We start from the raw sequence: 72089 nt of genomic DNA, 5'->3' as shown, positions 1-72089 counted from the left end.
ACTAAATAATAAGGAAAAATAGTTTACACAACGAGTCACAAAGACTAATCAAAGAAGGATAAATGGTTCACACAACGAGTCACAAGGACTAAAGAACAAGGAAAAATAGTTTACAAATGAGTCACAAGGACTAATGAACAAGGACAAATGCTTCACACAACGAGTCGCAAGGACTAAAGAACATGGACAAATGATTTACACAATGAGTCACAAGGATTAACGAACAAGGATAAATGGTTCAAGCAACGAGTCAAAAGGACTAAAGAACAAGGACAAATGGTTCACACAACGAGTCACATGGACTAATGAACAACGACAAATGGTTTACACAACAAGTCACAAGGACTAATGGTTTACACAACGAGTCACAATGACTAATCAGCAAGGATAAATGGTTCACACAACGAGTCACAAGGACTAAAGAACGAGGAAAAATAGTTTACAAATGAGTCACAAGGACTAATGAACAAGGACAAATGCTTCACATAACGAGTCGCAAGGACTAAAGAACAAGGACAAATGATTTACACAATGAGTCACAAGGATTAACGAAGAAGGATAAATGGTTCAAGCAACGAGTCAAATGGACTAAAGAACAAGGGCAAATGGTTCACACAACGAGTCACATGGACTAATGAACAACGACAAATGGTTTACACAACAAGTCACAAGGACTAATGGTTTACACAACGAGTTACAAGGACTAATGAACAAAGACAAATGGTTCACACAACGAGTCATAAGGACTAATCAACAAGGACAAATGGTTCACTAAAAGAGTCACAAGGACTAATGAACAAGGACAAATGCTTCACACAACGAGTCGCAAGGACTAAAGAACAAGGACAAATGATTTACACAATGAGTCACAAGGATTAATGAACAAGGATAAATGGTTCAAGCAACGAGTCAAAAGGACTAAAGAACAAGGACAAATGGTTCACACAACGAGTCACTTGGACTAATGAACAAGGACAAATGGTTTACACAACGAGTCACAAGGACAAATGGTTAACACAACGAGTTAAAATGACTAATGGACAAGGACAAATGGTTCACTAAAAAAGTCCCAAGGACTAATGAACATGGAGAAATAGTTTACAAATGAGTCACAAGGACTAATCAACAAGGACAAATGGTTCACACAACGAGTCACAACGACTAAAGAACAAGGAAAAATAGTTCACACAACGAGTCTAAAGACTAACGAATAAGGACAAATGGTTTACACAACGAGTTACAAGGACTAATGAACAAAGACAAATGGTTCAGACAGCGAGTCACAAGGACTAATCAACAAGGACAAATGGTTCACACAACGAGTCACAAGGACTAAAGAACAAGGAAAAATAGTTTACAAATGAGTCACAGGGACTAATGAACAAGGATAACTGGTTCACACAACAAGTCTCATAACATGGACAAATGGATTACACAACGAGTCACAAGGACTAATAAACAAGGACAAATGGGTCAAACAACGATTCACATGGACTAACGAACAAATACAAATGGTACACACAACAAGTCACAAGGACTAAATAATAAGGAAAAATAGTTTACACAACGAGTCACAAGGACTAATCAACAAGGATAAATGGTTCACACAACGAGTCACAAGGACTAAAGAACAAGGAAAAATAGTTTACAAATGAGTCACAGGGACTAATGAACAAGGACAAATGGTTCACACAACAAGTCACATAACATGGACAAATGGTTTACACAACGAGTCACAAGGACTAATAAACAAGGACAAATGGGTCAAACAACGATTCACATGGACTAACGAACAAATACAAATGGTTCAAACAACGAGTCACAAGGACTAAATAATAAGGAAAAATAGTTTACACAACGAGTCACAAAGACTAATCAGCAAGGATAAATGGTTCACACAACGAGTCACAAGGACTAAAGAACAAGGAAAAATAGTTTACAAATGAGTCACAAGGACTAATGAACAAGGACAAATGCTTCACACAACTAGTCGCAAGGACTAAAGAACATGGACAAATGATTTACACAATTAGTCACAAGGATTAACGAACAAGGATAAATGGTTCAAGCAACGAGTCAAAAGGACTAAAGAACAAGGACAAATGGTTCACACAACGAGTCACATGGACTAATGAACAACGACAAATGGTTTACACAACAAGTCACAAGGACTAATGGTTTACACAACGAGTCACAATGACTAATCAGCAAGGATAAATGGTTCACACAACGAGTCACAAGGACTAAAGAACGAGGAAAAATAGTTTACAAATGAGTCACAAGGACTAATGAACAAGGACAAATGCTTCACATAACGAGTCGCAAGGACTAAAGAACAAGGACAAATGATTTACACAATGAGTCACAAGGATTAACGAAGAAGGATAAATGGTTCAAGCAACGAGTCAAATGGACTAAAGAACAAGGGCAAATGGTTCACACAACGAGTCACATGGACTAATGAACAACGACAAATGGTTTACACAACAAGTCACAAGGACTAATGGTTTACACAACGAGTTACAAGGACTAATGAACAAAGACAAATGGTTCACACAACGAGTCATAAGGACTAATCAACAAGGACAAATGGTTCACTAAAAGAGTCACAAGGACTAATGAACAAGGACAAATGCTTCACACAACGAGTCGCAAGGACTAAAAAAAAGGACAAATGATTTACACAATGAGTCACAAGGATTAATGAACAAGGATAAATGGTTCAAGGACCGAGTCAAAAGGACTAAAAAACAAGGACAAATGGTTCACACAACGAGTCACTTGGACTAATGAACAAGGACAAATGGTTTACACAACGAGTCACAAGGACAAATGGTTAACACAACGAGTTAAAAGGACTAATGGACAAGGACAAATGGTTCACTAAACAAGTCCCAAGGACTAATGAACATGGAGAAATAGTTTACAAATGAGTCACAAGGACTAATCAACAAGGACAAATGGTTCACACAACGAGTCACAACGACTAAAGAACAAGGAAAAATAGTTCACACAACGAGTCTCAAAGATTAACGAATAAGGACAAATGGTTTACACAACGAGTTACAAGGACTAATGAACAAAGATAAATGGTTCAGACAGCGAGTCACAAGGACTAATCAACAAGGACAAATGGTTCACACAACAAGTCACAAGGACTAATGGTTTACACAACGAGTCACATTGACTAATCAGCAAGGATAAATGGTTCACACAACGAGTCACAAGGACTAAAGAACGAGGAAAAATAGTTTACAAATGAGTCACAAGGACTAATGAACAAGGACAAATGCTTCACATAACGAGTCGCAAGGACTAAAGAACAAGGACACATGATTTACACAATGAGTCACAAGGATTAACGAAGAAGGATAAATGGTTCAAGCAACGAGTCAAATGGACTAAAGAACAAGGGCAAATGGTTCACACAACGAGTCACATGGACTAATGAACAACGACAAATGGTTTACACAACAAGTCACAAGGACTAATTGTTTACACAACGAGTTACAAGGACTAATGAACAAAGACAAATGGTTCACACAACGAGTCATAAGGACTAATCAACAAGGACAAATGGTTCACTAAAAGAGTCACAAGGACTAATGAACAAGGACAAATGCTTCACACAACGAGTCGCAAGGACTAAAAAACAAGGACAAATGATTTACACAATGAGTCACAAGGATTAATGAACAAGGATAAATGGTTCAAGCAACGAGTCAAAAGGACTAAAGAACAAGGACAAATGGTTCACACAACGAGTCACTTGGACTAATGAACAAGGACAAATGGTTTACACAACGAGTCACAAGGACAAATGGTTCACACAACGAGTTAAAAGGACTAATGGACAAGGACAAATGGTTCACTAAACAAGTCCCAAGGACTAATGAACATGGAGAAATAGTTTACAAATGAGTCACAAGGACTAATCAACAAGGACAGATGGTTCACACAACGAGTCACAACGACTAAAGAACAAGGAAAAATAGTTCACACAACGAGTCTCAAAGACTAACGAATAAGGACAAATGGTTTACACAACGAGTTACAAGGACTAATGAACAGAGACAAATGGTTCAGACAACGAGTCACAAGGACTAATCAACAAGGACAAATGGTTCACACAACGAGTCATAAGGACTAAAGAACAAGGAAAAATAGTTTACAAATGAGTCACAGGGACTAATGAACAAGGATAACTGGTTCACACAACAAGTCACATAACATGGACAAATGGATTACACAACGAGTCACAAGGACTAATAAACAAGGACAAATGGGTCAAACAACGATTCAGATGGACTAACGAACAAATACAAATGGTACACACAACAAGTCACAAGGACTAAATAATAAGAAAAAATAGTTTACACAACGAGTCACAAGGACTAATCAACAAGGATTATTGGTTCACACAACGAGTCACAAAGACTAAAGAACAAGGAAAAATAGTTTACAAATGAGTCACAGGGACTAATGAACAAGGACAAATGGTTCACACAACAAGTCACATAACATGGACAAATGGTTTACACAACGAGTCACAAGGACTAAAAAACAAGGACAAATGGGTCAAACAACGATTCACATGGACTAACGAACAAATACAGATGGTTCACACAACGAGTCACAAGGACTAAAGAATAAGGAAAAATAGTCTACACAACGAGTCACAAGGACTAATCAACAAGGACAAATGCTTCACACAATGAGTCGCAAGGACTAATGAACAAGGACAAATGATTTACGAAATGAGTCATAAGGATTAATGAACAAGGATAAATGGTTCAAGCAACGAGTCAAAAAGACTAAAGAACAAGGACAAATGGTTCACGCAACGAGTCACATGGACTAATGAACAACGACAAATGGCTTACACAACGAGTCACAAGGACAATTGGTTAACACAACGAGTTAAAAGGACTAATGGACAAGGACAAATGGTTCACTAAAAAAGTCCGAAGGACTAATGAACAAGGAAAAATAGTTTACAAATGAGTCACAAAGACTAATAAACAAGGACAAATGGTTCACACAACGAGTCACAACGACAAAAGAACAAGGAAAAATAGTTCACACAACGAGTCTCAAAGAATAACGAATAAGGACAAATGGTTTACACAACGAGTTACAAGGACTAATGAACAAAGACAAATGGTTCACACAACGAGTCACAAGGACTAATCAACAAGGACAACTGGTTCACACAACGAGTCACAAGGACTAAAGAACAAGGAAAAATAGTTTACAAATGAGTCACAAGGACTAATGAACAAGGACAAATGCCTTACACAACGAGTTGCAAGGACTACGAACAAGGACAATCGATTTACACAATGAGTCGCAAGGATTAACGAACAAGGATAAATAGTTCAAGCAACGAGTCAAAAGGACTAAAGAACAAGGACAAATGGTTTACACAACGAGTCACATGGACTAATGAACAACGACAAATGGTTTACACAACAAGTCACAAGGACTAATGGTTTACACAACGAGTTACAAGGACTAATGAACAAAGACAAATGGTTCACACAACGAGTCACAAGGACTAATCAACAAGGACAAATGGTTCACACAACGAGTCACAAGGACTAAAGAACAACGAAAAATAGTTTACAAATGAGTCACGGGGACTAATGAACAAGGACAAATGGTTCACACAACAAGTCACATAACATGGACAAATGGTTTACACAACGAGTCACAAGGACTAATAAACAAGGACAAATGGGTCAAACAACGATTCACATGGACTAACGAACAAATACAAATGGTTCAAACAACGAGTCACAAGGACTAAATAATAAGGAAAAATAGTTTACACAACGAGTCACAAAGACTAATCAGCAAGGATAAATGGTTCACACAACGAGTCACAAGGACTAAAGAACAAGGAAAAATAGTTTACAAATGAGTCACAAGGACTAATGAACAAGGACAAATGCTTCACACAACTAGTCGCAAGGACTAAAGAACATGGACAAATGATTTACACAATGAGTCACAAGGATTAACGAACAAGGATATATGGTTCAAGCAACGAGTCAAAAGGACTAAAGAACAAGGACAAATGGTTCACACAACGAGTCACATGGACTAATGAACAACGACAAATGGTTTACACAACAAGTCACAAGGACTAATGGTTTACACAACGAGTCACAATGACTAATCAGCAAGGATAAATGGTTCACACAACGAGTCACAAGGACTAAAGAACAAGGAAAAATAGTTTACAAATGAGTCACAAGGACTAATGAACAAGGACAAATGCTTTACATAACGAGTCGCAAGGACTAAAGAACAAGGACAAATGATTTACACAATGAGTCACAAGGATTAACGAAGAAGGATAAATGGTTCAAGCAACGAGTCAAAAGGACTAAAGAACAAGGACAAATGGTTCACACAACGAGTCACTTGGACTAATGAATAAGGATAAATGGTTTACACAACGAGTCACAAGGACAAATGGTTAACACGAAGAGTTAAAAGGACTAATGGACAAGGACAAATGGTTCACTAAACAAGTCCCAAGGACTAATGAACATGGAGAAATAGTTTACAAATGAGTCACAAGGACTAATCAACAAGGACAAATGGTTCACACAACGAGTCACAACGACTAAAGAACAAGGAAAAATAGTTCACACAACGAGTCTCAAAGACTAACGAATAAGGACAAATGGTTTACACAACGAGTTACAAGGACTAATGAACAAAGACAAATGGTTCGGATAAAAGTCACAAGGACTAATCAACAAGGACAAATGGTTCACACAACGAGTCACAAGGACTAAAGAACAAGGAAAAATAGTTTACAAATGAGTCACAGGGACTAATGAACAAGGACAAATGGTTCACACAACAAGTCACATAACATGGACAAATGGTTTACACAACGAGTCACAAGGACTAATAAACAAGGACAAATGGGTCAAACAACGATTCACATGGACTAACGAAAAAATACAGATGGTTCACACAACGAGTCACAAGGACTAAAGAATAAGGAAAAATAGTCTACACAACGAGTCACAAGGACTAATCAACAAGGATTATTGGTTCACACAACGAGTCACAAAGACTAAAGAACAAGGAAAAATAGTTTACAAATGAGTCACAGGGACTAATGAACAAGGACAAATGGTTCACACAACAAGTCACATAACATGGACAAATGGTTTACACAACGAGTCACAAGGACTAAAAAACAAGGACAAATGGGTCAAACAACGATTCACATGGACTAACGAACAAATACAGATGGTTCACACAACGAGTCACAACGACTAAAGAACAAGGAAAAATAGTTCACACAACGAGTCTCAAAGACTAACGAATAAGGACAAATGGTTTACACAACGAGTTACAAGGACTAATGAACAGAGACAAATGGTTCAGACAACGAGTCACAAGGACTAATCAACAAGGACAAATGGTTCACACAACGAGTCATAAGGACTAAAGAACAAGGAAAAATAGTTTACAAATGAGTCACAGGGACTAATGAACAAGGATAACTGGTTCACACAACAAGTCACATAACATGGACAAATGGATTACACAACGAGTCACAAGGACTAATAAACAAGGACAAATGGGTCAAACAACGATTCAGATGGACTAACGAACAAATACAAATGGTACACACAACAAGTCACAAGGACTAAATAATAAGAAAAAATAGTTTACACAACGAGTCACAAGGACTAATCAACAAGGATTATTGGTTCACACAACGAGTCACAAAGACTAAAGAACAAGGAAAAATAGTTTACAAATGAGTCACAGGGACTAATGAACAAGGACAAATGGTTCACACAACAAGTCACATAACATGGACAAATGGTTTACACAACGAGTCACAAGGACTAAAAAACAAGGACAAATGGGTCAAACAACGATTCACATGGACTAACGAACAAATACAGATGGTTCACACAACGAGTCACAAGGACTAAAGAATAAGGAAAAATAGTCTACACAACGAGTCACAAGGACTAATCAACAAGGACAAATGCTTCACACAATGAGTCGCAAGGACTAATGAACAAGGACAAATGATTTACAGAATGAGTCATAAGGATTAATGAACAAGGATAAATGGTTCAAGCAACGAGTCAAAAAGACTAAAGAACAAGGACAAATGGTTCACGCAACGAGTCACATGGACTAATGAACAACGACAAATGGCTTACACAACGAGTCACAAGGACAATTGGTTAACACAACGAGTTAAAAGGACTAATGGACAAGGACAAATGGTTCACTAAAAAAGTCCGAAGGACTAATGAACAAGGAAAAATAGTTTACAAATGAGTCACAAAGACTAATAAACAAGGACAAATGGTTCACACAACGAGTCACAACGACAAAAGAACAAGGAAAAATAGTTCACACAACGAGTCTCAAAGAATAACGAATAAGGACAAATGGTTTACACAACGAGTTACAAGGACTAATGAACAAAGACAAATGGTTCACACAACGAGTCACAAGGACTAATCAACAAGGACAACTGGTTCACACAACGAGTCACAAGGACTAAAGAACAAGGAAAAATAGTTTACAAATGAGTCACAAGGACTAATGAACAAGGACAAATGCCTTACACAACGAGTTGCAAGGACTACAGAACAAGGACAACTGATTTACACAATGAGTCGCAAGGATTAACGAACAAGGATAAATAGTTCAAGCAACGAGTCAAAAGGACTAAAGAACAAGGACAAATGGTTTACACAACGAGTCACATGGACTAATGAACAACGACAAATGGTTTACACAACAAGTCACAAGGACTAATGGTTTACACAACGAGTTACAAGGACTAATGAACAAAGACAAATGGTTCACACAACGAGTCACAAGGACTAATCAACAAGGACAAATGGTTCACACAACGAGTCACAAGGACTAAAGAACAACGAAAAATAGTTTACAAATGAGTCACGGGGACTAATGAACAAGGACAAATGGTTCACACAACAAGTCACATAACATGGACAAATGGTTTACACAACGAGTCACAAGGACTAATAAACAAGGACAAATGGGTCAAACAACGATTCACATGGACTAACGAACAAATACAAATGGTTCAAACAACGAGTCACAAGGACTAAATAATAAGGAAAAATAGTTTACACAACGAGTCACAAAGACTAATCAGCAAGGATAAATGGTTCACACAACGAGTCACAAGGACTAAAGAACAAGGAAAAATAGTTTACAAATGAGTCACAAGGACTAATGAACAAGGACAAATGCTTCACACAACTAGTCGCAAGGACTAAAGAACATGGACAAATGATTTACACAATGAGTCACAAGGATTAACGAACAAGGATATATGGTTCAAGCAACGAGTCAAAAGGACTAAAGAACAAGGACAAATGGTTCACACAACGAGTCACATGGACTAATGAACAACGACAAATGGTTTACACAACAAGTCACAAGGACTAATGGTTTACACAACGAGTCACAATGACTAATCAGCAAGGATAAATGGTTCACACAACGAGTCACAAGGACTAAAGAACAAGGAAAAATAGTTTACAAATGAGTCACAAGGACTAATGAACAAGGACAAATGCTTTACATAACGAGTCGCAAGGACTAAAGAACAAGGACAAATGATTTACACAATGAGTCACAAGGATTAACGAAGAAGGATAAATGGTTCAAGCAACGAGTCAAAAGGACTAAAGAACAAGGACAAATGGTTCACACAACGAGTCACTTGGACTAATGAATAAGGATAAATGGTTTACACAACGAGTCACAAGGACAAATGGTTAACACGAAGAGTTAAAAGGACTAATGGACAAGGACAAATGGTTCACTAAACAAGTCCCAAGGACTAATGAACATGGAGAAATAGTTTACAAATGAGTCACAAGGACTAATCAACAAGGACAAATGGTTCACACAACGAGTCACAACGACTAAAGAACAAGGAAAAATAGTTCACACAACGAGTCTCAAAGACTAACGAATAAGGACAAATGGTTTACACAACGAGTTACAAGGACTAATGAACAAAGACAAATGGTTCAGACAGCGAGTCACAAGGACTAATCAACAAGGACAAATGGTTCACACAACGAGTCACAAGGACTAAAGAACAAGGAAAAATAGTTTACAAATGAGTCACAGGGACTAATGAACAAGGACAAATGGTTCACACAACAAGTCACATAACATGGACAAATGGTTTACACAACGAGTCACAAGGACTAATAAACAAGGACAAATGGGTCAAACAACGATTCACATGGACTAACGAAAAAATACAGATGGTTCACACAACGAGTCACAAGGACTAAAGAATAAGGAAAAATAGTCTACACAACGAGTCACAAGGACTAATCAACAAGGACAAATGCTTCACACAATGAGTCGCAAGGACTAATGAACAAGGACAAATGATTTACACAATGAGTCATAAGGATTAATGAACAAGGATAAATGGTTCAAGCAACGAGTAAAAAAGACTAAAGAACAAGGACGAATGGTTCACACAACGAGTCACATGGACTAATGAACAACGACAAATGGCTTACACAACGAGTCACAAGGACAATTGGTTAACACTGAAAGAAATGTAGATTCATTTACATAATAACATACTCTTATATGTCTAAACTAATTTGTCATAAAATTAAAACGGATCTTATGCATGCAAACAATAAAAAGAATGGAGGAGAAATCATATCCTTACATAATTAATTTCGGATATTTGGGCACAAAAGAGATCACCTTTCTCTTTTGTTCTTGAGCTTATTCCAATGGAAGAACAAAGATCTAAGAGCAAGATCTCTCCCTAAGCTTAATACCCAAGGCTTTTACTTAATCTAATTAATATTACAATACTAGTATAATATTAATCTATGAGAAAATTGAACCAAAAATATTGTTAACACTTTGAATATTTTCGGTTTTGTTGAGAGATAAAGAGAGGATTTTATTTCTCTAGAACTTATATATTTTGGATGAGTTGAATGAATGAATAATACACTAACTAAAACAAGGTAGTGTATGTAGAAAATATAAGACAAAACTCTTGCCTTGCTCACTTGGAAAACCGGGTAGGAGGAGAAGAGGAGGGAAGAACACTCACCCAATGCATGCCCTTGTTTGTCTTAACAATGCACATTAGGGTTGCATGCCTACTCTTATTAGTAATCATTATGTTTACTAATTATAACATAAACACATTATGTAGTATACACTCCTCCAATTTTCGGCATTTTTAGATAATATGGAATCCATATTATTTTTGTCAATTGTCTATATGTTACATGTCACATGTAACATATATTTGTTATGTAATTTTTAACATATTAAAAATCAACGTATTAATAAAAATACGTCACATACAAAATCGACTAAGTAATATCATAATTACTTGTGCCAAAATATTTTACCAATTTATAAATCACAACTGATTGTATTTATAACAATTCATTCAATTTAATTGTTACATTAAACAATTTATTTCATCCGAGTAATTATACAATTTAATTACTCAGACCGTATCTCATTAAATCACATTTCAATATGATACGTAAATATTACTTCCAAAATCGTCCGTCAATTTTCTAGTAATTTAATTAACTCGTAACATTATACGATTAATTAAATAATCAATTAAGAGTATTGCCCTTTAGGTATGACCTAGGGGTCAACTGATCACCACCGTCACACGACAAAAATGTCAAACTCTAGTCAGCCAATCATTACCGATATATGTTGACCAGTTGACAGTAACAATATTACTTCCCAATTGTATTCATTTTAATGAGACTTAAACATGTGATCATCATGATCAACAGTCGTGATCGCATTATTGTCGGAGGACACATATTCCAACAATCTCCCACTTGTCCTCGACAAGTGTGCGTCACCAATTCTCTTGTCCTATTACTATCTCCCACTCAATGCAAGGTGTCTTTCAGGTCGTACTTGCAAGTGATCATATCGAGAGCGGTTTCCTCGATCTGGAGAATAACGATTGACCGGATTTATCCACTCGGATATCTTCCGAGCGTGGCCACGCATTTCCAATTCATTACTCCTCGAGTGGCCCCGAGATATTGTTTTAACCCGACTAGGGGTGGACAATTCCTATCGCACTCATTCCCTTCGACTAGCCACAGCCATCATAACCCAAAATATGCCCATTTGACCCCATTTACGAAGGTCGTAGTAACACAAATCAAAGTTAATCTGAAACTGTGCCATCTTAGGCGAATAGTCTTTAGTCAAAAGAATCGACTCATTTTGAATACTATAGTAGCTCTCGCCACGACCAGGCTATATAAATTTGCCAGAACTCTATAAGCGGTCATAAGGCCCGACAAAATGTTCCTAACAATCTGCCTATGTGATCGACTAGTCATCTCACATGACGGTATGGCACTTGAACTTGCCATCAATCGCCTCACACTCTAGTCACTTCGAGACGTCACCTCATATAAGTAACTATGGGCAAAACAATGTTAATCCATGTTCACTTTAACGGGGTTCAATTGTCTCTACAACCCGTTTGGATATAACAATGTACCAAGTGAGTTAATTATAACTCATACGACAAATTTCGACATCACACTTGGGTAGTCAATATCATATTACAACCTTGTGATGTTTATCATAAGTGTAAACACTTATTGATTGCAATGGAAGTTTGACATCCCATGTGTCCATGTGTTCAAACTTCTTGCACTTGCAATTTCCTTCACATTCATGTTCTCATAGCATGAATCTTACCAAGTACACATTAAGGTTCTTGACCTTGGTTTTGGTTCTTTAACTTGAAAGAACTTTCTTATCGATCATCTCATAATGAACGAATTTGTGATGAATAATACAACTTGTACTGATCAAGTATTCCATCCACACACAATGCACTAGGTATATGTTTTGTAGGATCTTGTAACAATTGACAAGATTATTAGCTTAGTACTTCTCACAAGTGCTAGCTTTATTAGGAAAGATTGTTTTGAATAACCTCTTATTTAACCAAGTATCTTTCCAAAACTTCTCATTTCTCTTTCTGGGCTTGAAAGATTTGGGATTCTCATAAATCCTCATATGTGCTCGGATTTTCTACAATATGTGCAAACTCTTGACACACAATAGAACATCCGTCAATCATCAAATCGCTCATCGGATTCTACTCGAGAATTCATGACGTTTCTATTATGGCTCACCAAGTCAATCATCATGCTCTTATGCATATGATTCATAATTGGACATGTACATGATTATTCTAATGGCGGAAACATTAGTTACTAATAATCATGAGATCAACCGTTCATAGGTTCAATGAACTACCATGACCGCGATGGTAATCCCATTTTCATTCATACGAATAACCTACGCGTATGTTGATGTAATGTGTATCTCTTAATACAAATCCAACATCCCATGATGTAATTGGATTAATCATTGTCCATTTTCATCCAGAATTGAAAACTCAAAAGCTTCTTTATGAAAGAAGATATTAGCTCGTCATTCTTAAATGAGTAATGAGTTTTATACATTCAAGGATGATAGCTCCCACTAAATTCTATGTCTTCACATGAGAATTTCCTAACTCCCACTCAATTCTACATATTTCGAGATGACTTCTTAATCGAAATTTGTCAAGAATGTAAATATAAATTGCTTTGCCAAGTTACTAGGATAAAACCATATATGTTCCCATCATATCCTTTCAAAAATGCCTATTTTGAAGTGGTCTCATCTCAACCTTACGGAAAGAGATTTTAAATCTCTAACACACTCATGTCATAATGATGTGTAGCAATGTCATTATTCAAATACAAATAATATTTAGAATAGGTCCTTCGGAATACCCTTTCGGAAGGAGGTTTAACCATTTCATAGGGAGGTTAAACAATGACATTTGCGGTTAAAACGTTGGCTATTGAAGATATCGGAATATCAATCTTTGCAACTCGATCATAACTAGTATGTTACTATGATTCATCTAGGCTCTTAAGTAAAACTCATGATTGAAACTATTGGTCAAATGATTCATAACCTTAGTCAAAAGCTTGTTAAGACTTTACATTAGTCATTATTCTTCCAAAACTTCTTTTGGTCTCCTCGTGTAGTTATCTTGAGAATAAACTCTTATGATTATTCCACTTGGTCTCTCAAGTCATTTAGAACTAACTTGAGACTATAGATCTCATCTATTTGGTATACTATGTAAATAGATATACCTTCATTCAAATCATTCTTTCTTGCGTAGATCTTCATTTACACAAGTACACAATTATATCTTGCCTTGTGTGTTGTGTCAAATCATTCTTTCTTGCGTAGATCTTCATTTACACAAGTACACAATTATATCTTGCCTTGTGTGTTGTGTCCTCATTTTTCTCCCACTCTATCTTTAGAATGAATACACTAAACATTCAAAGATAGCATATGAGACACAAATTAATGATGTTGAAGTATAAGGAGGACTACCTCATAGGTTGACTATTTGTTATTGATTTCATATGTGTACTTGGTGGTTGACATACCTTTAAGAGAGTTCATAGACTCAAAATCACTTCATTAATGATCATACACAAGCCTTAAGCATGTGGACATATAATGAAACCCGTCATTATAATTGTCTATTAGATCACTTTTGGTGAATGATCTTATGTTTCAAAACGCAAGCATTTAAAGATGAAATTTTAGAACATAAAGGATAAATGATAAAACGTGTGACTTGGGTTGCAAACCAAGTCACTATCATCCAAAATACAAACCATTATCCAAAATACCTTTCCATGTCGAACACGGAAACTTAAAGTTCTAAAATTCAAAACATAACTTAAAATAAGACAATGAAAAACAAAGCTCCATAAAAGCTATCCTTAGCTTCTTCATGGTTTCTTATGCTTGCTTTTCTTTTCCTTTGTCTTTGCTTGGTGGAGGCCCTATTTACAATAAAAAGGGAGATACATTATCACAACTTTGCATCACATTACCATAGTTGTATTAGAAACATAAAAGAAGGTTAGTCATTTACCTACTGGAGTGATCTTTCCAGCTTTGATATCACCAAGGTATTTGGAACAATTCCTCTTCCAATGTCCCATGCCATTACAATAATGGCATTTGTCAAGAGGACCCTTCTTGACTTTGGAGGTGCTAGCTTCACAAGACTTAGCTTTGGTGAATGTGGGAGCTTGCTTTTTACCCTTTCTCCCATTCTTCTTGAACTTCCCCTTACTCTTTGTGCTTATGTTAAGCACATCCTTGGGAGGGTTCACATTTAACCCCATGTCCCTCTCGGCTTGCACAAGTAACTTGTGCAACTCCTCAAGAGACACATCCTTGTCTTGCATATTGAAATTCACCCGGAATTGCACATATGCCTTAACCTTAGACAAGGAGTGTAGAATCCTATCTACGATGAGTTCTTTGGGGATTTCAACCTTTTGAATCTTCAAGGTCTCGACAAGCTCCATGAGTTTGAGCACATGAGGGCTAACCTTTTGGCCCTCTTTGAAGTCGAGATCAAAGAATGCCGCGCCGCCTCATATTGGACGATCCGCGGAGTTTGTGAAAACATGGTCACAAGTTTGGAGTAAATCTCATTAGCATTGCCCATTTTGAAGGCTCTCCTTTGGAGTTCCGCCTCCATCGCAAATATTAAGACATTTTTCATTGCGGCGGACTCCTTTTGGTAAGCCTCATAGGCTTCCCTAGTGGCCGCGGTGGACCTAGTGGTGGGCTCGGGTGGAGAGGCCTCGGTAAGGTAACGAAGCTTGTCGTCACCTTCGGCGGCTAATTTGAGTTGGGCATCCCACTCGGAGAAATTTGACCCATTCTTTTCAAGTTTACATCGATCCATAAAGGATCGGAGCCATGATGAAGTAGCGAGTGGTGTAGCATTAGGAGTTGGTGTTGCCATTTGTTATGAATAAGAAGTGGTCTACAAAACAAAAATAAGGAGTAAAACAAATGTCGTTTTAATTATACTCGTAAAAATGTATGATTTAAACAAGTTATATGCATTTTTCTAGTGACCTCTACCCAACTAGATAAATGATTCCAAGACCCAAATTCATATCGACTTAGGCACGGTATGGCCGATGAAACCTTTATCAATATAACTCGGTGGATTAACATTTTAATCGATTCTACTTTTAGAACTCTTGGTCGATAAAATTACTCTAATAATTATCTATAGCCCGGAACACATGCAACTACGGTCGCGAATACTTCCGTTGAGCTCAATCCAAATTTCGAATAAATGTGTCCATTATCCAAATCCACATCAACTTGGGCACGGTATGGCCGATGAAACCCTTATTAACATGAACTCGGTGGATTAACACTCATCACCCACTTCCCCTACGTAACAAGGTTTGTACCCCGGTAGGGCCGAGTGCACTCCCTCGCGAAATAGGTTTTCATGGTTTCTACTATTTGGTAAGGCTATGTCTCAATTGTTTGTTTTAGCGAGAGGTCATGTCAATTTATTATCTATCACGTTTTAAGTGAACTAAAGCGGTGAACTACGATAATTCGAATTGACACGGTCGATAAACTCGATAAAATAAGACAATGCATGTTTAGTTATGGCGATTTAGCGATGCATGTAACATAAAATAAAATGAAATGCAAGCATAAAGATAAATAAATCCTAGTATGGCCTTTCCTAAAATAGAAAAACTATTAATCTATTACATATTCGGAAACCAACTCCATTGGTCCCTTGAACTTCGGTTGTGGCACGCATCTCGAGGTAACACCGTCTTTATGTATCGCCATTCTTGAAGAAATCCGTCTTTTGGAACTCCGGAATGAATAAAATTACATAATAAATTACATAATTTCCTATTATACATTTGTAACTAAAATAAAATAAATCTATTAAATTACAAAACGGTGATACGAGATCACAATAAAAATTACAACCGAATCGATATTCCCATACATTTCGGGAAATACCAATTAAAATCTAAGGCCATACTAAGTAAAATTACATAATTCAAAATTACATAAATTAAAATTATGACAATCATAAAGAAAATGCAGCATTATATTATGTATGAACATGCTCAATTTTTATGCTAAATCGCCTTTTAATTAGCCAATATCGTATATTACTCGGTTTTTACGGATTCGCGTGATTTCAACATTTTATAATCACAAAAATGCATAAACTCATATTTATGCATAAGTTAATTACCCTAACCTCTTAGGACTCAAAATATAGTCTTCACTAATAATTTGACCATAATTAACTTTTATTTACCAAATTGTTCATAAATGGGCCAAAAATACAAAATTAAGCTATTAAACTTCAAATAAATCCAAAAATTCCAAATAAATTCAAAATTTGAAATTTAAATTTATGAACATTCTGGAAAAATTCCATGACTCTCATAATGTTCAAAATCTTAGGTTAAAAATTTCGAAAATTTTCCGGAAAAACAATGTTGCGGTTTATCGATATTTAATAAAATAATCATAAAAACATGGAAAAATTATTTTCATTAACTTTTCAATTTTATATCTGAAAAATATAATAAAATGCAACATTAGACGTTTTTCCTAAGTCATAGATTATATTTTATTAATTTTCATTAATAATGTCACTATTTATGCCATTTTTCTTCAAAAATTCATAAATCATGCTAAAAGACTTCTTTATAGCCAATTATTTTACACACATCTTGTAAAATTGCATGTGACAACATATAAATTTTCTATGACCAGATTCGAAATTTAACTCATATTAACCTATTTTTCTCTTAAATCCGAATTTAATAATGAAAAAATCATTTTTCGAGCATAACAAGTGCAAAAATTATGAAAATTTACAGGTTATCTCAAAATAATATATGTAACAACATATCCAAAAACCAAGTGAAAATTCGAAGTATAGCTAATTTTCGACCAAAAATGACATTTTTACTCATAAAATCACATTTAAATGTCATTATTATTAAATATGAACAATAAAAATCCGAAAAATTAACCAAAATATCCTAAAACACTTTAGGACCAGAAATATTAACATGCATGTAATTATTTCGTGATATATCATAATAACACAAATTTTACAAGTTTTATTTTGTTATTCATATAACTCGGAAAAACTTTTAACCAATTTGCATGCAAACAACCGTGGCTCATGATACCGATTGAAAGAAATGTAGATTCATTTACATAATAACATACTCTTATATGTCTAAACTAATTTGTCATAAAATTAAAACGGATCTTATGCATGCAAACAATAAAAAGAATGGAGGAGAAATCATATCCTTACATAATTAATTTCGGATATTTGGGCACAAAAGAGATCACCTTTCTCTTTTGTTCTTGAGCTTATTCCAATGGAAGAACAAAGATCTAAGAGCAAGATCTCTCCCTAAGCTTAATACCCAAGGCTTTTACTTAATCTAATTAATATTACAATACTAGTATAATATTAATCTATGAGAAAATTGAACCAAAAATATTGTTAACACTTTGAATATTTTCGGTTTTGTTGAGAGATAAAGAGAGGATTTTATTTCTCTAGAACTTATATATTTTGGATGAGTTGAATGAATGAATAATACACTAACTAAAACAAGGTAGTGTATGTAGAAAATATAAGACAAAACTCTTGCCTTGCTCACTTGGAAAACCGGGTAGGAGGAGAAGAGGAGGGAAGAACACTCACCCAATGCATGCCCTTGTTTGTCTTAACAATGCACATTAGGGTTGCATGCCTACTCTTATTAGTAATCATTATGTTTACTAATTATAACATAAACACATTATGTAGTATACACTCCTCCAATTTTCGGCATTTTTAGATAATATGGAATCCATATTATTTTTGTCAATTGTCTATATGTTACATGTCACATGTAACATATATTTGTTATGTAATTTTTAACATATTAAAAATCAACGTATTAATAAAAATACGTCACATACAAAATCGACTAAGTAATATCATAATTACTTGTGCCAAAATATTTTACCAATTTATAAATCACAACTGATTGTATTTATAACAATTCATTCAATTTAATTGTTACATTAAACAATTTATTTCATCCGAGTAATTATACAATTTAATTACTCAGACCGTATCTCATTAAATCACATTTCAATATGATACGTAAATATTACTTCCAAAATCGTCCGTCAATTTTCTAGTAATTTAATTAACTCGTAACATTATACGATTAATTAAATAATCAATTAAGAGTATTGCCCTTTAGGTATGACCTAGGGGGTCAACTGATCACCACCGTCACACGACAGTAATGTCAAACTCTAGTAAGCCAATCATTACCGATATATGTTGACCAGTTGACAGTAACAATATTACTTCCCAATTGTATTCATTTTAATGAGACTTAAACATGTGATCATCATGATCAACAGTCGTGATCGCATTATTGTCGGAGGACACATATTCCAACAAACACAACGAGTTAAAAGGACTAATGGACAAGGACAAATGGTTCACTAAACAAGTCCCAAGGACTAATGAACAAGGAAAAATAGTTTACAAATGAGTCACAAGGACTAATAAACAAGGACAAATGGTTCACACAACGAGTCACAACGACAAAAGAACAAGGAAAAATAGTTCACACAACGAGTCTCAAAGAATAACGAATAAGGACAAATGGTTTACACAACGAGTTACAAGGACTAATGAACAAAGACAAATGGTTCACACAACGAGTCACAAGGACTAATCAACAAGGACAAATGGTTCACACAACGAGTCACAAGGACTAAAGAACAAGGAAAAATAGTTTACAAATGACTCACAAGGACTAATGAACAAGGACAAATGCCTTACACAACGAGTTGCAAGGACTACAGAACAAGGACAAATGATTTACACAATGAGTCACAAGGATTAACGAACAAGGATAAATAGTTCAAGCAACGAGTCAAAAGGACTAAAGACCAAGGACAAATGGTTCACACAACGAGTCACATGGACTAATGAACAACGACAAATGGTTTACACAACAAGTCACAAGGACTAATGGTTTACACAACGAGTTACAAGGACTAATGAACAAAGACAAATGGTTCACACAACGAGTCACAAGGACTAATCAACAAGGACAAATGGTTCACACAACGAGTCACAAGGACTAAAGAACAAGGAAAAATAGTTTACAAATGAGTCACGGGGACTAATGAACAAGGATAAATGGTTCACACAACAAGTCACATAACATGGACAAATGGTTTACACAACGAGTCACAAGGACTAATAAACAAGGACAAATGGGTCAAACAACGATTCACATGGACTAACGAACAAATACAAATGGTTCAAACAACGAGTCACAAGGACTAAATAATAAAGAAAAATAGTTTACACAACGAGTCACAAAGACTAATCAGCAAGGATAAATGGTTTACACAACGAGTCAAAAGGACTAAAGAACAAGGAAAAATAGTTTACAAATGAGTCACAAGGACAAATGCTTCACACAACGCGTCGCAAGGACTAAAGAACAAGGACAAATGATTTACACAATGAGTCACAAGGATTAACGAACAAGGATAAATGGTTCAAGCAACGAGTCAAAAGGACTAAAGAACAAGGACAAATGGTTCACAGAACGAGTCACATGGACTATTGAACAACGACAAATGGTTTACACAACAAGTCACAAGGACTAATGGTTTACACAACGAGTTACAAGGACTAATGAACAAAGACAAATGGTTCACACAACGAGTCATAAGGACTAATCAACAAGGACAAATGGTTCACACAAAGAGTCACAAGGACTAATGAACAAGGACAAATGCTTCACACAACGAGTCGCAAGGACTAAAGAACAAGGACAAATGATTTACACAATGAGTCACAAGGATAAATGGTTCAAGTAACGAGTCAAAAGGACTAAAGAACAAGGACATATGATTCACACAACGAGTCACTTGGACTAATGAACAACGACAAATGGTTTACACAACGAGTCACAAGGACAAATGGTTAACACAACCAGTTAAAAGGACTAATGGACAAGGACAAATGGTTCACTAAACAAGTCCCAAGGACTAATGAACATGGAGAAATAGTTTACAAATGAGTCATAAGGACTAATAAACAAGGACAAATGGTTCATACAACGAGTCACAACTGTTGGGAAATGTGTCCTCAACAATAGTGCGATCGTATGATTTAAATATCATTATTAAATCTCATTTTAAAGAATACAATTGGGAAGTATTTATACTGTCAACTGGTCAACATATATCGGTAATGATTGGCTGACTAGAGTTTGACATTACTGTCGTGCGACGGTGTTGATTAGTTGACCCCCTAGGTCATACCTATAGGGCAATACTCTTAATTGATCATTTAATTAATCGTATAATGTTACGAGTTAATTAAATTACTTGAAAAATTGACGGACGATTTTGGAAGTAAAATTTACGTATCAAATTGAAATGTGATTAAATGAGATACGGTCTGAGTAATCGAATTGTATCATTACTCGGATGAAATTATTGTTTAAAGAAACAATTGGATTTGAATGAATTATTATAAATGCGATTTATAAACGGTAAAATATTTTGGTACAAGTAATTATGAATTACTAAGTCGATTTTTGTATATGACGTATTTTTATTAATGCGTTGATTTTTAATATGATAAAAATACATAACAAATTTATGTCACATATGACATGTGACATATTGACATTTGACAAAAATAATATGGATCCCATATTATCATATGTGCCGAAAATGGGAGGTGGTTTAAACAAATATTGTGTTTGTTTAATTAGTGGTGAGCATAATGATGATTAACCTATTGCTAGCCATGCACACCTACATATTCTTGTGAAGGTAACCATGGGCATGCATTGGCTCTCCTTTCCCTCCACTCGCACCGGTTTTGGGGAAGACAAAAATCCTAGTGATTTTTCATTATTTTGCCCATTATTCACTTTGACAATGTCATGTGAATAATTATTATTCATTCATCTAAAATAAGAGTTTTTAGAAAGAGAAAATCCTCCATAATCCCTCTTCTCCTACCCGGTTTTAGGAGCATAAACCAAATAATTTTTGGTTCAATTTTTCACTAGATTAATATTATACTAGCTCCAATAATATTAATTAGATTAAGAGTTAGCTTTGGGTATTATCCCTAAGGAGAGATCCTACACTTGGATCTTGTTCTTCCATTAAAGGAAAGCTCAAGAACAAAATAAAAGGAGATTTCTTTTGTGCCCATTTGAACCGAAATTTCAATGTAAGGACATGATTTCTTCTCTATTTTATTATATTGTTTGCATGCATAAAATCCACATTTAATTTTATGACAAATTAATTTCGACATATATGAGTATGTTAGTATGTATATGAATCTATATTTCCTTCAATCGGTATCAGAGCCACGGTTGTTTGCATGCAAATCGGTTAAAAGTTTTTCCGAGTTATAAGAATAACAAATAAAACTTGTAAAATTTGTGTTATTATGAGATATCACGAAATCAATCTTTGCATGTTAATATTTCTGGTCCTAAAATGTTTTAGGATATTTTGGTTAATTTTTCGGATTTTTATTGTTCATAATTTACAATAATGGCATTTAAATGTGATTTTATGAGTAAAAATGTCATTTTTGGTCTAAAATTAGCTATACTTCGAATTTTCACTTGGTTTTTGGATATGTTGTCACATATATTATTTTGAGATAACCTGTAAATTTTCATAATTTTTGGACTTGTTATGCTCGAAAAATGATTTTCTCATTATTAAATTCGGATTTAAGTGAAAAATAGGTTAATATGAGTTAAATTTCGAATCTGGTCATAGAAAATTTATATGTTGTCACATGCAATTTTACAAGATGTTTGTAAAATAATTGGCTATAAAGAAGTTTTTTTTGCATGATTTATGGATTTTTGAAGAAAAATAGCATAAATAGTGACATTATTAGTGAAAAATTAATAAAACATAATCTATGACTTTGGAAAAACGTCTAATGTTGCATTTTATTATATTTTTCAGATCTAAAATTGAAAATTTAATGAAAATAATTTTTCCATGTTTTTATGATTATTTTATTAAAATCGATAAACCGCAACATTGTTTTTCCGGAAAAATTTCGAAATTTTTAACCTAAGATTTTGAACATTATGAGTGTCATGGAAATTTTCCAGAATGTTCATGAGTTTAAATTTCAAATTTTGAATTTATTTGAAATTTTGTGATTTATTTGAAGTTTAATAGCTTATTTTTGTAATTTTAGTCCATTTATGAACAATTTTATAAGATATGGGTTAATTATGGTCAAATTATTAGTGAAGACTATATTTTGAGTCCTAAGAGGTTAGGGTAATTAACTTATGCATAAATATGAGTTTATGCATTTTTGTGATTATAAAATGTTGAAATCACGCGAATCCGTAAAAACCGAGTAATATACGATATTGGCTAATTAAAAGGCGATTTAGCATAAAAATTGAGCATGTTCATACATAATATAATGCTGCATTTTCTTTATGATTGTCATAATTTTAATTTATGTAATTTTGAATTATGTAATTTTACTTAGTATGGCCTTAGATTTTAATTGGTATTTCCCGAAATGTATGGGAATATCGATTCGGTTGTAATTTTTATTGTGATCTCGTATCACCGTTTTGTAATTTAATAGATTTATTTTATTTTAGTTACAAATGTATAATAGGAAATTATGTAATTTATTATGTAATTTTATTCATTCCGGAGTTCCAAAAGACGGATTTCTTCAAGAATGGCGATACATAAAGACGGTGTTACCTCGAGATGCGTGCCACAACCGAAGTTCAAGGGACCAATGGAGTTGGTTTCCGAATATGTAATAGATTAATAGTTTTTCTATTTTAGGAAAGGCCATACTAGGATTTATTTATCTTTATGCTTGCATTTCATTTTATTTTATGTTACATGCATCGCTAAATCGCCATAACTAAACATACATGTGAGAAAATACTCAAACTTTCATAGGAGCAATTCTACAAACACTTCATGTGCAAGAAAGTGACAACCAATAAAACACCCTATTCCTTATAATTCTAACCCAAAATCGTACCCATTATAGACCCGAGATCCCCCTAAGCCCTAGAGGAGAACTACTCACACATGTTTAAGGATGAAAAACTAACAATAAAATGGAACAAAATACAAACAAGTATGGTAAACATAATAAAGATAGAAACTTTGAATGAAAACATTAAGTAAAGAACATAAATGTAAACAAATGAAAATAAATGCAAACAAAAGGTGAGAATTGTACCAACAAAGAGGAAAGTAACAATCTTGGGCAATAATGGAAGAATGAATTTCTTCTAATCTTCAAATACAACCCAAAATACTAATAGTATACTAATGAGAAAGGAAGAACTTGCATAAACAAAGGAAGATTTAAACTAATAACTAAAGAAAGATTACAACTTTTTATTGAGTGAAAATGAGGGAGGAAATATTAGGGTTCTACAATATTTGAGAGGAGAGCATTAACTAGTCTAATTTTCTATTCTAATTGGTAGTAGGTAATGTAAGGTGTTGTGTAAAAAACTCCTTTTTATACTAATCTAATCTAATAATACCACTAATAATACTAATACAACTAATAATAATAATATAATAATAATTATTATAATACTCCCTCCTCTCTCAAAAGATACCAGGCAACACTCAAACAAAACAAAAATCTCCTTTGTCTTCTACTTCATCAAACACGTGACTCAGTTCCTCCACAAAATTATACCCGATGAGAATCACCAAGACACCCGACCGGGCATCAAAACACCCGTCCGGGTATAACTTCACCCGACCGGGTATCGTTTCGCCCCTCGGCTGCATTAATTTCACTTGATGGTTTCGTTGACTCTTCTTGCTTCTTGCTTCCTTCTTCCATTAAAGACATCGACACCATGAAAACTGTGATGGGTCGGGTTTCGATTCAAAGGTAACTTCAGATCTATGATTACTCAATTCCAGCGCAAGATCGAAAGTGGAGGTCTAATTGATGTTGCTCGTTGTTGTTTGGTATTGAATGGAGCAGCTGAGGTCGTGGGCTCGGTGCCGTCGATGGTGGGATGTATGTGAATTGACGATGATGATGAATGAATGGTGGTGAGCTCGGTGGGTGTGGGTCGTTGCTGCTGCTGTTTGTGTCGGAGGTCGGTGTCTGGGCTCATTTCTGATTTGATGACGGGAATGGGAGTATGAATGATGAGTTGTGGTGAATTGGTGGTCGGAAGTGGAGGAGCAGGTGATGAAGGTTGAACTGGGCGGAAATGGAGTCGGGTGCTCGAGCCATGGTGGTGCAAATCAGGTGGGTTGTCGGGATTGATGGTGAATTTGATGGGTTAATTTGTGATGAATTGAATTTGCTGGGTAAATGAGGGATGTTGATGATGGACATTGGCCAAGGTCAATTTTGGCCTTGACTTGGTTCAATTGCTCAAAGCTTATTTTACTTGACCCGTTTTGTTAGAATCGTCTTGACCCGTCTTATTTCCGTCTCGTTATTCCTCCTTACCTACACATTATTATAATAAAGTAATAGTAATATTAATATTAAACAAGAATTCGACTAATTATTAATTCTAGCTAAAACGACTAATTATTATAAATTAGTTATTAAATGAGCTTTAGTTCGATAAAAGCACACAAAATCGAGCCAGAATTAGGTATAAATGAGGGGTAAAACACAACTAAAATTCTACTTATCAAATCTCCCCACACTTAAACCTTACTCGTCCTCGAGTAAGCTCATTTAAACCAAACTATGACCCTTAATATAAAAGACAAGCTAAGCTATCATTATTCTATGAGAGGCAATTAACGGGCCTTCTCCGTCCCTTCAACTCACAACGAAACACAATGAGGTATGAGCTTCCTTGCAAGGCAAGTGGGGGCTTGCGGAAAATTTTGACACATCTTGACATTTAAGCACGAATCAACATATAAGATGCATCACAAAAAGTCAAACCGCTTTCCTCATCTAAGCGGCCGTTTTACTTTCAAAAACCGAACAAAGAGAGTCATTAGTGGAGGGTGTCGTCTCCGGGTCTTACCAAGGTGTCGACTCCCTAATTCTAGCTCAAGTAGCCAACATTGACAACACGGGGTGCCTAAGAAACAAATTCTAGGCGGGAAAGAGGAAGTACTTCGCTATACTCCAAAGAATGACACGACACACGCAAGATTCGACTCCATATCAAACCTTTGACCAAAAGGAGACCAAAGCCCGACTCTCACGGGTTTCACTAGTCACTCAAATGAAAGAACGGGGTGATTTTTGTGACAAAAAGTAACCAAAATCACTCTCCTAACTCGACTTGCGAAGCATGCCCGCAATCTAATATGGTACTCCATCCAATATCCGCAAGAGAAATGCCAAATTGATGCACATACAAGAGAGACAACCGGGTTGTAATGGGGCTTGGGTTAGGTGAAAAGGGGTTGGTGCAAGCACCGTTTTAAGACATGTGAGGCTATCGGTTAAGTAGTCGTCACATCTAACCAATCCACTAAACTCAACCAATGCAAATGAATTCCTTCACAAAATTTGACAAGATTGTCATTTTCAAAAAAAAATCAATACTCTTCAAAACAAACTCAATTTGCAAATTACCAACCCTTTATTTGAGACAAAAATGTACATTCTTTTCTTTTTGCTTTTTCATTTCATTTTTCTCTTTTTCTATTTGTTTTTCTTCTTCATTTTTTTTTTCTTTTCTATTTGATTTTCTTTCTTGCATTTTTCTATGACTTGTTCACCTCTTATTCTTGCAAAAGTAGCCAAAGTTGCATTTCACTCATGTGGCATTAAGATCATACACCTCAAGGAGAGTCAAAATTTCACCCCAAATATACTCCACAAAAGAACCACAATGATGTAGTTAATTTGTTGGCAATAGAAACGATAAGGCTTAGGCTCAAAATGGGTTAACAAAAGGAAATAATTGACTCAAGGGCATAACAAAAGCTTATTTGGCTATTGTGAGGTTACTTTATTGAACAAAATTGTCTCAATATGCACATCTGCACTTCTACGGTAAGGAATGAGCACCATACTTGTGCGTTTTGACATAACATACCACGTAAGGAGAACTATTCTCATGACCTAAACGGGACCGGTTTGATGGACCGGCCATATGGAGGCTCTATCCTCACATTTTAGTAGCTATATCGGACCTAGGTCAAGTCTCGGGCCTAATACGGTCTCACAAGGTGGTCGTTACTTGGTTGTTAAGCTAGACTTCCGGGTTTTTGCAAGCAAAAACCCTAACATGTGTCATCAAAAGGCACGAGCTATCAAGAGGGAAATGACACGGGCAAAACAATTATCATCATTGACGACATATACCCTCCACATTTAGACCATCAATGCAACTATTTACATACGAGATGCAACGTGTATGAAATGCAACTAAACATATGAACAAACTACGTGAATGCAAGAGTGAACACATATATACATGTCTAATCTAAATGCATACAAGTTCTAGTCCTAACAACACACCAACAACACACGCATATCCAAAGCGGTTCCCAAAGGGAACACCCACATCACATATCCCGTCCTCCTCCATGCTTATATATACAAAAAGAAAAGGAAGGATAAAGGAGAAAGAATTGGAAGAATTTTACCAAGCGTCTTCTCCGATGATTCATGTGTTGCCTATCAAAATGGTTAGGACAAATGCAATATACATAATATAAACAATGCAATTTTTTTGAAATTTTTCAATTTTTTCAATTTTTAGGCATTTTCTTAATTTTTCTTAAATTTACAAGAATATAATGATATGAACAAATATAGACAATATTCACAAAGTGGATATTTCCCTCCCCACACTTGAAATTTACATTGTCCTCAATGGAACAAAGTATAGGGAGAGAATGGAAAATTAAAGAACATATTTTTGTGTTTTTCAAATTTTTCAAATTAAGAACATGTTTTTGGATTTTTGAAATATTCATTTTTTTTGGAATTTTTGAATTTTTTTGAAAGAAAGGTGCAATAAAATAAATAACATATTTTTGAGATTTTTGAATTTTTGGAAATAAAAATAACATATTTTTGGTATTTTTGATTTTTGGAAATAAAAATAACATATTTTTGGTATTTTTGATTTTTGGAAATTAAAATGCATGTTTTTGGTTTTTTTTTTTTTTAGGCCCTCCCCACACTTATTTATGGACATGGGAGGGCAATTTAGTGAAAGAAAATAACATGTTTTTGGTAGGTTTAATCATTTTTTCAATTTTTAGTTGGTTTTTATTTTGAAAATGCAATGCATGCTCTATTCTATATGCAAAATTTAAATGACAATGCAAGTTATGCTAAGTGAATGCAATTACTAAATGTGACAATATATTACAAATAGAAATCTAATGCAATCCTATATGAATGCAATTATATGAATTTCTAACTAAATGCATACAAAATTTAAATATGAATGAGAAGTTTGGATTGTTGGGGAGCATACTTGACATTTGGATTGGGAGGGAGGGAGTGGAGCCCTCATTACTAGGCTCTACTCATACGCTTCATCACCATCACCGTCTCCATCTCCATCATCCGTCCAAAATTCCTCATTTCCTACCTAGAATGCATGCTATATACAAATGGTGGTTCTTGAGGAACTCCACCAAACCGAGTTTCTTTCAAGAGTTTCAACTTTCCCTCTCCTCGGGAGGGGTTCCCGAGATAGAGCACTTCAATAGGACCTTTGCTATCACCGTCATAGTATCGCTTGATTCTTTGCCCATTGACCCTAAAAGTTCCCCCTTCTTCACTCCATAGCTCGAAAGCACCATAAGGAAATACTTTCATCACTTTAAAGGGTCCGGACCATCGTGATTTGAGCTTGCCCTTAAACACCTTGATTTTGGAGTTAAAAAGGAGAACAAGGTCTCCAACACTTACCTCTTTCTTCATGATCTTGGCATCATGCCATTTCTTCGTTTGGTCTTTGTAGATTTTGGAGCTCTCATAAGCCTCCAATCTCAACTCCTCAAGCTCATTCATTTGGAGAAAGCGCACTTCTCCGGCGGCATCAAAGTCAAAATTCATTTCTTTAAGAGCCCACCAAGCTTTGTGCTCCAACTCCACCGGCAAATGGCAAGCTTTCCCGTACACAAGCTTATACGGGGTGGTGCCAAGGGGTGTCTTGAAGGCGGTTCTCAATGCCCATAAGACATCCGGGAGCTTTTGGGACCAATCTTTCCGGCTCTTGTTGGTGACTTTCTCCAAAATGGCTTTAATTTGGCGGTTAGAAACCTCCACTTGCCCACTAGTTTGAGGGTGGTAGGCAAGTGCGGTTTTGTGCCGCACTCCATGTGATTTAAGTAGAGCTTTGAAGGTACTCTTGCGGAAATGAGATCCGCCATCACTTATGACTACTCTTGGGGTTCCGAACCTTGGGAAAATCGTGCATTTGAAAAGCTTCATCACAACCTTGCTATCATTGGTGGGGGAGGCAACCGCTTCAATCCATTTGGATACATAGTCCACCGCAACCAAGATGTATTCATTTCCACAAGAGTTGGGAAAGGGTCCCATGAAGTCTATGCCCCAACAATCAAAAAGCTCAATCTCCAATATGTTAGTCAAGGGCATCTCACTTCTCTTCCCAATGTTCCCAACCCTTTGGCAAGCATCACAAGATTTAACCAAGTAGTGAATGTCTTTGAACATGGAGGGCCAATAAAACCCACCTTGGAGGATCTTGGCAATTGTTCTAGAGGTGGCCAAGTGTCCTCCATAGGCGGAATTGTGAACTCGGTCAACAATCTCCAAGCCCTCCTCTCTTGAAACACATCTCCGGAACATTCCATCCCCACACTTGCGGAACAAGTGGGGATCATTCCAAAAGTATCTCCTAGCATCATTTCTCAACTTCCGCCTTTCTCTTGGTTCCATTTCATCCGGTAGGAAACCACTCACAATGTAGTTTGCAAGATCCGCAAACCAAGGGGTTTTGGCGGTAACTTCCATGAGTCCATCATCCCGCAACCACTCATTGATGGGTCCACTCTTGTCTTGTATGCCATGGTCTTCAACGGTCAATCTAGATAAGTGGTCGGCTACAACATTTTCCGAACCGGCCTTATCCTTAATCTCTAAATCAAATTCTTGAAGAAGAAGGACCCATCTCAAGAGTCGGGGCTTTGCATCTTTCTTCACCATCAATTGTCTCAAGGCGGTGTGATCGGAGTAAACCACCACCTTAGACCCAACAAGGTATTGCCGAAATTTCTCCACGGCATGAACAATTGCCAACATTTCCTTTTCGGTAGTAGCATATCCACATTGAGTTTGGTCGAGAGTCTTGCTTGTGTAATAAATCACATGATGCTTCTTATCCACAACTTGCCCAAGTACCGCACCAACCGCGAAGTCCGAAGCATCACACATTATCTCAAAAGGGAGGTTCCAATCCGGAGACCGGATTATTGGTGCCGTGACCAATGCCCTCTTCAACCTATTAAAAGCTTCAAGACAAGAATCATCAAACACAAAGGGGGAATCCTTAAGGAGTAATGAGGTTAAGGGCTTTGCTATTTTTGAAAAATCCTTGATAAAACGCCGATAAAACCCGGCATGGCCTAGAAAACTTCTCACTCCCTTAACATTGGAAGGGGGTGACAAGTTCTCTATGACCGCAACTTTGGCCCCATCGACCTCAATACCCCTACTTGAAACGATGTGACCGAGTACAACCCCTTCCTCTACCATGAAATGGCACTTTTCCCAATTAAGGACGAGGTTGTGCTCCTCACACCGCTTCAACACACTAGCCAAGTTCTCAAGACCATGCTCAAACGAATCTCCATGGACACTAAAGTCGTCCATGAAGACTTCCATGCTTTTTTCAAGGAAATCGGAGAATATTGCCATCATGCACCTTTGAAAGGTGCCGGGCGCATTACAAAGCCCGAATGGCATCCTACGGTAGGCATAGACCCCTATTGGACAAGTGAAGGTCGTCTTCTCTTGGTCATCCGGGTGGATGGGAATTTGGAAAAACCCGGAATAACCGTCTAAGAAGCAATAATATGCATGGCCCGCGAGCCTTTCTAGCATTTGGTCAATGAAGGGAATTGGGAAGTGGTCTTTGAGGGTGGCGGCATTGAGCTTGCGGTAGTCAATACACATTCGCCACCCGGTCACGGGTCTAGTGGGTAGGGTGGTGCCATCCTCTTGTTCAACCATTTGTATCCCCCCCTTTTTAGGTACCACGTGGACTGGACTAACCCATTTGCTATCGGTAATTTGGTATATAATACCGGCCTCTAGGAGTTTCAACACTTCATTTTTCACCACCTCGGCCATCTTTGGGTTAATCCTCCTAAGACCGTCAACCTTGGGTTGACTCCCCTCTTCCAAAACTATTCTATGCATGCACAAACTCGGACTTAAGCCCTTGATGTCATCAATGCTATACCCAAGTGCTCCTCTATGAGTTTTCAAGATTTCCAAAAGCTTCTTTTCTTGGGACTCACTTAGGTTAGCATTAACGATCACCGGATAGGCCTCTCCCTCATCAAGGAAAGCATATTTGAGTGAGGGAGGCAAGGGTTTGAGTTGTACCTTTGGAGGGAGAAAGCCCTCCACTTTCTTTAATAGTTCCTCATCAACTTCGTGATCCTCTTTCATTGCCTCATCATGCAAAGAGATTTGAAAAACCTCTTCCATCTCCGCCTCTTCACGGGCTACTTCGTGCACTACTTCATCAATTACCTCGATTGTGCTCAATCTTTCTACACTTGGACCTTTTATCAAATTTGGCAAGTTAAATTCGATTTTGTTGCCCTCAATTTGGAAGGTTAGCCGCCCATTCTTCACATCAATGAGTACTCCTCCGGTAGCCAAAAATGGCCTACCTAGGATGATGGGAGTATGGCTATCCTCCGGAATATCAAGGACAACAAAATCGGTGGGAATCAAAAACTTTCCAACCTTGACGGGCACGTCCTCAAGCACCCCCATAGGGCGTTTGACGGACCTATCCGCCAATTGGAGAGTCATGGTAGTGGGAGCCAAGCTTTGAATGCCAATCCTTTTTGCAACTTTCAAAGGAATAACACTAACACTTGCTCCCAAGTCACAAAGAGCTCTTGATATAGGAACACCGCCAACTACACAAGGAATGGAAAAGCTTCCCGGGTCACCAAGTTTAGTGGGCAATTTGTTAAGGATATGAGCACTACATGCTTCTTCCATAGCCACTATTTCTTGGTCACCCAAGACTCTTTTCCTTGTCAAAATATCTTTTAAAAATTTTGAGTAGGTTGGCATGTTCATTATCACCTCCGTAAAGGGTAGGGTAACCTCAAGTTTCTCAAGCATATCACAAAATTTGGCATACTTGAGGTTTTCCCTACTCTTTATGGCTCTTGAAGGGTAAGGAATTTTAGAAACAAGTTGGGAATTGGAAGATACCTTTTGAGGAGCCGAACTTTTTGTTACCTTTTTAGAATGTTGCAAAGGTACTTCTTCAATAGCTTCCTCCTCATAAGGGAGGTCTTCCACATGTCCATCAACATCCGTGTCCACTTGAATTCCTCTTCTAATCAAATCTTCACAAGCTTTCTTTCCTCTCTTGTCTTCATTAGCTTTACCCGAAGCCTCAATGGGTGAGCTTTCCTCTTCATCATCCATTTCTACCTCATTCCCCTTGGGATCTTCATCAACTTCCAACGCAAGGTCTTTGTAAGGGTCCTCAAGCTCTAAACCACTCCTTAGCACTACCGCATGAGCATGGTGGCTATTGGAGGCATCTTTGGAGCTTTGTCCTTGAGCCAACAAACCACCGGGTGGCCTTTGAGGGTTAGCCATAGCATGAGAAGCCATCCTAGATTCCATTTCCCTCATGTCCTTAAGAAATGTAGCTCTCAAGTTTGCTTGTTCTTGTTGAGTAGCTTTAGCAAAATTAGCTATCTCTTGGCTATGTTGAAGTTGCATGTTCTTAATCATCTTCAAAAGCTCCACTTGAGAGAGCTCACCTTGGGGTTCTTGATGAGGTTGGTTGGCTATGGGTAAAGGGAACCCATAGTCATATCTAGCATTGGGACCTTGGTTGTTGTTTTGCCCCACTTGGTAGTTACCTCTAGGACCATAGTTGTTGAAGTTTGATCCTTGACCTTGTTCTTGAGACCCTTGAACATACCCTTGCCCAAATCCTTGATTTGCTTGATTTACTTGATTCCCTTGGTAAAACCCTTGGTTGCTTTGGTTTCCACCAAACTCTTGGTACCCTTGTTGTTGGTTGCCATAGTTTTGGGGTTGATTGTTGCTTGACCATTGGTTTTGATTTCCAAAATTATTTCTCGGGTTTGGGAGAATTCCCCTTGGTTGAGCAAAACCGGGTGGATTGGTTTGGGTTTGTGGTTGGAGATGTTGGGGGTTTTGAACATTGGTGCTTTTGTAACTAAAGTTGGGGTGGTTCCTTAACCCGGGGTGGTAGAAATTGGTATTTGGATTGTAGGTGTTTGGGTTGTTGTAAGGAGGCCTTGGTGGCCTAGGATTGTTGTTGTAGCTTTGAAAAGCGTTCACCTCTTGAGCATTCTCTTCATAGGCATCATTGTAATTGTTGCCACACAAGTCATATGTATGACCACTTCCTCCACAAAGTTCACAACTTGAGACTTGAGCCACTTCTTCCATGGGTGCCCCATATGAGGTTGCGGCTTGATTCACTTGATTTCTTGAAAACTTCTCAAATTGTTTTGTGAGTAAGTCAAGCTTGGCATTTGTCTCGGAGTTGGAGGCATTTTCCTTAGGAAACTTCCCATTCCTTCTTAGCATGTTCCCTCTAGAACCATAGTTTGCCTCCGAATCTACCATTTTCTTGATCAATGTCGTGCCCTCTTCATCACTCAAGTGGTCAAAACCTCCCCCCACGGAGGCATTTACCATCTCCTTAGTTCTTGGTAATAAAGTTTGGAAGAATGTTTGAGTAATGTACCATTCCGGTATTCCATGGTGGGGGCAACTTGCTATCAAGTCTTGATAACGGTCCCAAGCTTCACCCAAGGACTCCCCATCCTCTTGTTGAAACGTATGGATCTCATTGCGGAGCATCGCGGTCTTGGAGGAAGGGTAGTACTTGGCCATAAATGCTTTGGCTAAGTCATCCCAAGTAGTGAAAGTATCCGGTGGGTGGATGTTCAACCACCGGTCCGCTTTGCCCGTCAATGAAAACGGAAACAACATCATTCTCAAGGTGTCTTCGGACACCCCATTCTTCTTCATCATTGAAACTTTCCTCTTAAACTTCCGGAGATGAGCATGGGCATCCTCTTCAATATGACCTCCAAACAAGTCCTTCTCAACTAACCCGACTTGGGCGGGATGCATTTCAAAGTTGTTTGGGGGCAAGGTGCCAAAATTGATAGGGTTACATGAATCATTATGGTTAGGCCGGTTGTGATCTCTAAGAGCCATTTGTGGTGGTGGGTTTGGTTCTTGATGTGGTGGTGTTTGAGGTGGGCTGTTATAATTAGGGAAGTTATGAAAAGGGTTTTCTATTAAAGTCTCAATTGTGTTGTTTGGTTGAAGTATGGTTGTGGTATCAAAATTTTGTGGGATGTGTGAACTTGGTTGCTCAAAGTTTGCTTGAGAGGAATTATTCCTTACTCTCTCAAGAGTCCTTGTCCTCAAGGTCCTAAAAAGCCTCTCGGGGTCGGAGTTGAAGAGAAGAGCTTGGTGATGGTTCCTTCTAGGCATACACTTGACAAATTGTAAGTCTCCTAGTGTTTTTACACACTAGGGAAAAGCAATAAACCACACACTCTACAAAGGACACACAACTACTAACACAAAGTAACAATTGAGAAAAGACTAAAGCAAAGACTCTAAGCAAAAACTAAGCATAACCTAACGCCATCCCCGGCAACGGCGCCATTTGATAGGTAGGAATTTGTCGTCACTTCCCAATCAAAAACAATTTATAAGAACCCAAATTAAGTAGTATAATTAGGGTGTCGAACACGAAGATGGCGGGGGTGTATACTTGGTTTGTTTAAGTCCTATTTTAGCCTAATAATGAAAGAGGTTTGATTTATGATAAACTAAGATGCAAATAAGGAATAAAATTAAACTAAATGCAATTGTAATTGATCAATATGAGAAAGACTAGAGCTTTCGGGTTCACTCGGGTCATTGGGCATGAAACAAGACAAATAAGGGGAATAGGTGATTCAATTAGTCAAGAAATTATGCCTAATGTCTTAGGGCACCTAGAATTCGTTAACCCACTTTCATGTGATTAACTAAAACCCGTCACACACATACACAAAGATCATCCAATAGTCTACACACCAAGATTGTTCATCCATTAGTATAGACACCAAGACTGAAGGAAAAGTAGATTCATAAACATATTTAACATACTCATATATGTCTAAACTAATTTGTCATAAAATTAAAACGGATCTTATGCATGCAAACAATAATATAAATAGAGGAGAAATCATGTCCTTACATTATGAATTTCGGTTATTAGGGCACAAAAGAGATCACCTTTCTCTTTTGTTCTTGAGCTTATTCCAATGGAAGAATGAAGATCTAAGTGTAAGATCTCTCCCTATGCTTTATACCCAAGGCTCCTCTTAATATAATTAATATTACAAATACTAGTTATAATATTAATCAATGGTAGAAAATTGAACCAAAACCTTTTATAAAACACTTGTTTGTTTCGGTTTTTAAGAGAGAAAATAGAGAGGATTTTTATCTCACTAAAACTCAATTTTGATGATGGAATAAGAATGAATATCACTAACACAATTTAGTGTAATAATAGGTAAGATTATATGAAAAACCAATGATGGTTTTTCACATAAAAAACCGGGTGGAAGGGGGACTTTTAGGGGAGCCAATGCATGAACATTTTTGTCTTCACAAGAAAATTAGAGTTGCATGGCTAGGATGTAGGTAATCATTGTGTTTACTCAATAAATTAATCAACACAATATTAACCTAATACCCCCATAATTTCGGTACAAATGATAATATGGAATCCATATTATTTTTGTCAATTGTCAATATGTCACATGTCATATGTGACATAAATTGTTATGTATTTTTTAACATATTAAAAAACAACGTATTAATAAAAATACGTCACATACAAAATCGACTTAGTAATCTCATAATTACTTGTACCAAAAATATTTTACCATTTATAAATCACAACGGATTGTATTTATAATAATTCATTCAAATTTAATTGTTACATTAAACAATTTATTTCATCCGAGTAATGATACAATTCAATTACTCATACCGTATCTCATTTAATCACATTTCAATATGATACGTAAATTTCACTTCCAAAATCGTCCGTCAATTTTCAAGTAATTTAATTAACTCGTAACATTATACGATTAATTAAATAATCAATTAAGAGGGTTGCCCTTTAGGTATGACCTAGGGGGTCAACTGATCACCACCGTCACACGACGAAAATGTCAAACTCTAGTAAGCCAATCATTACCGATATATGTTGACCAGTTGTGACAAGAACAATATTACTTCCCAATTGTATTCATTTTAATGAGACTTAAACATGTGATCATCATGATCAACAATCGTGATCGCATTATTGTCGGAGGACACATATTCCAACAATCTCCCACTTGTCCTCGACAAGTGTGCGTCACCAATTCTCTTGTCCTATTACTATCTCCCACTCAATGCAAGGTGTCTTTCAGGTCGTACTTGCAAGTGATCATATCGAGAGCGGTTTCCTCGATCCGGAGAATAACCGATTGACCGGATTTATCCACTCGGATATCTTCCGAGCGTGGCCACGCATTTCCAATTCATTACTCCTCGAGTGGCCCCGAGATATTGTTATAACCCTGACTAGGGGTGGACAATTCCTATCGCACTCATTCCCTTCGACTAGCCACACCATCATAACCCAAAATATGCCCATTTGACCCCATTTACGAAGGTCGTAGTAACACAAATAAAAGTTAATCCGAAACTGTGCCATCTTAGGCGAATAGTCTTTAGTCAAAAGAATCGACTCATTTTGAATACTATAGTAGCTCTCGCCACGACCAGGCTATATAAATTTGCCAGAACTCTATAAGCGGTCATAAGGCCCGACAAAATGTTCCTAACAATCTGCCTATGTGATCGACTAGTCATCTCACATGACTCTATGGCATTTGAACTTGCCATCAATCGCCTCACACTCTAGTCACTTCGAGACGTCACCTCATATAAGTAACTATGGGCAAAAACAATGTTAATCCATGTTCACTTTAACGGGGTTCAATTGTCTCTACAACCCGTTTGGATATAACAATGTACAAAGTGAGTTAATAATAACTCAAACGACAAATGTCGACATCACACTCGGGTAGTCAATATCATATTACAACCTTGTGATGTATATCATAAGTGTAAACACTCATTGATTGCAATAGAAGTTTAACATCCCATGTGTCCATGTGTTCAAACTTCTTGCACTTGCAATTTCCTTCACATTCATGTTCTCACTCATAGCATGAATCTTACCAAGTACACATCAAGGTTCTCGACCTTGGTTTCGGTTCTTTATCTTGAAAGAACTTCCTTATCGATTATCTCATAACGAACGAATTTGCGATGAATAATACAACTTGCACTGATCAAGTATTTCATCCACACATAATGCACTAGGTATATGTTTTGTAGAATCTTGTAACAATTGACAAGATTATTTAGCTTAGCACTTCTAATAAGTCCTAGCTTTTACTAGGAAAGATTGTTTATGAATAACCTCTTATTCAACCAAGCATCTTTCCAAAAACTTCTCATTTCTCTTTCTAGGCTTGAAAGAATTGGGATTCTCATAAATCCTCATATGTGCTCGGATTTTCTATAATATGTGCAACTTCTTGAAACATAATAGAACATTCCGTCAACCACTGAAATCGCTCATCGGATTCTTCTCGAGAATTCATGACGTTTCTATTATGGCTCACCAACCAATCATCATGCTCTTATGCATATGATTCAAAATTGGACATGTACATGATTATTCTAATGGCGGAAACATTAGTTACTAATAATCATGAGATCAACCGTTCTCAGGTTCAATGAACTACCATGACTGCTAATGGTAATCCCATTTTCATTCATATGAATAACCTATGTATATGTTGATACGATGTGTATCTCTTTAATACTAATCCAACATCCCATGAGGTAATTGGATTCATCTTTGTCCATTTTCATCCAGAATTGAAAACTCGAAAGCTTCTTTATGAAAGAAGGTATTAGCTCGTCATTCTTTAATGAGTAATGTGTTTTATACATTCAAGGATGATAGCTCCCACTAAATTCCATGTCTTCACATGAGAATATCCTAACTCCCACTCAATTCAACATGTTTTGAAATTGACTTCTCAATCAAAAATTGTCAAGAATAAAAATATAAATTGCCGTGCCAAGTTACTAGGATAAAACCATATATGTTCCCATCATATCCTTTCAAAATGCCTATTTTGAAGTGGTCTCATCTTAACCTTACGGAAAGAGATTTTAAATCTCTAACACACTCATGTCATAATGATGTGTAGCAATGTCATTATTCAAATACGAATAATATTTAGAATAGGTCCTTCGGAATACCCTTTCGGAAGGAGGTTTAACCATTTCATAGCGAGGTTAAACAATGACATTTGCGTGGTTAAAACGTTGGCTATTGAAGATATCGGAATATCAATCTTTGCAACTTGATCATAACTAGTATGTTACTATGATTCATTTAGGCTCTTAAGTAAAACTCATGATTGAAACTATTGGTCAAATGATTCATAACCTTAGTCAAAAGCTTGTTAAGACTTTACATTAGTCATTATTCTTCCAAAACTTCTTTTGGTCTCCTCGTGTAGTTATCTTGAGAATAAACTCTTATGATTACTTCACTTGGTCTCTTAAGTCATATAGAACTAACTTGAGACTCGACATACTATGTAAATAGATATACCTTTATTCAAATCATTCTCTCTTGCGTAGATCTTTATTTACACAAGTGCACAATTTTATGTTGCCTTGTGTCCTCATTTTTCTCCCACTCTATCTTTAGAATGAATACACTAAGCATTCAAAGATAGCATATGAGACACAAATTAATGATGTTGAAGTATAAGGAGGACTACCTCATAGGTTGACTAATTGTTATTGATTTCATATGTGTACTTGGTGGTTGACATACCTTTAAGAGAGTTCATAGACTCAAAATCACTTTATAAATGATCATACACAAGCCTTAAGCATGTGGACATATAATGAAACCGGTCATTATATTTGTCTATTAGATCACTTTTAGTGAATAATCTTATGTTTCAAAACGCAAGCATTTAAAGATGAAATTTTTAGAACATAAAGGATAAATGATAAAACGGGTGACTTGGGTTGCAAACCAAGTCACTATCATCCAAAATACAAACCATTATCCAAAATATCTTTCCATGTCGAACACGGAAACTTAAAGTTCTAAAATTCAAAACATAACTTAAAATAAGACAATGAAAAACAAAGCTCCATAAAAGCTATCCTTAGCTTCTTCATGGTTTCTTATGCTTGCTTTTCTTTTCCTTTGTCTTTGCTTGGTGGAGGCCCTATTTACAATAAAAAGGGAGATACATTATCACAACTTTGCATCACATTACCATAGTTGTATTAGAAACATAAAAGAAGGTTAGTCATTTACCTCTTTGAGTGATCTTTCCAACTTTGATATCACCAAGGTATTTGGAACAATTCCTCTTCCAATGTCCCATGCCATTACAATAATGGCATTTGTCAAGAGGACCCTTCTTGACTTTGGAGGTGCTAGCTTCACAAGACTTAGCTGTGGTGAATGTGGGAGCTTGCTTTTTACCCTTTCTCCCATTCTTCTTGAACTTCCCCTTACTCTTTGTGCTTATGTTAAGCACATCCTTGGGAGGGTTCACATTTAACCCCATGTCCCTCTCGGCTTGCACAAGTAACTTGTGCAACTCCTCAAGAGACACATCCTTGTCTTGCATATTGAAATTCACCCGGAATTGCACATATGCCTTAACCTTAGACAAGGAGTGTAGAATCCTATCTACGATGAGTTCTTTGGGGATTTCAACCTTTTGAATCTTCAAGGTCTCGACAAGCTCCATGAGTTTGAGCACATGAGGGCTAACCTTTTGGCCCTCTTTGAAGTCGAGATCAAAGAATGCCGCGCCGCCTCATATTGGACGATCCGCGGAGTTTGTGAAAACATGGTCACAAGTTTGGAGTAAATCTCATTAGCATTGCCCATTTTGAAGGCTCTCCTTTGGAGTTCCGCCTCCATCGCAAATATTAAGACATTTTTTATTGCGGCGGACTCCTTTTGGTAAGCCTCATAGGCTTCCCTAGTGGCCGCGGTGGACCTAGTGGAGGGCTCGGGTGGAGAGGCCTCGGTAAGGTAACGAAGCTTGTCGTCACCTTCGGCGGCTAATTTGAGTTGGGCATCCCACTCGGAGAAATTTGACCCATTCTTTTCAAGTTTACATCGATCCATAAAGGATCGGAGCCATGATGAAGTAGCGAGTGGTGTAGCATTAGGAGTTCTTTGTTGCCATTTGTTATGAATAAGAAGTGGTCTACAAAACAAAAATAAGGAGTAAAACAAATGTCGTTTTAATTATACTCGTAAAAATGTATGATTTAAACAAGTTATAAGCATTTTTCTAGTGACCTCTACCTAACTAGATAAATGATTCCAAGACCCAAATTCATATCGATTTAGGCACGGTGGGGCCGATACATCCTTCATCAATATAACTCGGTGGATTAACGTTTAATCGATTCTACTTTTAGAACTCTTGGTCGATAATATTACATTAACAATTATCTATAGCCCAAAACACATCGACAAGGGCACGGTGGGGCCGATACATCCCTTATCAAATACTTTTGTTGAGCTCAATCCAAATTTCGAATAAATGTGTCCATGATCCAAACCCACATTAACTTGGGCACGGTGGGGCCGATACATCCCTCATCAACATGAATTCGGTGGATTAACATTCATCACCCACTTCCCCTACGTAACAAGGTTTGTACCCCGGTGTGGCCGAGTGCACTCTCTCACGAAATAGGTTTTCATGGTTTCTACTATTTGGTAAGGCTATGTCTCAATTGATAGTTTTAGCGAGAGGTCATGTCAATTTATTATCTATCACGTTTTAAGTGAACTAAAGCGGTGAACTACGATAATTCTAATTGACACGGTCGATAAACTCGATAAAAGACAATGCATGTTTAGTTGTGGCGATTTAGCGATGCATGTGACATAAAATAAAATGCAAGCATAAAGATAAATAAATCCTAGTATGGCCTTTCCTAAAATAGAAAAACTATTAATCTATTACATATTCGGAAACCAACTCCATTGGTCCCTTGAACTTCGGTTGTGACACGCATCTCGAGGTAACACCGTCTTTATGTATCGCCATTCTTGAAGAAATCCGTCTTTTGGAACTCCTAATGATAAAATTACATAATAAATTACATAATTTCCTATTATACATTTGTAACTAAAATAAAATAAATCTATTAAATATTACAAAACGGTGATACGAGATCACAATAAAAATTACAACCGAATCGATATTCCCATACATTTCGGAAATACCAATTAAAATCTAAGGCCATACTAAGTAAAATTACATAATTCAAAATTACATAAATTAAAATTATGACAATCATAAGAAAATGCAGCATTATAATATGTATGAACATGCTCAATTTTTTTTATGCTAAATCGCCTTTTAATTAGCCAATATCATATATTACTCGGTTTTTACGGATTTGCGTGATTTCAACATTTTATAATCACAAAAATACATAAACTCATATTTATGCATAAGTTAATTACCCTAACCTCTTAGGACTCAAAATATAGTCTCCACTAGTAATTTGACCATAATTAACTTTTATTTACAAAAAATTGTTCATAAATGGACCAAAATTACAAAAATAAGCTATTAAACTTCAAATAAATCCAAAAATTTCAAATAAATTCAAAATTTGAAATTTAAATTCATGAACATTCTGGAAAAATTCCATGACACTCATAATGTTCAAAATCTTAGGTTAAAAATTTCGAAATTTTTCCGGAAAAACAATGTTGCGGTTTATCGATATTTAATAAAATAATCATAAAAACATGGAAAAATTATTTTCATTAACTTTTCAATTTTAGATCTGAAAAATATAATAAAATGCAACATTAAACGTTTTTCCTAAGTCATAGAATATGTTTTATTAATTTTCAACTAATAATGTCACTATTTATGCCATTTTTCTTCAAAAATTCATAAATCATGCTAAAAGACTTCTTTATAGCCAATTATTTTACACACATCTTGTAAAATTGCATGTGACAACATATAAATTTTCTATGACCAGATTCAAAATTTAACTCATATTAACCTATTTTTCTCTTAAATCCGAATTTAATAATGAAAAATTCATTTTTCGAGCATAACAAGTGCAAAAATTATGAAAATTTACAGGTTATCTCAAAATAATATATGTAACAACATATCCAAAAACCAAGTGAAAATTCGAAGTATAGCTAATTTTCGACCAAAAATGACATTTTTACTCATAAAATCACATTTAAATGTCATTATTATTGAATATGAACAATAAAAATCCGAAAAATTAACCAAAAAATCCTAAAACACTTTAGGACCAGAAATATTAACATGCATGTAATTATTTCGTGATATCTCATAATAACACAAATTTTACAAGTTTTATTTTGTTATTCATATAACTCGGAAAAACTTTTAACCAATTTGCATGCAAACAACCGTGGCTCATGTCTTAGGGCACCTAGAATTCGTTAACCCACTTTCATGTGATTAACTAAAACCCGTCACACACATACACAAAGATCATCCAATAGTCTACACACCAAGATTGTTCATCCATTAGTATAGACACCAAGACTGAAGGAAAAGTAGATTCATAAACATATTTAACATACTCATATATGTCTAAACTAATTTGTCATAAAATTAAAACGGATCTTATGCATGCAAACAATAATATAAATAGAGGAGAAATCATGTCCTTACATTATGAATTTCGGTTATTAGGGCACAAAAGAGATCACCTTTCTCTTTTGTTCTTGAGCTTATTCCAATGGAAGAATGAAGATCTAAGTGTAAGATCTCTCCCTATGCTTTATACCCAAGGCTCCTCTTAATATAATTAATATTACAAATACTAGTTATAATATTAATCAATGGTAGAAAATTGAACCAAAACCTTTTATAAAACACTTGTTTGTTTCGGTTTTTAAGAGAGAAAATAGAGAGGATTTTTATCTCACTAAAACTCAATTTTGATGATGGAATAAGAATGAATATCACTAACACAATTTAGTGTAATAATAGGTAAGATTATATGAAAAACCAATGATGGTTTTTCACATAAAAAACCGGGTGGAAGGGGGACTTTTAGGGGAGCCAATGCATGAACATTTTTGTCTTCACAAGAAAATTAGAGTTGCATGGCTAGGATGTAGGTAATCATTGTGTTTACTCAATAAATTAATCAACACAATATTAACCTAATACCCCCATAATTTCGGTACAAATGATAATATGGAATCCATATTATTTTTGTCAATTGTCAATATGTCACATGTCATATGTGACATAAATTGTTATGTATTTTTTAACATATTAAAAAACAACGTATTAATAAAAATACGTCACATACAAAATCGACTTAGTAATCTCATAATTACTTGTACCAAAAATATTTTACCATTTATAAATCACAACGGATTGTATTTATAATAATTCATTCAAATTTAATTGTTACATTAAACAATTTATTTCATCCGAGTAATGACACAATTCAATTACTCAGACCGTATCTCATTTAATCACATTTCAATATGATACGTAAATTTCACTTCCAAAATCGTCCGTCAATTTTCAAGTAATTTAATTAACTCGTAACATTATACGATTAATTAAATAATCAATTAAGAGGGTTGCCCTTTAGGTATGACCTAGGGGGTCAACTGATCACCACCGTCACACGACAGTAATGTCAAACTCTAGTAAGCCAATCATTACCGATATATGTTGACCAGTTGACAGTAACAATATTACTTCCCAATTGTATTCATTTTAATGAGACTTAAACATGTGATCATCATGATCAACAGTCGTGATCGCATTATTGTCGGAGGACACATATTCCAACAATGACAACTAAACATGTGAGAAAATACTCAAACTTTCATAGGAGCAATTCTACAAACACTTCATGTGCAAGAAAGTGACAACCAATAAAACACCCTATTCCTTATAATTCTAACCCAAAATCGTACCCATTATAGACCCGAGATCCCCCTAAGCCCTAGAGGAGAACTACTCACACATGTTTAAGGATGAAAAACTAACAATAAAATGGAACAAAATACAAACAAGTATGGTAAACATAATAAAGATAGAAACTTTGAATGAAAACATTAAGTAAAGAACATAAATGTAAACAAATGAAAATAAATGCAAACAAAAGGTGAGAATTGTACCAACAAAGAGGAAAGTAACAATCTTGGGCAATAATGGAAGAATGAATTTCTTCTAATCTTCAAATACAACCCAAAATACTAATAGTATACTAATGAGAAAGGAAGAACTTGCATAAACAAAGGAAGATTTAAACTAATAACTAAAGAAAGATTACAACTTTTTATTGAGTGAAAATGAGGGAGGAAATATTAGGGTTCTACAATATTTGAGAGGAGAGCATTAACTAGTCTAATTTTCTATTCTAATTGGTAGTAGGTAATGTAAGGTGTTGTGTAAAAAACTCCTTTTTATACTAATCTAATCTAATAATACCACTAATAATACTAATACAACTAATAATAATAATATAATAATAATTATTATAATACTCCCTCCTCTCTCAAAAGATACCAGGCAACACTCAAACAAAACAAAAATCTCCTTTGTCTTCTACTTCAGACCAAACACGTGACTCAGTTCCTCCACAAAATTATACCCGATGAGAATCACCAAGACACCCGACCGGGCATCAAAACACCCGTCCGGGTATAACTTCACCCGACCGGGTATCGTTTCGCCCCTCGGCTGCATTAATTTCACTTGATGGTTTCGTTGACTCTTCTTGCTTCTTGCTTCCTTCTTCCATTAAAGACATCGACACCATGAAAACTGTGATGGGTCGGGTTTCGATTCAAAGGTAACTTCAGATCTATGATTACTCAATTCCAGCGCAAGATCGAAAGTGGAGGTCTAATTGATGTTGCTCGTTGTTGTTTGGTATTGAATGGAGCAGCTGAGGTCGTGGGCTCGGTGCCGTCGATGGTGGGATGTATGTGAATTGACGATGATGATGAATGAATGGTGGTGAGCTCGGTGGGTGTGGGTCGTTGCTGCTGCTGTTTGTGTCGGAGGTCGGTGTCTGGGCTCATTTCTGATTTGATGACGGGAATGGGAGTATGAATGATGAGTTGTGGTGAATTGGTGGTCGGAAGTGGAGGAGCAGGTGATGAAGGTTGAACTGGGCGGAAACGGAGTCGGGTGCTCGAGCCATGGTGGCGCAAATCAGGTGGGTTGTCGGGATTGATGGTGAATTTGATGGTTTAATTTGTGATGAATTGAATTTGCTGGGTAAATGAGGGATGTTGATGATGGACATTGGCCAAGGTCAATTTTGGCCTTGACTTGGTTCAATTGCTCAAAGCTTATTTTAGTTGACCCGTTTTGTTAGAATCGTCTTGACCCGTCTTATTTCCGTCTCGTTATTCCTCCTTACCTACACATTATTATAATAAAGTAATAGTAATATTAATATTAAACAAGAATTCGACTAATTATTAATTCTAGCTAAAACGACTAATTATTATAAATTAGTTATTAAATGAGCTTTAGTTCGATAAAAGCACACAAAATCGAGCCAGAATTAGGTATAAATGAGGGGTAAAACACAACTAAAATTCTACTTATCAATAATAAATTGACATGACCTCTTGCTAAAACAATTAATTGAGACATAGCCTTACCAAATAATAGAAACCATGAAAACCTATTTCGCGAGGGAGTGCGCTCGGCCCCACCGGGGTACAAACCTTGTTACGTAGGGGAAGTGGGTGATGAATGTTAATCCACCGAATTCATGTTGATAAGGGATGTATCGGCCACACCGTGCCCAAGTTAATGTGGGTTTGGATCATGGACACATTTATTCGAAATTTGGATTGAACTCAACAAAAGTATTTGATAAGGGATGTATCGGCCCCACCGTGCCCTTGTCGATGTGTTTTGGGCTATAGATAATTGTTAATGTAATATTATCGACCAAGAGTTCTAAAAGTAGAATCGATTAAACGTTAATCCACCGAGTTATATTGATAAAGGATGTATCGGCCCCACCGTGCCTAAGTCGATATGAATTTGGGTCTTGGAATCATTTATCATAGTTGGGTAGAGGTCACTATGTAAATGTTATACTTGTTTTTTTTCAAGTATTAATAAAACGATAAATGTTAAGTTTTTCCACTATTCCGTTTTTTATATTGTTCTATTTCTTTACCACAATTCATATACGATATCATTTCGATTTTGATAACGAATCTCCATTAAAACATCGTAACTAAAGACAAAATTTGAATTTGCTTCTAAAACCTCAAACGAACCATTGCTAAGGATCTCTTGTAAAGAGTATAGATTAAAGTTATTCATTATCAAACAGGTTTTTGATTCTTGACTAACACTTCTACTTACAATGGACTATGTTTCATATGCTTAATTGAATTAAGTACCTTGAAGCGATAAATTGTTTTGGTGATTAGATTCTCAGAATTCGTAATTGACCAAAATAACGCAACCACTTCAATGAAAGTTTTAAGACTAAAACGAACAAATGAAGAGTGAATCTTCATGAATTCAATTTTGCTTCTCAAAGCAAAGACTCATTGAAATGAGTGGGAGCATTCTCTTAAACCGTTAAGATGAGGACGAGGTTCAAGAAGTAAAGATAATAATGGAATTGATACAAGGTAATGTTAAAAGTAAAGTCATTAAGAAATGACGATGCTAAACCTATCAATCCCGACCAATAAAGTTTCCATTGTCTTAAATGTTAGACACGAGAAAGGAAACTACCCCAAATTATTGAAGAATCAACAAGTTAGTTGTGGGACATCTAATGGGACCTTCTTCGTTAAATGTTTATTTGATTATACATAATTTTGCTAGTATTACTTCGTCAATATTAGAAACCGGTGGAGGTTTTCATCATTGTACTTGATACATTGGATGATTAGAATATGACGACTAGCAACAATGAAGTCAAGAGATAGAGTAATTGTGTACTCAATCTAATTTTTGGATTTAAAGTGGTACTTAATTGTGACTATTAAGTGCATAAACTCTAAATAAGAATATAAACTTGTTAAGAGACAAAAGAGGTTTTCACTTTTGTGACCCTATACACCACGATTTGATGTATGGCTAGCCCATTATCAAGGTGATTATATTCTAAACCAAACTAGTATAATATATATCATGTAGATGATGTAAGACTCAAATTGGTAACCCAAGATTAAACCTTAAATTTTGGAAAGATGAACGTAAAGAGTTATCGAGTACTCTTGAAACCATTAGATTGTTAATGGTATATGCGTATCTTGTATTCAAAGCAAGATGTCTCGTGCCTTTTGGTTGAAAAGGAGATCGAGGTTGTATATCATCGATCCAAAATAGGTTGATCATTTTCTTTTACCAACGATTTAAGTTGACACTAATATGTTCACTTAATAAGGTAAATAAAGAAATCTTTGAAGAAGTTCAAAGTATTCAAAGAATCACGATTTAGTCGTGATGGGATTATCAAAGTGAAGAGTTTGATATAAGCCAAAGGAAATGTGATATAGTATCACAAGTTAATCTCTCTTAGCACGCATTATGAAATAATGTGTGATTGGATAAGAATTCAAACGCTATTCGATAAGGTTTGGACTTCAATCAAGTTACTTTGAGTTACTTGATCCTTTTGGGGATTTTATCATTTTTGTCTAAATTATTTTTCCACTAAATCGAATCATATGAGATATGAAATGGTAAGGGTACCATGTTTGTAAGTTTTCACAAGAAACAAATGCTCATTTTTCCCTTCATATATCACGAGTACACCGGGTTTGTGGCTCGTGAAGCTGTCTTTCTAAAATACAAGTTTAGTTTTAGAAGACAGAGTGGGAGAAATTGTTCAAGAGCCACAAAGAATGCCACAAAGAATGTTATGTCGCAAGAAACTGGTCTTTCTTGGCTACATGAGACATTTTGTGTAAGACATTGTTTCTTCAAAACCTAGGAGGTTAAATTCGTCACTTGTTAAAAATGATGAATTCATGCTACTTTTAAGAAAGTAAAGAGCTTATAACTTACAAAAGAAATTGTTTGATTCAAGTTGATTACTTCAATAAAGTAATGAACATATGACTTACATAAGAGTGTTTAAGTCACAACTCAATACAAGGCTTAGAGCCATGAAAATCCGAAATAAAAGGCTTGATTAGTGACAAAGGGTTTTGCACTAATAAAGAGATATTTCATAGCAAGATTAGTTGCAAAGGGTTTTGCACTAATTGAAATGCTTAAGTCTATTTGGATCTTCTTAGGGATTGTGTTTCATTATAAGATTATGAAATACACAACAAGTGAATCTAAAACCCACTTCTTCAATAGAAGCAATGTATTCAATACATGTCATAAGTTTTATAGATTCTTGCAACCCTAAGATAATGTGAAACTTGAGAGAGGGTCTTAAGTAGGACATCAATGAGTTAGAATCAACATTTTGATCATGTGATAAAACATTTCTCGATAAGTCGAGAAGTTGTGTTTATACATGGAGTTTAGTGGGAGTTACGGAAATTTTAATTAGTCCGATATGTGGATGACATATTGATCATTGCGAATGATTTAAGACTTTTGGAGTATTATAATACATCTTGAATATCCGGATTTATGAAGATAAAACCACATGATATTAGCGTCGATGTAAGTTTTATGTTGATAAGATTCATGACTAGTTCAATTAAATTGAACATATTTGATTGATTTCATTTGCTTCCGCTGCCGAATCAATTAAAAAGAAATGATGTATAACACTTCATATGCTTTGAGTATGATGAATTATTTTTCAAAAATCGAATTTAAGTAATCTTTACCAAGTAAGCTGTAAAGATTACCCTTAAGTGCTTGCAGAAGCATTAAAGAAGTAAAGCAAAGTGTTTATGATGCAATTTTGTGTAAGGGTGTTACACAAGTGACAATTGACAATTGAGATTGCGCATGGTTTCCGACAAAACCATAATCAAAACACATTAAGATGGTTAAGATACCATTGTGGCAATGTTAATTAAGAAGTAGATTTTCTAGAATCGTTCTAGGCAATAAAGAACAATGAGAGATATTTATAATGGAAATTGAGTACACTTGCAATCATGAGATGTGCAAGAAGGATGAGTCCCACACACTGTGAAAACAGTGGGAGCTATTCTTAGGCTAGAAGGCCTATGTCTTGATTGGATCCCGACACGTACTCAGAAAGTTTTGTGATGCAAATGTATACATTACAAAGGAAAACGAATATGTAGTAAGGTTGAGTAAGGTACAAGAAGTTGATAAAACCTACTAACCAAAGCCTTCTCATAGGCTTAACATGATGAGTCATGTCATTTCAATTGAATTGAAATGAACAACTACGTACAAGATCAAATTAGATTATAGAACATGAAATAGTAATCAGGCATTGACTATTCATGTGTGATAATCGCATTTGTCGTTCGAGTTTTATTTTAAAACTCTTTTATTATACTTTGTTACATCCAAACGGGTTGTAGAGACAATTGAACCCCGTTAAAGTGAACACGGATTAACATAGTATTTGCCCATAGTCACTTGTATGAGGTGACGTCTCGAAGTGACTAGAGTGTGAGGCGATTGATGGCAAGTTCAAGTGCCATAGAGTCATGTGAGATGACTAGTCGATCACATAGGCAGACTGTTAGGAACATTTTGTCGGGCCTTATGACCGCTTATAGAGTTCTGGCAAATTTATATAGCCTGGTCGTGGCGAGAGCTACTATAGTATTCAAATGAGTCGATTCTTTTGACTAAAGACTATTCACCTAAGATGGCACGATTTGATTAACTTTGATTTGTGTTACTACGACCTTCGTAAATGGGGTCAAATGGGCATATTTTGGGTTATGATGGCTGTGGCTAGTCGAAGGGAATGAGTGCGATAGGAATTGTCCATCCCCTTGTCAGGGTTAAAACAATATCTCAGGGCCACTCGAGGAGTAATGAATCGAAATGCGTGGCCACGCTCGGAAAGTATCTATGATAGATAAGTCCGGTCAATCAGTTATTCTCCGGATCGAGGAAACCACTCTCGATATGATCACTTGCAAGTACGACCTGAAAGACACCTTGCATTGAGTGGAAGATAGTAATAGGACAAGAGAATTGGTGGCGCACACTTGTCGAGGACAAGTGGGAGATTGTTGGGAAATGTGTCCTCAACAATAGTGCGATCATATGATTTAAATATCATTATTAAATCTCATTTTAAAGAATACAATTGGGAAGTATTTATACTTTGTCAACTGGTCAACATATATCGGTAATGATTGGTGACTAGAGTTTGACATTACTTTGTCGTGCGACGGTGGTGATCGATTGACCCCTAGGTCATACCTATAGGGCAATACTCTTAATTGATCATTTAATTAATCGTATAATGTTACGAGTTAATTAAATTACTTGAAAAATTGACGGACGATTTTGGAAGTAAAATTTACGTATCAAATTGAAATGTGATTAAATGAGATACGGTCTGAGTAATCGAATTGTATCATTACTCGGATGAAATTATTGTTTAAAGAAACAATTGGATTTGAATGAATTATTATAAATGCGATTTATAAACGGTAAAATATTTTGGTACAAGTAATTATGAATTACTAAGTCGATTTTTGTATATGACGTATTTTTATTGATGCGTTGATTTTTAATATGATAAAAATACATAACAAATTTATGTCACATATGACATGTGACATATTGACATTTGACAAAAAAAATATGGATCCCATATTATCATATGTGCCGAAAATGGGAGGTGGTTTAAACAAATATTGTGTTTGTTTAATTAGTGGTGAGCATAATGATGATTAACCTATTGCTAGCCATGCACACCTACATATTCTTGTGAAGGTAACCATGGGCATGCATTGGCTCTCCGTTCCCTCCACTCCCACCGGTTTTGGGGAAGACAAAAATCCTAGTGATTTTTCATTATTTTGCCCATTATTCACTTTGACAATATCATGTGAATAATTATTATTCATTCATCTAAAATAAGAGTTTTTAGAAAGAGAAAATCCTCCATAATCCCTCTTCTCCTACCCGTTTTAGGAGCATAAACCAAATAATTTTTGGTTCAATTTTTCACTAGATTAATATTATACTAGCTCCAATAATATTAATTAGATTAAGAGTTAGCTTTGGGTATTATTCCTAAGGAGAGATCCTACACTTGGATCTTGTTCTTCCATTAAAGGAAAGCTCAAGAACAAAAGAAAAGGAGATTTCTTTTGTGCCCATTTGAACCGAAATTTCAATGTAAGGACATGATTTCTTCTCTATTTTATTATATTGTTTGCATGCATAAAATCCACATTTAATTTTATGACAAATTAATTTCGACATATATGAGTATGTTAGTATGTATATGAATCTACATTTCATTCAATAACGACTAAAGAACAAGGAAAAATAGTTCCCACAACGAGTCTCAAAGACTAACGAATAAGGACAAATGGTTTACACAACGAGTTACAAGGACTAATGAACAAAGACAAATGGTTCACACAGGGAGTCACAAGGACTAATCAACAAGGACAAATGGTTCACACAACGAGTCACAAGGACTAAAGAACAAGGAAAAATAGTTTACAAATGAGTCACATGGACTAATAAACAAGGATAACTGGTTCACACAACAAGTCACATAACATGGACAAATGGTTTACACAACGAGTCACAAGGACTAATAAACAAGGACAAATGGGTTAAACAACGATTCACATGGACTAACGAACAAATACAAATGGTACGCACAACAAGTCACAAGGACTAAATAATAAGGAAAAATAGTTTACACAATGAGTCACAAGGACTAATCAACAAGGATAAATGGTTGACACAACGAGTCACAAGGACTAAAGAACAAGGAAAAATAGTTTACAAATGAGTCACAGGGACTAATGAACAAGGAGAAATGGTTCACACAACAAGTCACATAACATGGACAAATGGTTTACACAACGAGTCACAAGGACTAATAAACAAGGACAAATGGGTCAAACAACGATTCACATGGACTAACGAACAAATACAGATGGTTCACACAACGAGTCACAAGGACTAAAGAATAAGGAAAAATAGTCTACACAACGAGTCACAAGGACTAAAAAACAAGGACAAATGTTTCACACAACGAGTCGCAAGGACTAATGAACAAGGAGAAATGATTTACACAATGAGTCACAACGATTAATGAACAAGGATAAATGGTTCAAGCAATGAGTCAAAAGGACTAAAGAACAAGGACAAATGGTTCACACAATGAGTCACATGGACTAATGAACAACGACAAATGTCTTACACAACGAGTCACAAGGACAAATGGTTAACACAACGAGTTAAAAGGACTAATGGACAAGGACAAATGGTTCACTAAACAAGTCCCAAGGACTAATGAACAAGGAAAAATAGTTTACAAATGAGTCACAAGGCCTAATAAACAAGGACAAATGGTTCACATAACAAGTCACAACGACTAAAGAACAAGGAAAAATAGTTCACACAACGAGTCTCAAAGACTAACGAATAAGGACAAATGGTTTACACAACGAGTTACAAGGACTAATGAACACAGATAAATGGTTCACACAACGAGTCACAAGGACTAATCAACAAGGACAAATGGTTCACACAACGAGTCACAAGGACTAAAGAACAAGGAAAAATAGTTTACAAATGAGTCACAAGGACTAATGAACAAGGACAAATGCTTCACACAACGAGTCGCAAGGCCTAAAGAACAAGGACAAATGATTTACACAATGAGTCACAAGGATTAACAAACAAGGATAAATAGTTCAAGCAACGAGTCAAAAGGACTAAAGAACAAGGACAAATGGTTCACACAACGAGTCACATGGACTAATGAACAATGACAAATGGTTTACACAACAAGTCACAAGGACTAATATTTTACAGAACGAGTTACAAGGACCAATGAACAAAGACAAATGGTTCACACAACGAGTCATAAGGACTAATCAACAAGCACAAATGGTTCACTAAAAGAGTCACAAGGACTAATGAACAAGGACAAATGCTTCACACAACAAGTCGCAAGGACTAAAGAACAAGGACAAATGATTTACACAATGAGTCACAAGGATTAACGAACAAGGATATATGGTTCAAGCAACGAGTCAAAAGGACTAAAGAACAAGGACAAATGGTTCACACAACGAGTCACATGGACTAATGAACAACGACAAATGGTTTACACAACAAGTCACAAGGACTAATGGTTTACACAACGAGTCACAATGACTAATCAGCAAGGATAAATGGTTCACACAACGAGTCACAAGGACTAAAGAACAAGGAAAAATAGTTTACAAATGAGTCACAAGGACTAATGAACAAGGACAAATGGTTCACATAACGAGTCGCAAGGACTAAAGAACAAGGACAAATGATTTACACAATGAGTCACAAGGATTAACGAAGAAGGATAAATGGTTCAAGCAACGAGTCAAATGGACTAAAGAACAAGGGCAAATGGTTCACACAACGAGTCACATGGACTAATGAACAACGACAAATGGTTTACACAACAAGTCACAAGGACTAATGGTTTACACAACGAGTTACAAGGACTAATGAACAAAGACAAATGGTTCACACAACGAGTCATAAGGACTAATCAACAAGGACAAATGGTTCACTAAAAGAGTCACAAGGACTAATGAACAAGGACAAATGCTTCACACAACGAGTCGCAAGGACTAAAGAACAAGGACAAATGATTTACACAATGAGTCACAAGGATTAATGAACAAGGATAAATGGTTCAAGCAACCAGTCAAAAGGACTAAAGAACAAGGACAAATGGTTCACACAACGAGTCACTTGGACTAATGAACAAGGACAAATGGTTTACACAACGAGTCACAAGGACAAATGGTTAACACAACGAGTTAAAAGGACTAATGGACAAGGACAAATGGTTCACTAAACAAGTCCCAAGGACTAATGAATATGGAGAAATAGTTTACAAATGAGTCACAAGGACTAATCAACAAGGACAAATGGTTCACACAACGAGTCACAACGACTAAAGAACAAGGAAAAATAGTTCACACAACGAGTCTCAAAGACTAACGAATAAGGACAAATGGTTTACACAACGAGTTACAAGGACTAATGAACAAAGACAAATGGTTCAGACAGCGAGTCACAAGGACTAATCAACAAGGACAAATGGTTCACACAACGAGTCACAAGGACTTAAGAACAAGGAAAAATAGTTTACAAATGAGTCACAGGGACTAATGAACAAGGATAACTGGTTCACACAACAAGTCACATAACATGGACAAATGGATTACATAACGAGTCACAAGGACTAATAAACAAGGACAAATGGGTCAAACAACGATTCAGATGGACTAACGAACAAATACAAATGGTACACACAACAAGTCACAAGGACTAAATAATAAGGAAAAATAGTTTACACAACGAGTCACAAGGACTTATCAACAAGGATTATTGGTTCACACAACGAGTCACAAGGACTAAAGAACAAGGAAAAATAGTTTACAAATGAGTCACAGGGACTAATGAACAAGGACAAATGGTTCACACAACAAGTCACATAACATGGACAAATGGTTTACACAACGAGTCACAAGGACTAATAAACAAGGACAAATGGGTCAAACAACGATTCACATGGACTAACGAACAAATACAGATGGTTCACACAACGAGTCACAAGGACTAAGGAATAAGGAAAAATAGTCTACACAACGAGTCACAAGGACTAATCAACAAGAACAAATGCTTCACACAATGAGTCGCAAGGACTAATGAACAAGGACAAATGATTTACACAATGAGTCATAAGGATTAATGAACAAGGATAAATGGTTCAAGCAACGAGTCAAAAAGACTAAAGAACAAGGACAAATGGTTCACACAACGAGTCACATGGACTAATGAACAACGACAAATGGCTTACACAACGAGTCACAAGGACAATTGGTTAACACAACGAGTTAAAAGGACTAATGGACAAGGACAAATGGTTCACTAAACAAGTCCCAAGGACTAATGAACAAGGAAAAATAGTTTACAAATGAGTCACAAGGACTAATAAACAAGGACAAATGGTTCACACAACGAGTCACAACGACAAAAGAAAAAGTAAAAATAGTTCACACAACGAGTCTCAGAGAATAACGAATAAGGACAAATGGTTTACACAACGAGTTACAAGGACTAATGAACAAAGACAAATGGTTCACACAACGAGTCACAAGGACTAATCAACAAGGACAAATGGTTCACACAACGAGTCACAAGGACTAAAGAACAAGGAAAAATAGTTTACAAATGAGTCACAAGGACTAATGAACAAGGACAAATGCCTTACACAACGAGTTGCAAGGACTACGGAACAAGGACAAATGATTTACACAATGAGTCACAAGGATTAACGAACAAGGATAAATAGTTCAAGCAACGAGTCAAAAGGACTAAAGAACAAGGACAAATGGTTCACACAACGAGTCACATGGACTAATGAACAACGACAAATGGTTTACACAACAAGTCACAAGGACTAATGGTTTACACACCGAGTTACAAGGACTAATGAACAAAGACAAATGGTTCACACAACGAGTCACAAGGACTAATCAACAAGGACAAATGGTTCACACAACGAGTCACAAGGACTAAAGAACAAGGAAAAATAGTTTACAAATGAGTCACAGGGACTAATGAACAAGGATAAATGGTTCACACAACAAGTCACATAACATGGACAAATGGTTTACACAACGAGTCACAAGGACTAATAAACAAGGACAAATGGGTCAAACAACGATTCACATGGACTAACGAACAAATACAAATGGTTCCAACAACGAGTCACAAGGACTAAATAATAAAGAAAAATAGTTTACACAACGAGTCACAAAGACTAATCAGCAAGGATAAATGGTTTACACAACGAGTCAAAAGGACTAAAGAACAAGGAAAAATAGTTTACAAATGAGTCACAAGGACAAATGCTTCACACAACGAGTCGCAAGGACTAAAGAACAAGGACAAATGATTTACACAATGAGTCACAAGGATTAACGAACAAGGATAAATGGTTCAAGCAACGAATCAAAAGGACTAAAGAACAAGGACAAATGGTTCACACAACGAGTCACATGGACTATTGAACAACGACAAATGGTTTACACAACAAGTCACAAGGACTAATGGTTTACACAACGAGTTACAAGGACTAATGAACAAAGACAAATGGTTCACACAACGAGTCATAAGGACTAATCAACAAGGACAAATGGTTCACACAAAGAGTCACAAGGACTAATGAACAAGGACAAATGCTTCACACAACGAGTCGCAAGGACTAAAGAACAAGGACAAATGATTTACACAATGAGTCACAAGGATTAATGAACAAGGATAAATGGTTCAAGTAACGAGTCAAAAGGACTAAAGAACAAGGACATATGATTCACACAACGAGTCACTTGGACTAATGAACAACGACAAATGGTTTACACAACGAGTCACAAGGACAAATGGTTAACACAACGAGTTAAAAGGACTAATGGACAAGGACAAATGGTTCACTAAACAAGTCCCAAGGACTAATGAACATGGAGAAATAGTTTACAAGTGAGTCATAAGGACTAATAAACAAGGACAAATGGTTCATACAACGAGTCACAACGACTAAAGAATAAGGAAAAATAGTTCCCACAACGAGTCTAAAAGACTAACGAATAAGGACAAATGGTTTACACAACGAGTTACAAGGACTAATGAACAAAGACAAATGGTTCACACAGCGAGTCACAAGGACTAATCAACAAGGACAAATGGTTCACACAACGAGTCACAAGGACTAAAGAACAAGGAAAAATAGTTTACAAATGAGTCACATGGACTAATAAACAAGGATAACTGGTTCACACAACAAGTCACATAACATGGACAAATGGTTTACACAACGAGTCACAAGGACTAATAAACAAGGACAAATGGGACAAACAACGATTCACATGGACTAACGAACAAATACAAATGGTACGCACAACAAGTCACAAGGACTAAATAATAAGGAAAAATAGTTTACACAACGAGTCACAAGGACTAATCAACAAGGATAAATGGTTGACACAACGAGTCACAAGGACTAAAGAACAAGGAAAAATAGTTTACAAATGAGTCACATGGACTAATGAACAAGGAGAAATGGTTCACACAACAAGTCACATAACATGGACAAATGGTTTACACAACGAGTCACAAGGACTAATAAACAAGGACAAATGGGTCAAACAACGATTCACATGGACTAACGAACAAATACAGATGGTTCACACAACGAGTCACAAGGACTAAAGAATAAGGAAAAATAGTCAACACAACGAGTCACAAGGACTAAAAAACAAGGACAAATGCTTCACACAACGAGTCGCAAGGACTAATGAACAAGGAGAAATGATTTACACAATGAGTCACAAGGATTAATGAACAAGGATAAATGGTTCAAGCAATGAGTCAAAAGGACTAAAGAACAAGGACAAATGGTTCACACAATGAGTCACATGGACTAATGAACAACGACAAATGGCTTACACAACGAGTCACAAGGACAAATGGTTAACACAACGAGTTAAAAGGACTAATGGACAAGGACAAATGGTTCACTAAACAAGTCCCAAGAACTAATGAACAAGGAAAAATAGTTTACAAATGAGTCACAAGGACTAATAAACAAGGACAAATGGTTCACATAACAAGTCACAATGACTAAAGAACAAGGAAAAATAGTTCACACAACGAGTCTCAAAGACTAACGAATAAGGACAAATGGTTTACACAACGAGTTACAAGGACTAATGAACAAAGACAAATGGTTCACACAACGAGTCACAAGGACCAATCAACAAGGACAAATGGTTCATACAACGAGTCACAAGGACTAAAGAACAAGGAAAAATAGTTTACAAATGAGTCACAAGGACTAATGAACAAGGACAAATGCTTCACACAACGAGTCGCAAGGACTAAAGAACAAGGACAAATGATTTACACAATGAGTCACAAGGATTAACGAACAAGGATAAATAGTTCAAGCAACGAGTCAAAAGGACTAAAGAACAAGGACAAATGGTTCACACAACGAGTCACATTGACTAATGAACAACGACAAATGGTTTACACAACAAGTCACAAGGACTAATGTTTTACAGAACGAGTTACAAGGACTAATGAACAAAGACAAATGGTTCACACAATGAGTCACAAGGACTAATCAACAAGGACAAATGGTTCACACAACGAGTCACAAGGACTAAAGAACAAGGAAAAATAGTTTACAAATGAGTCACAGGGACTAATGAACAAGGATAAATGGTTCACACAACAAGTCACATAACATGGACAAATGGTTTACACAACGAGTCACAAGGATTAATGAACAAGGAAAAATAGTGTACAAATGAGTCACAAGGACTAATGAACAAGGACAAATGCTTCACACAACGAGTCGCAAGGACTAAAGAACAAGGACAAATGATTTACACAATGAGTCACAAGGATTAACGAACAAGGATAAATAGTTCAAGCAACGAGTCAAAAGGACTAAAGTGTTGGGAAATGTGTCCTCAACAATAGTGCGATCATATGATTTAAATATCATTATTAAATCTCATTTTAAAGAATACAATTGGGAAGTATTTTTACTGTCAACTGGTCAACATATATCGGTAATGATTGGTGACTAGAGTTTGACATTACTTGTCGTGTGACGGTGGTGATCGATTGACCCCTAGGTCATACCTATAGGGCAACACTCTTAATTGATCATTTAATTAATCGTATAATGTTACGAGTTAATTAAATTACTTGAAAATTTGACGGACGATTTTGGAAGTAAAATTTACGTATCAAATTGAAATGTGATTAAATGAGATACGGTCTGAGTAATCGAATTGTATCATTACTCGGATGAAATTATTGTTTAAAGAAACGATTGGATTTGAATGAATTATTATTATAAATCCGATTTATAAAGGGTAAAATATTTTGGTACAAGTAATTATGAATTACTAAGTCGATTTTGTATATGACGTATTTTTATTAATACGTTGATTTTTAATATGATAAAAATACATAAACAATTTATGTTACATATGACATGTGACATATTGACATTTGACAAAAATAATATGGAATCCATATTACAACATGGACCGAAATATTGGGCATAATTAACATATTGTGTTAATTTAGATTAGTGGAATTCATCATTATTTCTCTAATTTAGGCATGCACACCTAGTGTCTTTTGTGTAAGAGCACAAAGACCATGCATTGGCCATCTCCCTTCACCCTACCCGGTTCTACATAGAAAAGAACAAGGGTTCTTTTACTTATTAATTTATCATTCACTATATGGAGTAGTGTGTGAAAAATTATTATTCATTCTTATCATAAAATTATTTTTAGTAAGACAAAATAATTCCTCTTCCTCTCCTCTTCTCTCAACCGGTTTTGAGAGCCTAATACCAAACATTTTTGGTTCAATTTTTCACAAGATTAATATTATACTAGATCAAATAATATTAATTAGATTAAGGGTTAGTTTTGGGTATTATTCCTAAGGAGAGATCCTACACTTGGATCTTGTTCTTCCATTAAAGGAAAGCTCAAGAACAAAAGAAAAGGAGATTTCTTTTGTGCCCATTTGAACCGAAATTTCAATGTAAGGATATGATTTCTTCTCTATTTTATTATATTGTTTGCATGCATAAAATCCACATTTAATTTTATGACAAATTAATTTCGACATATATGAGTATGTTAGTATGTATATGAATCTACATTTCCTTCAATTGGTATCAGAGCCACGGTTGTTTGCATGCAAATCGGTTAAAAGTTTTTCCGAGTTATAAGAATAACAAATAAAACTTGTAAAATTTGTGTTATTATGAGATATCACGAAATTAATCCATGCATATTAATATTTCTGGTCCTAAAATGTTTTAGGATATTTTGGTTAATTTTTCGGATTTTTATTGTTCATAATTTACAATAATGGCATTTAAATGTGATTTTATGAGTAAAAATGTCATTTTTGGTCTAAAATTAGCTATACTTCGAATTTTCACTTGGTTTTTGGATATGTTGTCACATATATTATTTTGAGATAACCTGTAAATTTTCATAATTTTTGGACTTGTTGTGCTCGAAAATTGAATTTTTCATTATTAAATTCGGATTTAGGTAAAAAATAGGTTAATATGAGTTAAATTTCGAATCTGGTCATAGAAAAGTTATATGTTGTCACATGCAATTTTACAAGATGTGTGTAAAATAATTGGCTATAAAGAAGTCTTTTTGCATGATTTATGGATTTTTGAAGAAAAATAGCATAAATAGTGACATTATTAGTGGAAAATTAATAAAACATAATCTATGACTTAGGAAAAACGTCTAATGTTGCATTTTATTATTTTTTTTTCAGATCTAAAATTGAAAAGTTAATGAAAATAATTTTTCCATGTTTTAATGATTATTTTATTAAAAATTGATAAACCGCAACATTGTTTTCCGGAAAAATTTCGAAATTTTTAACCTAAGATTTTGAACATTATGAGTGTCATGGTAATTTTCAGAATGTTCATGAGTTTAAATTTCAAATTTTGAATTTATTTGAAATTTTGTGATTTATTTGAAGTTTAATAGCTTATTTTTGTAATTTTTGGTCCATTTATGAACAATTTTGTTAATATGGGTTAATTATGGTCAAATTATTAGTGAAGACTATATTTTGAATCCTAAGAGGTTAGGGTAATTAACTTATGCATAAATATGAGTTTATGTATTTTTGTGATTATAAAATGTTGAAATCACGCAAATCCGTAAAAACCGAGTAATATACGATATTGGCTAATTAAAAGGCGATTTAGCATAAAATTGAGCATGTTCATACATATTATATTGCTGCATTTTCTTTATGATTGTCATAATTTTAATTTATGTAATTTTTGAATTATGTAATTTTACTTAGTATGGCCTTAGATTTTAATTGGTATTTCCCGAAATGTATGGGAATACCGATTCGGTTGTAATTTTTATTGTGATCTCGTATCACCGTTTTGTAATTTAATAGATTTATTTTATTTTAGTTACAAATATAATAGGAAATTATGTAATTTATTATGTAATTTTATTCATTCCGGAGTTCCAAAAGACGGATTTCTTCAAGAATTGCGATTCATAAAGACGGTGTCACCTCGAGATGCGTGCCACAACCGAAGTTCAAGGGACCAATGGAGTTGGTTTCCGAATATGTAATAGTTAAATAGTTTTTCTATTTTAGGAAAGGCCATACTAGGATTTATTTATCTTCATGCTTGCATTTTATTTTATGTCACATGCATCGCTAAATCGCCATAACTAAACATGCATTGTCATTTTATCGAGTTTATCGACCGTGTCAATTAAAATTATCGTAGTTCACCGCTTTAGTTCACTTAAAACGTGATAGATAATAAATTGACATGACCTCTCGCTAAAACAATTAATTGAGACATAGCCTTACCAAATAGTAGAAACCATGAAAACCTATTTCGCGAGGGAGTGCGCTCGGCCCCACCGGGGTACAAACCTTGTTACGTAGGGGAAGTGGGTGATGAATGTTAATCCACCGAATTCATGTTGATAAGGGATGTATCGGCCACACCGTGCCCAAGTTAATGTGGGTTTGGATCATGGACACATTTATTCGAAATTTGGATTGAACTCAACAAAAGTATTTGATAAGGGATGTATCGGCCCCACCGTGCCCTTGTCGATGTGTTTTGGGCTATAGATAATTGTTAATGTAATGTTATCGACCAAGAGTTCTAAAAGTAGAATCGATTAAACGTTAATCCACCGAGTTATATTGATAAAGGATGTATCGGCCCCACCGTGCCTAAGTCGATATGAATTTGGGTCTTGGAATCATTTATTATAGTTGGGTAGAGGTCACTATATAAATGTTCATATCTTGTTAAATTTGCAAGTATGATTTAAAAAGACAAATGTTAATATTTCCTTTTCCTCCATATTTGTAGTTCTTTACAATGAATCCATCAAATGCTACCGCACCGATAACTATTGAGTCATATCACAATGTTCTTGACGACGTTTGCTCCAATAACAATTTCGATACAACTAGAGAACTTCATTTTGGGATAGGTTCGGATGGAAACCTTAACTTCATCACTTCTTCTAAACCACCCACTACTACTAGACCTCGTGTGAGTCCGTCTCAGGAAGACTACCTCATACGATCTATAGGGTCTTTGTCTCTGGAAGATAAAGATGCCAAAGCTAGTGGGAGCTCTAGCAATCAAGTTCTTGCGTCAAAGGGCAACAGGTTCAAGAAGAAAGTAAAGAAAATCAATAACTTCAAGCAAGTTAATGATGAGTGCCATTATTGCTATGGCATGGGACATTGGCTTAGGAATTGTCCCGTGTATTTGCGAAATATAAGGGAAGGACTCATTACTCCAAAAGGTACAATTCCTAAAGAAATTTATGTTATTGATATAAATTATACTTCCACTACAACATGGGTACTAGATACCGGTTGTGGTTCTCACCTATGTAATCATTTACAGGGTTTAAGAGATGTGGAGAGGCTTAGCAAGGGAGATGTGGATCTACGCCTTGGAAATGGAGCTCGGGTAGCGGCCGAATCCAAGGGAACCTATGTTTTAGCTTTGCCAAATGGATTTGAGTTGTATTTGCATAATTGTTTTTATGTACCTACGCTCTCTAAAAACATTATTTCAATCGCCATGCTAGACATGGACGGTTTTTGTTTTGTCATTAAGAACAATCGTTGTACTATTTCTAGGAATGATTTGGTTATTGGCCAAGCTTCTTCCATTAATGGCATATACATTTTAGAGACCTCAAATCCAACGAATGATATTTATAACATTCAATCAAAGAAACTCAAATCAAGTGACCCAAGTGAAGCGTTCATTTGGCATTGTCGATTAGGTCACATAAACGAGAATCGCATCAAAAGATTAATTTCAACTAATGTGATTACACCATTTGATTATCAATCATTTGGTACATGCGAATATTGCCTACTTGGCAAAATGACTCGTAATCCGTTTAGTGGTAAAGGGACACGAGCTAGTGAACTATTGGGACTCATACACACCGATGTATGCGGACCAATGAGTATCACCGCTCGTGGTAATTATGACTACTTTATAACCTTCACCGATGACTTGAGTAGATATGGGTATATCTATTTAATAAAACACAAGAGTGAAGCGTTTGAGAAATTCAAGGAATTTCAAAACGAAGTAGAGAACCAATTGAACAAAAGGATTAAGGCACTACGATCCGATCGTGGTGGTGAATACCTTAGCCTTGAATTTGATTCACACTTGAAAGGTTGTGGAATTATATCACAACTTACTCCACCCGGAACGCCACAACTCAATGGTGTTGCCGAAAGGAGGAATCGAACCCTACTTGATATGGTTCGCTCTATGATGAGTCAAACCGAGTTACCGAACTCGTTTTGGGGATTTGCGATTCAAACCGCAATTCGATCTTTGAATAATAGTCCCACTAAGTCCACCGAAAAGACTCCATATGAGATGTGGACGGGAAAAGTTCCCAATATATCCTATATGAAGATTTGGGGATGTGATGCTTACGTCAAAACTAAGAACGACAACAAGCTTGCCCCAAGATCCGAAAAATGCATCTTTGTAGGTTACCCCTCGACCTCTTGAGGATATTACTTCTACAAACCTCAAGATCATAAAGTGTTTGTGTCTTGCGAGGTTGTCTTCTTAGAAAGAGAATTTATTTCTAAGAGACAGAGTGGGAGAAATTTTGAACTTAATGAAGTTCAAGAGCCACAAACCGAGATAGACACGCAAGAAGATGTTCCTTCGTCGTCTAACGCGGTTGTACCTCCTCCACTAAGAAGGACGGGCCGAGTAATTCGCCATCCAGATCGATATGTGGGACTTATCGAGGAAGATGGAACACTCGATGTGTTACTTATGGAAAGTGACGAGCCCGCCACCTACAAGGCCGCAATCTCTAGTCCAAATTCCTCCTTATGGCTTGAAGCCATGAAATCCGAAATGGATTCTATGCATGAAAACCAAGTTTGGGACTTGGTAGATTTGCCTAAAGGGGCAAGACCCCTTCAATGCAAATGGATATTCAAAGTCAAGAATGGCATAGAAGGACATGATGATGTCTACAAAGCTAGGCTAGTGGCAAAAGGATTTACCCAAGTCCAAGGTCTCCATTATGATGAGACATTTGCCCCGTAGCCATGCTAAGATCCATACGGATTTTGTTAGCGATCGCCGCATTTCATGATTATGAAATATGGCAAATGGATGTCAAAACCGCTTTTCTAAATGGGCATTTAGAAGAGGAGGTGTACATGATACAACCCGAAGGTTTTGTTGATTCTAAAAATCCTAACAAAGTGTGCAAGCTTAAGAGATCCATTTATGGTCTTAAGCAAGCATCTAGAAGTTGGAATCATCGATTTGATCATGTGATAAAGGAAAATGGTTTCACTCGAAGTGTTGAGGAACCATGTTTATACATGAAATTCAGTGGGAGCAATGTTGTGTTCCTAATCTTGTATGTCGATGACATACTACTCATTGGAAATGATATTCCAATGTTGTCTTCTGTTAAGAAGTGGTTAGGTAACCACTTCCAAATGAAGGATTTAGGAGAGGCACAACGCATATTAGGTATCCGGATCTATAGAGATAGATCCAAGAGGATATTGGCACTAAGTCAAGAGTCTTATGTCGATAAGATTCTTCGACGGTTCAGCATGGACAAATCCAAAAGGGGTTTGGTTTTATGGTAACCGGGACGATATTGAGCAAGACTCAATCTCCCTCCGAGCCCCATGATGTTGAACGCATGAAGTTGATCCCTTATGCTTCCGCTGTTGGATCAATCATGTATGCCATGATATGCACACGTCCTGATGTCTCGTATGCCTTGAGCATGACGAGTAGATATCAAGGAAATCCAGGTGAGAGTCACTGGATTGCAGTCAAGAACATCCTTAAGTACTTGAGAAGAACTAAGGATTCTATCCTTGTGTTTGGAGGAGACACTGAGTTGCGTGTTAAGGGATACACGGACTCAAGTTTTCAAACAGATAGAGATGACTTGAAATCACAAGCTGGTTTCGTGTTCATGCTCAATGGTGGTGCCGTAAGCTGGAGAAGCTTCAAGGAAGTCAGAATCGCGGATTCTACAACGGAGGCTGAGTACATAGCAGCATCAGAAGCTGCCAAGGACGCTGTGTGAATCAGGCAATTCATGGAAGGTCTAAAAGTAGTACCTACCGCCAATGATCCCATCACTCTCTATTGTGATAATAGTGGGACGATCTTCCAAGCTAAGGAGCCAAAGTCTAGTAATAGATCTAGACATGTACTTAGAAAGTATCATGTAATAAGAGATTTCATTGAAAGGAAGGAAATTGCGATTTGTAAGGTTGGGACGGATGACAACATAGCCGATCCGCTCACCAAGCCTTTATCGCAGGCTAAACATGATGGACATGTTACGTCCATGGGACTTAAATGTGTACCAAGTTTTTGTTAGATTTTGAAATGAAATAAAAGTGTTGTTTTTGTTCATGTTCATAATCACATTTGTCTTTTATCTTTAATTTATACATTGTTACATCCAAACGGGTTGTAGAGACAATTGAACCCCGTTAAAGTGAACACGGATTAACATAGTATTTGCCCATAGTCACTTGTATGAGGTGACGTCTCGAAGTGACTAGAGTGTGAGGCGATTGATGGCAAGTTCAAGTGCCATAGAGTCATGTAAGATGACTAGTCGATCACATAGGCAGACTGTTAGGAACATTTTGTCGGGCCTTATGACCGCTTATAGAGTTCGGCAAATTTATATAGCCTGGTCGTGGCGAGAGCTACTATAGTATTCAAATGAGTCGATTCTTTTGACTAAAGACTATTCGCCTAAGATGGCACGATTTCGATTAACTTTGATTTGTGTTACTACGACCTTCGTAAATGGGGTCAAATGGGCATATTTTGGGTTATGATGGCTGTGGCTAGTCGAAGGGAATGAGTGCGATAGGAATTGTCCACCCCTAGTCAGGGTTATAACAATATCTCAGGGCCACTCGAGGAGTAATGAACTGGAAATGCGTGGCCACGCTCGGAAAGTATCTATGATAGATAAGTCCGGTCAATCAGTTATTCTCCAGATCGAGGAAACCACTCTCGATATGATCACTTGCAAGTACGACCTGAAAGACACCTTGCATTGAGTGGGAGATAGTAATAGGACAAGAGAATTGGGGACGCACACTTGTCGAGGACAAGTGGGAGATTGTTGGGAAATGTGTCCTCAACAATAGTGCGATCATATGATTTAAATATCATTATTAAATCTCATTTTAAAGAATACAATTGGGAAGTATTTTTACCGTCAACCGGTCAACATATATCGGTAATGATTAGGTGACTAGAGTTTGACATTACTGTCGTGTGACGGTGGTGATCGATTGACCCCTAGGTCATACCTATAGGGCAACACTCTTAATTGATCATTTAATTAATCGTATAATGTTACGAGTTAATTAAATTACTTGAAAAAAATTGACGGACGATTTTGGAAGTAAAATTTACGTATCAAATTGAAATGTGATTAAATGAGATACTGATCGAGTAATCGAATTGTATCATTACTCGGATGAAATTATTGTTTAAAGAAACGATTGGATTTGAATGAATTATTATTATAAATGCGATTTATAAAGGGTAAAATATTTTGGTACAAGTAATTATGAATTACTAAGTCGATTTTGTATATGACGTATTTTTATTAATACGTTGATTTTTAATATGATAAAAATACATAAACAATTTATGTTACATATGACATGTGACATATTGACATTTGACAAAAATAATATGGAATCCATATTACAACATGGACCGAAATATTGGGCATAATTAACATATTGTGTTAATTTAGATTAGTGGAATTCATCACTATATGGAGTAGTGTGTGAAAAATTATTATTCATTCTTATCATAAAATTATTTTTAGTAAGACAAAATAATTCCTCTTCCTCTCTTCTTCTCTCAACCGGTTTTGAGAGCCTAATACCAAACATTTTTGGTTCAATTTTTCACAAGATTAATATTATACTAGATCAAATAATATTAATTAGATTAAGGGTTAGCTTTGGGTATTATTCCTAAGGAGAGATCCTACACTTGGATCTTGTTCTTCCATTAAAGGAAAGCTCAAGACCAAAAGAAAAGGAGATTTCTTTTGTGCCCATTTGAACCGAAATTTCAATGTAAGGATATGATTTCTTCTCTATTTTATTATATTGTTTGCATGCATAAAATCCACATTTAATTTTATGACAAATTAATTTCGACATATATGAGTATGTTAGTATGTATATGAATCTACATTTACTTCATAAAGAACAAGGACAAATGGTTCACACAACGAGTCACATGGACTAATGAACAACGACAAATGGTTTACACAACAAGTCACAAGGACTAATGAATTACACAACGAGTTACAAGGACTAATGAACAAAGACAAATGGTTCACACAACGAGTCACAAGGACTAATCAACAAGGACAAATGGTTCAGACAACGAGTCACAAGGACTAATGAACAAGGACAAATGCTTCACACAATGAGTCGCAAGGACTAAAGAACAAGGACAGATGATTTACACAATGAGTCACAAGGATTAATGAACAAGGATAAATGGTTCAAGCAACGAGTCAAAAGGACTTAAGAACTAGGACAAATGGTTCACACAACGAGTCACTTGGACTAATGAACAACGACAAATGGTTTACACAACGAGTCACAAGGACAAATGGTTAACACAACGAGTTATAAGGACTAATGGACAAGGACAAATGGTTCACTAAACAAGTACCAAGGACTAATGAACAAGGAGAAATAGTTTACAAATGTGTCAAAAGGACTAATAAACAAGAACAAATGGTTCACACAGCGAGTCACAAGGACTAAAGAACAAGGAAAAATGGTTTACAAATAAGTCACAGGGACTAATGAACAAGGATAACTGGTTCACACAACAAGTCACATAACATGGCAAATGGTTTACACAACGAGTCACAAGGACTAATAAACAAGGAAAAATGGGTCAAACAACGATTCACATGGACTAACGAAAAAATACAAATGGTACACACAACAAGTCACAAGGACTAAATAATAGGGAAAAATAGTTTACACAACGAGTCACAAGGACTAATCAACAAGGATAAATGGTTCACACAACGAGTCACAAGGACTAATGAACAAGGAAAAATAGTTTACAAATGAGTCACAAGGACTAATAAACAAGGACAAATGGTTCACACAACGAGTCACAACGACTAAAGAACAAGGAAAAATAGTTCACACAACGAGTCTCAAAGACTAACGAATAAGGACAAATGGTTTACACAACGAGTTACAAGGACTAATGAACAAAGACAAATGGTTCACACAACGAGTCACAACGACTAAAGAACAAGGAAAAATAGTTCACACAACGAGTCTCAAAGACTAACGAATAAGGACAAATGGTTTACACAACGAGTTACAAGGACTAATGAACAAAGACAAATGGTTCACACAACGAGTCACAAGGTCTAATCAACAAGGACAAATGGTTCACACAACGAGTCACAAGGACTAATGAACAATGACAAATGCTTCACACAATGAGTCGCAAGGACTAAATAACAAGGACAAATGATTTACACAATGAGTCACAAGGATTAACGAACAAGGATAAATGGTTCAAGCAACGAGTCAAAAGGACTAAAGAACAAGGACAAATGGTTCACACAACGAGTCAAATGGACTAATGAACAACGACAAATGGTTTACACAACAAGTCACAAGGACTAATGGTTTACACAACGAGTTACAAGGACTAATAAACAAAGACAAATGGTTCACACAACGAGTCACAAGGACTAATCAACAAGGAAAAATGGTTCACACAACGAGTCACAAGGACTAATGAAAAAAGGACAAATGCTTCACACAACGAGTTATACGGACTAAAGAATAAGGAAAAATAGTCTACACAATGAGTCACAAGGACTAATCAACAAGGACAAATGCTTCACAAACGAGTCACAAGGATTAATGAACAAGGATAAATGGTTTAAGAAACGAGTCAAAAGGACTAAAGAACAAGGACAAATGGTTCACACAACGAGTCACATGGACTAATGAACAACGACAAATGGCTTACACATCGAGTCACAAGGACAAATGGTTAACACAACGAGTTAAAAGGACTAATGGACAAGGACAAATGGTTCACTAAACAAGTCCCAAGGACTAATGAATAAGGAAAAATAGTTTACAAATGAGTCACAAGGACTAATAAACAAGGACAAATGGTTCACACAACGAGTCACAACAACTAAAGAACAAGGAAAAATAGTTCACACAACGAGTCTCAAAGACTAACGAATAAGGACAAATGGTTTACACAACGAGTTACAAGGACTAATGAACAAAGATAAATGGTTCACACAACGAGTCACAAGGACTAATCAACAAGGACAAATGGTTCACACAACGAGTCACAAGGACTAAAGAACAAGGAAAAATAGTTTACAAATGAGTCACAAGGACTAATGAACAAGGACAAATGCTTCACACAACGAGTCGCAAGGACTAAAGAACAAGGACAAATGATTTACACAATGAGTCACAAGGATTAACGAACAAGGATAAATAGTTCAAGCAAAGAGTCAAAAGGACTAAAGAACAACGACAAATGGTTCACACAAGGAGTCACATGGACTAATGAACAACGACAAATAGTTTACACAACAAGTCACAAGGACTAATGGTTTACACAACGAGTTACAAGGACTAATGAACAACGACAAATGGTTCATACAACGAGTCACAAGGACTAATCAACAAGGACAATTGGTTCACACAACGAGTCACAAGGACTAATGAACAAGGACAAATGCTTCACACATTGAGTCGCAAGGACTAAAGAACAAGGACAAATGATTTAAACAATGAGTCGCAAGGATTAATGAACAAGGATAAGTGGTTCAAGCAACGAGTCAAAAGGACTAAAGAACAAGGACAAATGGTTCACACAACGAGTCACTTGGACTAATGAACAACGACAAATGGTTTACACAACGAGTCACAAGGACAAATGGTTAACACAACGAGTTATAAGGACTAATGGACAAGGACAAATGGTTTACACTGAGTTACAAGGACTAATGAACAAGGACAAATGCTTCACACAACGAGTCGCAAGGACTAAAGAACAAGGACAAATGATTTACACAATGAGTCACAAGGATTAACGAACAAGGATAAATAGTTCAAGCAACGAGTCAAAAGGACTAAAGAACAAGGACAAATGGTTCACACAACGAGTCACATGGACTAATGAACAACGACAAATGGTTTACACAACAAGTCACAAGGACTAATGGTTTACACAACGAGTTACAAGGACTAATGAACAACGACAAATGGTTCACACAACGAGTCACAAGGACTAATGAACAAGGACAAATGGTTCACACAACGAGTCACAAGGACTAATGAACAAGGACAAATGCTTCACACATTGAGTCGCAAGGACTAAAAAACAAGGACAAATGATTTACACAATGAGTCGCAAGGATTAATGAACAAGGATAAGTGGTTCAAGCAACGAGTCAAAAGGACTAAAGAACAAGGACAAATGGTTCACACAACGAGTCACTTGGACTAATGAACAACGACAAATGGTTTACACAACGAGTCACAAGGACAAATGGTTAACACAACGAGTTAGGACTAATGGACAAGGACAAATGGTTTACACAACGAGTTACAAGGAATAATGAACAAGGACAAATGCTTCACACAACGAGTCGCAAGGACTAAAGAACAAGGACAAATGATTTACACAATGAGTCACAAGGATTAACGAACAAGGATAAATAGTTCAAGCAAAGAGTCAAAAGGACTAAAGAACAACGACAAATGGTTCACACAAGGAGTCACATGGACTAATGAACAACGACAAATGGTTTACACAACAAGTCACAAGGACTAATGGTTTACACAACGAGTTACAAGGACTAATGAACAACGACAAATGGTTCATACAACGAGTCACAAGGACTAATCAACAAGGACAAATGGTTCACACAACGAGTCACAAGGACTAATGAACAAGGACAAATGCTTCACACATTGAGTCGCAAGGACTAAAGAACAAGGACAAATGATTTACACAATGAGTCGCAAGGATTAATGAACAAGGATAAGTGGTTAAAGCAACGAGTCAAAAGGACTAAAGAACAAGGACATATGGTTCACACAACGAGTCACTTTGACTAATGAACAACGACAAATGGTTTACACAACGAGTCACAAGGACAAATGGTTAACACAACGAGTTATAAGGACTAATGGACAAGGACAAATGGTTTACACTGAGTTACAAGGACTAATGAACAAGG

At 36.0% G+C, this 72089-nt stretch overlaps 1 non-coding gene across 1 annotated transcript; it reads left to right on the top strand.

Annotated features, from left to right (window-relative positions):
* The first annotated feature begins 34016 nt into the window (after window positions 1-34016).
* On the top strand, window positions 34017-34123 carry LOC141615658 (small nucleolar RNA R71). Its single transcript, XR_012530067.1, has one exon. It is a non-coding gene; the product is annotated as a small nucleolar RNA R71 (small nucleolar RNA).
* Window positions 34124-72089: the final 37966 nt, after the last annotated feature.

The sequence above is a fragment of the Silene latifolia genome, chromosome 11, assembly GCF_048544455.1.
Source record: "Silene latifolia isolate original U9 population chromosome 11, ASM4854445v1, whole genome shotgun sequence".
Lineage (NCBI taxonomy): Eukaryota > Viridiplantae > Streptophyta > Magnoliopsida > Caryophyllales > Caryophyllaceae > Silene > Silene latifolia.
The sequence above is the reverse complement of the archived record's forward strand: the minus strand, read 5'-3'. Positions and strand labels throughout refer to the sequence as shown.